This window comes from Molossus molossus, unplaced genomic scaffold, assembly GCF_014108415.1.
Source record: "Molossus molossus isolate mMolMol1 unplaced genomic scaffold, mMolMol1.p scaffold_m16_p_8, whole genome shotgun sequence".
In the NCBI taxonomy this organism is placed as follows: Eukaryota; Metazoa; Chordata; class Mammalia; order Chiroptera; family Molossidae; genus Molossus; species Molossus molossus.
In genome coordinates this window covers 91343067-91415155 of record NW_023425402.1, presented here as the reverse complement: position 1 = coordinate 91415155, position 72089 = coordinate 91343067, and the positions used below count along the sequence as shown (strand labels likewise).

Sequence of the window (72089 nt, the reverse complement as noted above, 5' to 3'; positions counted from 1 at the left end):
ATCGCTGCTGAGAAAGGAGTCGGGGGATCCTTCCTACAACTCAGGTTCCTCCCTCAAGGAGACTCTGCACATTAGTGTTTTTCCTCTTCAAAACAGGAGCTCCAAAGCTCAGTAAAAAACGTAACTAGTTATGCCCAGGAAAAAGTTATGTTCAACCATGCTAACATTAGATAAATAAAGGGAAAATCACAAGCAACTTAGAGGTGACAGTTTCATCATAGTGGTCCCCACGCTTGCAGTGTGTTTTACCACCTGTGGAGATCCTCGCCCCCTCCCCGCCCTGGCCCTAGTGGGGCTCCCTGTGCCCTGCCTGTAACCCTTGCCACAGGGGGCAAGGCTGATGAGGAGGGCGAACAAAGCCAAGTCCACCTGTTGAAGAACTAAAAATCAGGCCAACCTGCCCAGGCCGGGTGGCTCAGGTGGTTGAGTATCATCTTGTGCGCCAAAAGGTGGAGGTGGCAGGGTCCATTCCCAGTCAGTGCACATACCTAAGCTGTGGGTTCAATCCCTGGGCGAGGCATGTAGGGGAGGTAACCAATCAATGTTTCTTTCTCACATCAATCTCTCTCTCTCTCTCTCTCTCTCCCTCCCCACCTCTTCCTCTCTCAAAGTAATAAATGCATATCCTCTGGTGAGGATTGATATATATCATGAAATTGTAACACGTTTTATGAGCTACACAGTGAAAATAACTGATTCTACAGATTTTTTTCATTTACTAATATAATTTAAAATAAATATTCTAATGTTAACTTTATCTTTCCTTCTTAAGTCAATGCTTATCATTCCTTTTATATATTACAGCTTCCCACAACACCACCCCCACCTTTCAATAACATGGTCTGAATCATTAGTTTTGTTTAATTAAATAAAACCTCATTTCCTCTCTATCTACATTTCACTCTCTATCATTTCACAAAATAATGGAAAAGCCTTTACAACATAATGAGAGAGTTTGAAGTGTCATATGAAAGTAGCAAATAAAAAAGTGTAGGACATTTAAAATGAAGAGTAATAGTGTCCATGATCGAATCTGGCATAACAACAAACCACACGGACAGACCACACACAGACTTACACAGCCCGAGGGCAGCCACACAGCTCCCGCAGCATTAGAAAGCCGTCCCACGAGGGTGAGGAAGAAGGAAACATCACTTATTCAACAGGTAGCAAATAGATGACTTGTTGTCTAAGTGGTGTTTGGGGCTAAAACTGAAAAAAATAAATACATGCTTAGATAAATTTGTAAGTAATAAAACAAAAGTGAATTGTTGAAAGTTTGGGTAAAGATGGCAGATGGCAAAGTGCAGCTAGATCACAGCATTTCCATGTTCCATTCTGCCTTCTCAAATGAACCAACTTTAAAAAATGACTTTAATAAAATAAAACATTATCAGCAGCAGTCAAAAGGAAAAGCTATACAGTTGAAAGGAAAAAACACTGACAAGAAACTGGAATGAAGCAACAAAAGTTTCTAGAATAGAGAAGAACAGAGTGAGTAATTTACTTGGCTTCTAAACCTTCATTAATATTCTAATAAAAATAATACTCAGTCAATAACATACTGATGACATTCAATAACACTGCCAAATTTTGCATAAGCAAATACATATTGTAGCCTTGGATTTTTCTTCTTCTGACTGAAAAGTAGCTGGCATAGTCCCTGGAGGGAGGGCAGGAGGAGGACATGTATCCAATTAGGACAGGTCAGGTTGCAGTTCGCGGTGAACAGAGGGTGATCCGAACGGAGTGAGATGGAGAGCCTGGTTTAAGGCGTCCACCACAACCTCAGCTTAACTCATCCCATCTCCCACACTCGCAAAGTGATGCTCCAAGGAAAAGGAGCCAAAGTAGATGTCAACCACGGGGGAAAAGAAGAAAAAGAAATCATCAGCAAAATTAGCAAATTAGATAATCTGCACCAAATATTTCACATTAAGTATAAGCAAAAGTAAAAGAACATGCATACAATGATTCAAAAACATTAAGGGGGGAAATCAATCAATAAATAGTAAGTAAAAAACAGGGTGCACAAGTCAAGGAAAAACTATGTGTGAAGGAAACACAGCAGAATGAAACAAAAAAAAATTCTCCATAAATGCATCAGTATCATAGAGCAACATGACAAGATGATTGTGATTTTAAAAATAAAATCAGAAAAGCACATCCAGCATAAAGAAACATTGATGTCCAATGTGATATTATGTAACACAGTAATAAATTTTAAACAAAAAGAAATAGAATACATGAGACTAAAAATAAAATTGCTATCCTAAGTTAAGAGGGTTTTAAAAATGATGACAATAAATATAGAGAATGAAGAAAAATACATCAAAAGATGGAGACAGGGAGAAATAAGGAGTGAAAAAGAAAGAGAAAATGATGAAGGAAGGAAGGAAGGAAGGAAGGAAGGAAGGAAGGAAGGAAGGAAGGAAGGAAGGAAGGAAGGAAGGAAGGAAAGGAGGGAGGAGGAGGGAGGGAGGGAGGGAGGGAGGGAGGAAGGAAGGAAGGAAGGAAGGAAGGAAGGAAGGAAGGAAGGAAGGGAGGGAGGAAGAGGAAGGGAGGAAGGGGAGGAGGGAGGGAGGGAGGGAGGAAGGAAGGAAGGAAGGAAGGAAGGAAGGAAGGAAGGAAGGAAGGAAGGAAGGAAGGAAGGGAAGGAGGGAGGGAAAGGAGGGAGGGAGAGGAAGGGAGGGAGAGGAAAGGAGGAAGGGGAGGAGGATGGAGGGAAAGAGGAACAGAGGGAGGGAGGAGAGAAGGAGGAAGGAGGGAGGGGGGAAGACAGTGTTCAAGGCAGATAAAGATGACCCCACATGAGACAACTGACTTCCTTGAAGAATAAAGTCTAACCATAAGATCAAAAACATATTAAGGGATATAAAACAAAAATGTTTCTACAAGATGATGGGAGAAATAACTAAAGATATGGAGAGCACTCTGGTCCAAGCAAAATTAGTTCATGAATTGTGTATTCAGCCAAGTTTCAGATACAAAGGTAATAAAAAGGGTGTTCAGAGCCATACGAGAATTCAGGAAATACAATATCTGAATAACTAACATGTAGAAGCTACAATAAGCCATTGGGGTCCATTGTACTTTTGTTATATTTATTTATTTATTTATTTTTAATTCTCACCGGAGGACATTTTTCCATTGATTTTCAGATAGACTATAAGGGAGGAAGGAAGGAAGGGAGGGAGGGAGGGAGGGAGGGAGGGAGAGAGAGAGAGAGAGAGAGAGAGAGAGACATCAATGTGAGATGATTGGTTTCCTCCTGCATAACCCCGACCAGGGCTGGGGATCGAACCTACAACCGAGGTACATGCCCTTAAAAGGGAATCAAACCCACGACTCTCTGATCCTTAGACCAACACTCTAACCACTGAACCAAACCAGCGAGGACACTTTTGTTATTTATTTTATTTTTTTATTTTTTTGGTACATGCCCCTAGCGGGAACCGAACCTGAGACTCTCTGGTCCACAGGCCAATGCTCTAACCGCTGAGCCAAACTGGCCGGGGCCACTTTTGTTGTTTTTAAATAGGATGTTATTTTAAGAGATCAAGATTAAATTGAGTTTAAGTCCAGAGAGAAGCTGGTTGTCATTATTAAAAATGGATAAAATGAAAGCACTCTAGGTGGAAGGGAAGAGACACAGGTACACTATAACTACACAGTTTGCAAACAATAGTAGCTAAACTTGTATGTTCATGCATGCACACATCTCCCAGCTTCACAGAAGATTTAGCTATCCCGGCATATTAAATAACACTTTATATTTGTATATATTCTATTCTTATTTTTGTCACTTTCTAAGGCTTGTTTTGTTTGCTAAAAATATTTGCAAGTCAAATTATAACACTTTTTCCTTCCAGAAATTTAAAAATTTATGCAACTTCTAGAATTGGTAATGTAATTTATACAAAATAATTGGAATATCCATTATAAATTGTGAACATTGATTTTTTAAAAAGTTTGAGTATTATTCCATATCTGTTTATGCTTCAAGGTTTAAAACTGCATATTTTAGAATGGAAATTCTGGTAACTTTATTGCCTTATTATTGTATTTCTGACGTAATGCCATATTAACCAGGCCCCTTAGGAATTAGCCTAGTTTTGTATAGGGTAAATAGGTGCATTAACAGTCTCTGAAGAAAATTTTATTTTCCTAAGAGTCTATGAAGTCTGTGTTTACACATCAATAGCGTACTGGCTGATGCATTCGGGATGCTTAACACAACCTAATTTCAACCACAGCCGCCTTTATGCGAAAAGGCTACTTCAACCCTTGGCCCGGGATGCAGAATTCAGCGCTGTCACTAAGTTCTATGAGAACGATTCTCATACAATAGTATTTCTGGACGCTGCAGGCTTCGTGAAATCCCCATGATCACAGGACGGTATGTCACATCTCACAGCACTGAGAGTTTCTTTCTCTTGCTCACCTTTCTGACATTCTCTTCTTTCTTACTTGTTCCCACAGGTTCCCCATCTCTACACTCTGCTTTATATAGAGTGACTCACTTTGAACACTGGAGCCCACCTGTGAGCCAAATCCAGCCTTGAGAAATGTTAATCAAAACATATTCCTACAAAGGTGGATTCTCGCTAAGATTTCTCAGGGACCAGCGAGGAAAATACAATTTTCCCTGTAATGTGGCAAAGAGTTACACATGAAAAACTTCTCCTATGGTTACTATCCAATGCATTCTTTAGTAATTCATTCAATAAATATCAAACGAACCTCTACTGTACACCAAGTCAATTGCTATAACTTCAGTAAAGGCCTCTGTTTGGGGATCTTCATTTCCCCATTCTTCTGTTTCTCAATTCTGGCTACACATGTGGGGCTCATGTATGTGATGTGTGTGTGTGTGTGTGTGTGTGTGTGTGATGTGCATTTAGTTCCCCAAGTGATCCTACTGGGCAGGCAGAGATGAGAAACATCCCTCGTGGGCAGTATATTATATGGTCTCTCCCACGCTTACTCACCCCTCACCATATTGTAATTGATTTGTCATAGTGTGATTTGAGATGAGGAAGATCAGAAGTTTAAGAACACATGGGATACAATCTCTTTCTCGCTCTGATTTTCAGTTTCCTCCCATAAAGACATACCTCCTGGAGCTCCTGCTTCCACAGAGCAGGCACACCTGGTTCAAGGCCGGGCCTGTCTTCTAAGGCTTGATCTAGAGACTGGTGTCTCTCTCTGTCCCTCAGTTGGCGAAGATATAAGGCAGCAAATTTGGGTAAGTATGTCTCTTCCAAAGACTTGAATTGTCCCTCAGTTGAGTTTTATCAAAATTGGGATTGGGGCCCTGGCCAGTTTGGCTCAGCAGTTAAAGCATCGGCCTGTGGTCCAGAAAGACCTGAGTTCGGTTCCCGCTAAGGGCACGTAACTCAGTTGCAGTTTGTCCCTGGCCCTGGTTGGTCGTGCGGGTGGCAGCCACTCGTGTCCCTTTCACGTCCATGTTTCTCTCTCTCTCTCTCTTCCTCTCTCTCCCTTCCACTCTATCTAAACAAAAAAATTTTGTTAAATGTCCTCAGGTGAAGATAAAAAAAAAATTGGGATTAGGGCCCTGGCTGGTTTGGCTCAGCAGTCAGAGTGTCAGCCTGTGGTCCAGAGAGTCCCTGGTTCGGTTTCTGCTAGGGGCATGTACCTTGGTTGCAGTTTGTCCCCTCCCCGGTTGGGGTGGTGTGGGTGGCAGCCAGTCGATGTGTCTCTCTCACATCAATGTTTCTCTCACTCTCTTCCCCCGTCTCTCCCTCTGGCTCTATCTGAAGATAGATGCAAAAATGTCCTCAGGTGAGGATAAAAATAAATAAATTTTTAAAAAAGATTGGGATTGGGGAAAACAATTGAAAGTCATTCTTCAATTCAACTTTGACAGTAATAAAACTAAAATGTATCTCTATCTTTCTGACTCCTTTGTCTACTTGCAGAAATTGCTTCCTAAAACATAGGAAACATATATGTGGTCAGTACTCCATAAAACATCAACAATCTCTAACTCTGCTATGCCATTTAAGTTAAAAAAAAAAAAAAAAAAAGACACAGCATTTTACCTAAATGACTTCCACATCGACATGAGAAGTCCATAGAGTTAGCCAAAGTTTCTTTTCCTCTCTTCTTTCTTCCTTCCCTCTCTCTCTCCCTTCCTTCCTTCCTTCCTTCCTTCCTTCCTTCCTTCCTTCCTTCCTTCCTTCCTTCCTTCCTCCCTCCCTCCCTCCCTCCCTCCCTCCCTCCCTTCTTTTTCTAATCTTTCTTTTTCCCTTAATTTAAAATTCTCAGATGACATAGGGATGCATAGGTTAAATAGAGCCTAGTACTGCCATCTGACCACACCAGTCACACAGAGGCTCCTGGGACACCTCCGTGGTAGCTGTCCTGGGACAGCCATGCGTCAGCCTGGAATCAGAAGGAAAGACTTCCCTTGAAAACCAGCCTCTTGCTTCTCATTTGCACCTGCTCAGACAAATATCGGGCCATACACATATTAAGAGCTATAGTTTCCCACATTCATATCCCCAATTAGGATTCTATTACCACTCATTAGCTTGTGTGTTCTGCGGTAAGAGACTTCTCAAATGTATGATTTGCCGTATCTGTCTGATCGGTGACCTTGTTGAGGACAGAGACAAGTGATTGCTTCTCTTTTCTTTGATGCCTTGCCCTACTTACCCACTCTCCACAAAATATTCTGACTACAACTGATCCTCAATAACACTTGCCATCTGATTGATAGCCATGCTAAACCAAACCCCCTCTTGAGCTTATATTCTAAAATAGAAGACACTAATGCAGACATTGACATTTACAAAAAAAGGCAAAATGATACGTGTTTAAAATAATTTTCAGGAAGCTGAAAGCTAAATGCGATGCTCAGTTTCAGGAGCTATCTTTAGCTTATAAATTCTGGTATAGCTTATCTTGACCTGGCACAGCCCATAATCACATTCATCTGCCCTTGCCTGGATAGTTTCAGCAGAGCTGTGTCTTTTATTCTAAGCGGCCTCAAATATTTTTGGAGGAAAAGGGGGTTATAAATAACAAGGGTAGTTTATCCTAGCAGAATAGATTAACAGTTAAAAATATAATATCTGCATTATTCCCATGAAATGAATAGGGCACAGCACACGTGTAGAAAATAAAAGTAATGAATGAAGATGAAAGGCAGTTTTGTCGCTCACATCTATTTTGGGGAAACCGCGATGAGCAGCTTGATCACCTGAACTTAGAAAGGGCAGGACATCAAGGTTATCATCTCGGCTGCTTGTGGAAATGATTGCACAATCTCCAGCAAGTGGCCTGGAGCAGTATCGGTGTTCAATGACTCATTCAAGAAGTGGCCCTTCCATTAGCTCCCCAACTCTAAAACGGAGACGTTCATTTCATTCTGACTCACATTGTTAAATGCCACACACTGAATCACCAATCCTACTACATAAAGCACCTGGATCAAATGCCTCTATGAAATACTTATCCAGGCTGAAAATCTCCACTTAGGCCTGAGAGACTGCGGAAACTGTGGTTACAGCTAGTTGCCTAGGAAGTCGCATGCGAGCTTAAGTTCACTGACTCTCTGGATGCAAGATAAAACCCGAATAGTCAATGGATATGATTTTTCTATGGTGCTTTATGATACCACTTATACCTTTACTGTGTGCAATAAAAATTCTCATTGATAATCCTGTTTCTAATAATTTTGGCTTTAAAAAAATATTTCTCTTTTAGTGAATATTGTTTTCCTACTTATATGATTTTCCAAAGGGACATTTCAAATATGAAAAAAAAATGCTACAAGGGCCTCCTAAATGAAATTCATTCTCTGACTGTCCAGATGTTCATTTCAATGCATGCATCATATAAATCTACACTGATGAAAATGGTAATGGTCCAGCTCAGTCTGTCTTAGTTAGTGAACTCTGAAACAAGAAAAATAAGAAATGTGCTATTTTGGAAGTGAAGAGTTTTAACAACTCAAGAAAAGAAAACACTTCTTACATTTTATTGTTTTGATTTTATGGATAATAACGTTGACTTCCCATAATGGTCTTCTGACTATGTAACAGACAAATACCATCTCTGTTTCAGAAATGATGTCAAAAAGTATTCTCTGTAATGAAATTATGTTTGTAAAAAGACAACTAAAAACCCAAAGTAATTCCAAAACAAATCCTAAAATCTTACCATACTTTCCACTGCTTTTCTTTCTGGACACTTTAATAGATGATACTGGTTTTGCCCTGGCCAGTTTGGCTCAGCAGTTAGAGTGTCAGCCTGCGGCCCAGAGAGACCAGGGTTCAGTTCCCACTAAGGGTACGTACCTTGGTTGCGGTTTGTTTCTGAAACAAGAAAAATAAGAAATGTGCTATGTTGGAAGTGCCCATTGCTCCAGTAAGGCCCTGGTTGGGTCGTGCGGGTGGCAGCCACTCAATGTGTCCCTTTCACGTCGATGTTTCTCTCTCTCTCTCTCTCTCCCACCCTCCATTTTTTGTAGCTGAACAAAAAATGGAAAAATGTCCTTGGTTGAGGATAAAAAATAAATAAATAAATGATACTGGTTTTACTTTTTGTTTTTCATTGTTGCTCACACATCTAAAGTATGGCATGTGGTAATCCATTATTCCACCTTGGAGAATCTACATGGAATTATACAAATGTCATGTAACAACTTCATTGACTACTTGGTATCCTTGGAGAGACTGGAAGAGGCCTTCAAACAAGGCCCAATGTCAGGACCCCACAGCATCCTACTGCTGCTGTGTTATCCACAGAGCCATTTCCTGGATGAACAAATGTGGCTAGGAATCCTCAGAGCTGGGCTCTGGAAGTGGCAAGTGCCCTTGATGCCCCAAGTTGCAGCTGGTCCAACTCCAGTTTCCTCTTAGGGAGAGAGATGCAGAGCAGCATGCACCTGCCCACGGCTGCAGTAAGGCCCCTGCACAGCTCCAGTCGTCCAGCGAGCAACATGCCTCCCTGGGCCATCTGAACTGTGTGTGGTGCTGGGCTGCTGATGTCTCACGCACTTTTCCCAAACATATAGTATTCCCAATAGATGTGCTTGAGTGAGGAGGCTTTTAACCTTGCACATGCATCTGCTTAAATGATCTCCAAAGTATCAGCCAGAGCTAACACCTACTCTGTCCCACAAAGGCCCACAGCTAGCATGCTAACATCGTGCCCTAACAGAAGGATATTTTCAGGGATCCTACCTGTATTAGTCCATCCAGATTCTACAACAAAATACCATAGACTGGGTGACTTACAAATAGCAGAAACGTTCTTCTCACAGGTCTGAAGGCTGGAGGTCTGAGATCAAAGTGCCGGCATGGTCAGATGAGGACTCTCTTCTGGGTCTGAGACCTCTTGGTATCCTCACGTGGCAGAAAGGGCTAGCGAGCTCCGTGGGGCTTCTTTTACAAGGGCACTAGTCCTATTCAGGAGGACTCAGTCTTGGTGACCTAATCACCTCCCAAAGGCTCCATGTCCTAATATTCTCATCTTGGAATAGGATTCGAATTTCAACAAATTTTGGGAGAATACCGACATCTATACCGTAGCACTACCTTGCATATATAATCAGTAGCAAATACTCATTAGCCCCAACATTATGCCAGACACCAAACTCAGCCACCATGTTCAGTGCTGGAGGAACATAAACAAACCTGTGGGATTAAACTCAGTTTCCCTAGATACGTCCTTGAGGGTTCCTTCTCGCTTACACTCCCCCTCCCGCTGCTGGACCACAAACTCCCCCAAATGCAAGTACTGGCCAGAATCTATTTCTTTTATAACCTGCCTATGGCTTTGGATATAGTGCCACTGGACACCTTGCAATGCTGATGACAAACAGCTAAGTCAATAGAAATAAAAACAAATGAAGATTCTTTTTAGCAAGAACAGCTAGTACTTTCTTGGCTCAGGGAGAAGCAATAAATTCAGTATTTAAAATAGTGAAGATTATTTACCGTAAAGTGCATTTATTGTTATAATGTAACTTTATTTAATTCAAGAGTTCGTAAGAGAAAGGACATTTATGGTTGCCTATACTGCCAAATTAGCTCTATCATTTAAAAATTTAAATACGATCGTGTGAAATGCCCTAAAACCAGTGAGTCACAGGGGCGGGGATCGTCCGGCCCGCGGGCCATAGAAGGCCCTTGAAATCAATACCAGCTAATTTCATACGCCTCACCAAGTTAGCCTGACCAAATATAGCAGGCTAGTTTTTAAGTTGATAACTGTGTATGGCCCACGAATGATGTTATAAATATCCAAAAGGCCCTTGGCAGAAAAAAGGTTCCCCACCCCTGAGGGATAGAGTTAGCAATTTATCTTGTGGCATTAATAACTTGAAATACACGGTTACAATCTGGCACAATGATACTTCCCTGGATTAGTCTCTACCTCTTTGGGCAATTTCAAAGGGGACTGCCCAAAGACAAGATGGACTGGCAGCTCATAGTTTTCTCTCTGCTGATGATTACGCAACTTCCAAATGCAGCCTGAAGATTGTGGTCTTGACATTTTTTCTAGAAATACTCCAGCAAAGCTTGGAATTCAGGTCTTCCCTCACACAGATCTACGGCGCGATGACCGTTACCTTGCTCTTCACGCATGCACCGTTTGGTCTGCAGAGACTGACCACCCCTGAGCGCATCTCAGCACCTGTGCCCAGGCCCCCTCCTTGATCAGTGGAACACCAGAATGATTTTAGCATTTTCATTTTAACACCTTCCTCTACATGTCCAATGCATGATATTTTATTTTAAGGGATTTAAAATCTCCAAGTCTACTTGTATTTCACAAAGTCATCTCATTAACACTTTCTTCTGACAACTCTCCATATATACATGTACTACTTAAGCAAAAGGCGCCATTATTCATTTTCACATTTTTTCATGGAGCGATAAAACCTATCCCCAAATACTCAGACTTACTCACAAACTTGCTGAACATCTTTATCTTCCAAATTAATAGTAGCTTTTTATTTTCAAGATAGCATCCTGTTCACTATCTAGAATACTGCGGGGATTCACCTGATCTCACCGCGATGAGTAAAGCAACTACTTGGTGTGCTTCTGGAAACTCATGAAGAAAACATTTTGTCTCTCCTCCCTGAACTGACCAAGTTGTCATCCTCTGTGGTCCAGAGGTCTGTGCACACACCTCCAGGGGCCAAGCTGGGTCTATTTGCAATCTGTCTCCATAAATATTTAATAAAGAGTTTGAGAGGAGGCTGACTAGAGATCCATCTGTTAAACTACTGGAGACATACCAGACACTGTGAATTAACTACAGAAAAGGTCCAATATATTGTCAGGGTTCGACAGAGGCCAAAGATATGCAGCTGTTCCACGTTCTGAGGAGATCAACACTGTGATAGGAATGATACAGTCCAGAGTGGATGGACAGAAATTCTGCCACCAGATGAAGCTAATTCCTTGCAAAAATCCGTAAACAATGCTCTGGCCAGTTTAAAACAACAGAACAAACTCTGACATATAGACACAAAATCTCCATCTCTGAGTGAGGCCAAAGTTCTCAAGGTCTGATTTCACTTGCCAGTAGCTCCCTGACATTGCCAGTCTTCAATAAATGAACATCAAGCCAGGTGAAATGCAACAAATAGAAGCTACATGTATTTGTTCTTTGACATTTATTCAGCTTTATAAAGTTAATAAATAGAACGTTAAAAACTAAACATCCTGTACCACCACAAATCAGACTGCCACAGTGTTTTGTCACTCTCTGAAAGATGCTGTTTATATTTTGAAGAATGAAGAATGTCAGGGTCTTTAGTAGATGACTGCTCGTGCAGAAAAGGTTTCATGTCAACCTCCTTTAGAGCCAACAGGCCTGTGTCACCCTGGTAGGTGAAGGGCAGAACACACTGATGGCGAGTCTATCTCTTTCCATCTTTCTCTCCTGTTTTCTTTCTAAGGACAGTTTAAAGTTGAAATAAATGAGTTCAAATAAAGCAAATGAAAGTTTTACGTGCACAGATTTTTTTCCCTCTTCACACCGTCACTTCTCTGTGTGCCCCTCTCTCAAACATTGGAAAAGAGAAGTACTTCAGAGACAGGGGCCACCACAGGCCGCTAGTTCTGGCCAGGCCTTTGCTGACTCTGTACACACAGCGCAGCCTTGCCCTTTGGGCGTCTATAGAAAACCCCCCGAGGCGACTGAGCTGGAGGGGAGGAGAGGAGGCAGAAAGGCGCTTCACACTGAGAAAATAAGGAAATGATTTCAAGCTCTTGATTGCATTCAGATTCGCATGCCAAGAAAAAGAAATCTGCTTCTTTCTTTCCACCCCCACCCTAAACCTAGCACATGTGCACATACTCACATATACACACACATAGTCCATGCACACACACACACAACACACACACACACAAAACTCACATAGGCATGAACACACAACACCTCCTGCAGTGTTTCAGGTAAAATATCAGAAACCTATGTATGTTAGACATATGGTGTATAGAGAGAGAGAAATGGAAAACCTTATTTCAAATGAGGAAATCTGTGTCCCCAGAGCCTCATTGCTTTGCTGCTCTGCTGGGCTAGCCTAACCTAAGCATCACCAGTAAACAACCTATTAGCATTTTGTACAATGCAGTGAACACACTCTTTCATGACATTTTAAGATTTGATACAAAGACAATAGGAGACTGTAGAAATTAAAATCACAGCCCTGGCCGGTTTGGCTCAGCGGTTAGAGCGTCGGCCTGCGGTCCAGAGAGACCCGAGTTCGGTTCCCGCTAAGGGCACGTACCTTGGTTGCAGTTTGTCCCCGGCCCTGGTTGGTTGTGCGGGTGGCAACCACTCGATGTGTCCCTTCACGTCGATGTTTCTCTCTCTCTCTCTCCCTCTCACTCTATCTGAACAAAATATCGAAAAATGTCCTCGGGTGAGGATAAAAAAAAATTAAAAAAAAGAAATTAAAATCACAAAATAAAAAGTGTCTATATCGTCCTGGCCAGGTGGCTCAGTTGGTTGGGGTGTCATCCACACACCAAAAGTTTTAGAGTTTGATTCTCAGTCAGGGCACATAGCAAGATTGTGGGTTCAATCCCCAGTCGGGGTGCATATGGGAGGTAGCCAATCAATGTTTCTCCCTCATATCTGTGTTTCTCTCCCTAAAATCAATAAAAACATATCCTTAGGTGAGGATTAAAAAACTTATCTATATAGCTCTTGGACTATATTAGACATTTAAATGTTCTATTTTAAGAAGTAATGTTCTATATTATAGATGAAACAGATTCCACCATTAATGAATAATTATGGCTTCATTTTGGCTGTGGTTCCAAAGGATAATAACAAACCCCTTCTCCGTCTAGGATTTTAAAAAGCAAAGCTTACAAGGCACAGATCACATCATCAGAGAGAAAATCAGATTCTAAAACACAGGCTTGTTTACAGGGCACAGGATCTACAGGTAAGGTTGGTGGGCTGGAAACTCATTAAAATAAAAGTATAACATTAACAGATTATAATTTTAAAGTTTTTTGCTATTGATCTCAAAAAATAAATGAAACAACATTGCTATTATTAAATTTTCCAAATCCAAGGTTGGAAATGCCCAGGTTTGGGAAATAAGTCAGTTTCTTAATGCATTGCTTCCGTACGTACGATCACTCGACAAATTCATTGTAACACACGTGATAGGTGTAATACGCACAGTAATCACACAGAGTAGACCTGCCATGTCCCTAGACCTGCCTCCGCCCTTTGCAGTGGAAGTGGGTTTCCAGGGAAGAAAGGAAGCCCTTAAATGTCTCTTCCTAATCAAAAGGAGAAAAATTAGCTTTCCTTAGGCACCAAGATTCTGGAAAGAAGACATCAGCTGAACAGCCACCCTCACCACTCGTAAATGTCCACGCTGGGGGAACACACGAGAAGCCAGGGCCGCCTCTCCGAGGAGCCACCACCTCTGCGCACTTCTGGGACTGTCCCCGCCTCCAGCTCTAACCACATGTGGCCTTCTCGCCAGGGCCTCTGGCCAGGGGAGATAAGATCACAGAGTTATAGTGTACACAGATCCTCAGATGTTGTTTCCTTCCATGTTGTTTACTTATAATGTCCATGAGGAAAAAATATTGAATTCCTGGCCACAGTGACTGTCTGTGTGATGTTTGCATCTTCTCTCCTGTCCTTCCCATGTTTGCACGGTTTCCTCCGGGCACTCTGGCTGCCTCCCAAAGCTGTGCACATGAGGTGAACTGGCGTGTCTATCTTACCCAGGCTGAGGAAGTGTACACGTGGGTGTGCGGGGCCCTGGGATGGAAGGGCGTCCTGCCCAGTGGGTCTCACCCTGGGCCCTGAGCTGCCAGGGACGTTCTGCTCACCCATGACTCTGCACTTGAATCAGTGGGTTGGAAAATAATTATCTTGTTTTTATTCATCTGTCTTACATGTATGTATAGATCACTTTTATTTCAATGTTTAATATTAGAAATGTGTTGGGTCTTTATTTAGAAGTTTGCTATTATTTTTGTGACCAGAAATATGCCAATAGAAATGTCACTATTGTTTATATCAATTAGCCTATGGTAAAATTGGTTTTCTTATACATCCTTTTCTTATACAACCATAGTTTTCAAGAACCTATAGATGGTATTAAGCAAGGACTTCCTATATGAGAGCTGAAAGGGGACACAGAGGTCATTTAGGCCAATATGCTCACCTTCGAGATGAGGAAATGATCTATGCATTGAGTGACACACCCAACATAATACATTCTTGTCAAAGTCTAGACAGAAACACGTTTCCTGATTATTAGTTTTCTAACATCTTGCTATGCAAAGCCCAGTATGTAGACCAGCAGCATTGGGAACTCATTAGAAATGTGGGATCTCAAGACTTATTCCAGACCTACTCTCTTAGTCAGGGTTCCTCAAAGAAACAGAACTAACGAGGTGTGTGTGTGTGTGTGTGTGTGTGTGTGTGTGTGTGTGCTTAAAAAAATATTTTAAGGAATTGCCTCATGCTATTGTCAGGACTAGCAAACTTGAAATCTATAGGTAAGGTTGGTGGGCTGGAAACTCAGGCAGGATTTCCATGTTACAGTCTTGAGGCAGAAATCCTTCTTCTCTGAAAAATCTATCTCATTTTTTGCCCTTACAGCCTTCATCTGATTGGAAAGGCCCACCCACACTAACAATGTGAAATCCCTTTATTTAAAGTAAACTTATGGTAGATGTTTACCACATCTAAAAAATACCTTCACAACAACATGTAGAATAGTATTGGACTTAATAACTGGGAACCATAGCTCAAAATTTATCTAGCACAGTTCCTGAATCAGAATCTACATTTTAACATGAACCCTGGTTGATTCTTAGGTACATTAAGGTTTGAGAAGCTCTGATTTACTAGCTATTTGTAAATTCAGGGGATATCACAGTCCCAATTGTGTAACAAGGAGATCCAATATAACAGTGCATTAAGTAAAACTTAGATGTTCATTTCTCTCCCAATGCTAGCTTGAGCATTGCAGTCTGGGACACGGAAAGAGGCTTGACAAACAAGAACCCAGGCCCCTTCGAACTTGTTGCTCTGCCATCCTTAACACATGGCTCCCATCCCATGGCCCAAGATACCTGTTTCAGCTCTAGCCATCATGTCTTTGTTCTCATCCACAGAAAGAGAGAAAACAGCAGTGAAGGGAACATCCTCTTTCCTGTGAGAACACGATTTGAAAATTACACTCAATTTTGGTCAAATACTATGGTCCAGAACTTGGTCAAATGGCCACATAGAGCCACAAGGGACATTGGAGAGGGTAGAGCTTTTACAGGACCATCAATTATTCAATAAAACTCATTAAGATTCAAAACTCTATAACTAAAGAAATAAGGAGAGACTATTTGCCATAAGACAGCTAACATTTCTGCCACTTGTTTTCTGCACCAGGTTACCCGCCGGCAGTTCTGGGACTGCAGATGGGAAAGTGACCGATGAAAAAGAGCATCTTGCCCTCTTTCTTCTGTGGTAGAAAAATAGAACTCAGCATGTCACTGGGAGGCTGAGGAAACCAAGTGATGGCAGCCCAGATGCCATTGCACTGATTGGCTACTTCTTCAACATCAAGCTGCCCTTGGCTAACACGGCTGGCGGTGAGTTTCCCTTGTCCCGGGGAAGTGGAGGGCTCTGCACTCTGGCTCTTACGTTTCATCAGTTCCACCCCTTCACTGTCGCACAGGAATGGTTCACTTCTCCCAGTTCTCATGGACAAGAAGGTGCATAAAAGGGGAAACTACTCTACTCGACGCTTCTTCTCTTCTTCAATCCTGGTAATTCTCATATCCCACAGCTGGCAACAGAAGCATGCGGAGCCCCCTGCAGTGTTCCTGCTGACCACAAAACTCCTTGCAAGGTCCTTTCCCCAGGTAAAGGGCTGTGTGTTTGGGAGTAACTGAGAAATACACAGATGAATGCGTAGGGATGCTTTTTTTTTTATGGAGGAGTGGTATTTGCATAAGTATATTTTCATTTAATTGATAAAAGCAGCTTTACAAACAAAAATACTTAATAGCAGAACAAAGAAATCTGTAAAAATATATCAACTCCTCTGTACTACTACCTTCCAAAATACACCACATCCATACACAGTCCCCTCAGAGACCAACAAGGCATATTGTACAGAATTTTCTGTAACCAAGGTAACAAAACATCGTTGCTTTGTATCAACTTTTAAGACCAAAAAAAAAAGTATCTGTTATATTGAATGTTTCTGTGTAATAGTGTTTATTTCTATGATGTTTACAACCATTTTCAAGATCTAGGTTTATATCAGGCTGCTTGGTTTCTTCTCGGTACTAACTATAACTTTCACTGGTAATTAGAAGTACCTGTATTATAGGCAAAAACTATTTTTAGGCTATAAATAAATAAGGTTATAGCTGTGGCAGGATTCAACTTACATTCAGTGTCAAGTTTCTATAAAAACTTTTCATCTAACAGAATATCAGTTAAACAATACTTATACATTGATTACATGGTTCATAAGGATGCATGCATACCATAAAGAATGGTATACATCATATGAGATGCTATAAATAATTTGCATGCATATTATATTATATTATATAAAACAATTTGATACCTTTCTTGCCAAAGTCATTAATAATGATGTGCCATCTAGTTGTGTGATAGAATAGAATAACACAATCATCCTAAACCTTATATACTCTTGTAAGAATGTCATGCCTCTCAAGTGCTTATACACACACCTTTCTTCCTATAAGCACTGTTTTCAAACTTTTGTCTTATATAGGGGTTTTACTTAGATGCTCAGTGTTGCTCTACAATCCAAACTTTTATGGTGTACACAACGGTAGAGCAGAGTAGTATTCTAGAATTCTGTGACATCACATTCTCCCACTGAAGTGGTGATCTCAGTTTGATATGGATCGCTGGTGTTAAAACTCTAGAATTCATAAATGTTATACTTAATAGAAATTATCATTGTCATTAATGGTAAATGATGGCTGATAGCGTGGCTGTTACCAAGTTCCTATAAACGTTTTTTACCTCCTGTGTGGTGTGTGTGTGTGTGTATGTGTGTGTGTGTGTGTATAATCACTAGGGTTTGCAATTTATCACACCATGTAATTACAAATGTATATTATCAATATCACTACTGTAATGATTGAGTTTACACTTCCATTAATTTAAACAATGACCATGTTTTCCTTTAGAACTTAGTGAGTGGTTATAAAAGATTTTGCCACCAGCTACAATTTGACGTGTAGAAAAGCAGACAGAAATAGCAAGGAGATGGGGGTCAAAGAATCTCACTCCGGCCAGGAAAAGTAACTTTTCTTTGGTATTTCAAAACAAACAAAAAAAATGTTCTGACGGTGTAATTAAGTAAAAAAAAAAAAAAATTAAGTTGTTATCACAGTGCTCACAATTTCCTCTGGGAGCATGTTTCAGTCGATCTGATTCTCATTCTTTTCTTATTTATGGAGAAATTGCCGCACTGAGGATCTGGATTTCTATTCCCTGGGACTGTGCTCCCCAGATGACTTAGTCTGATGAGAATAATTTCCATTCCCAGTCAGGAAATGAAAGCATAGGCAGCATAATGAGCATGTGATTGAACTTTTCCAATAGTATAGACTTATTAGCTCTAAAAACTTGCAATTTATACTAATATTCTCCTACCTCATGATATTTGCCCTGTAGCTCTTGAATTGGATTTCTTTAATCCAAATTCACAGATGTCACTCTGGCTTCAGACTGAGACGTTTCTAGAGACTCAGCAGAGGGCTACATTGATATGCTTAACGCAGCATCACCATCCATGCTTGTCTTCTGAGCTCATTGTAGGGAAAGGTTCAGGCACAGTATGCTTTCATCCGCATTCTCATCTATTTAGAAGAAAACGTTGACCAACAATTTTAAAGAAATAGTTCTAAAAATAGGACACCATTTCTAAAAATGGACCACTGCTCAAGTGATCTTTCAAAAGCAATAACTTCTGTCAATTATATTCTAGTCCTGGCCTTTACTATAAGCAATTGTTACTAATTTTCTCATCTATATTAAGGGGAAAAAATCACATTTTTATTTATAAAATCAAATAGCATCTATTTCTGAGCCCCACTAGCCTGGATGGAAAAATCTGTCCTTTTGGGAGGCATGTGTCCATGAAGAGTCTCCACTTCAGCCATCATGGCCGAGAGCTCTACGGGCAGCTCCAGCATTCACAGCCTTTGCTCTTTACATAGCTGTCTTGACCCGGGGACCGCTGCCCAGTGTCACTGGGAGATTGTCCCAGGCCACTCCTCCATCCACCTTAAGGTCCCACCATCGAAATGGCCTTACTAGGGAGACATGAACAGACCTTAGTCTACATACTCTCCACCCTCGTCACTCCTCAGAACCAGAGCCACAGTCTCACGCTCACAGGTGAGCCGTGTTCTGTTTACTCCACTCTTTCTAACAGAGCCCACCATCTTTCAGAGCTGAAAACTCTAGGCTGCAAACTCGATAAGAGCAGGGGTTCCAAAATAATATAAGAATAATAGGAAAGCTTAATAATGGCACTTATCGTATGTAGGCACTTCAAACATATGGGCTTATTTAATAATCACGCCATGAAGATGTACTACTGTTGTATCCATTTAATGAATGAGACTGTTGAAGCATAGACAAGTTTGGTGACAGACCCAGAATTCAAATCCATGCACTCTGGTCCCAGAGTCTATATCTTAGCCACTATATTCCCTGCCTGTCCTTATGGCAATCTGTTCATGTCTGCTAAGATAAATCATCTGTCTCTTCAGTCTGCCCAGGCTAGAGAGTACAGACTAGTGACTGAGGGCGGGAAAAATAGATGTGTAAACAAAAATACCTGCCATATTTTTTCCTTCATAAAATGCCTCAAGAAAATGTAAACCATTGTTAAATTCTCAGTAATGTTACTTTGCCATCCATATATAGCAAATATATACTCAAATATACTCACATTATAACTGAAATGTAAAGTAAAAAGATAATTCTTTTTTATATTTTAATATCTGATTTCCCACACGAGTCCTACCCACTAGATAATGTGCTAGGAAAATATATAGATATCAATTTAGTTTGATTTCATAGTTTAAACCCTGTAGAAGTTCCCAATCTATTTGGATTAATTAGCCAAATTCTCTTAATTTTGAACTATCCTTTGTTGGGTCCTTTCTAAAATGGGGTCCAGGGCATGGCCAGTGTGGCTCTGTGACTGAGCATCGTCGACCCATGCACCAGGAGGTCACTGGTTCAATTCCCATTCAGGGCGCATGCTCAGGTTGTGGGCCAAATCCCCAGTGGAGGGCATGCAGGAGGCGGCCAATCGATGTTCTCTCTCATCAATGTTTCTACCTCTCTCTCCTTTTCCCTTCCTCTCTCTCTAAAATCAATAAAGAAAAGAATATATATTAAAAATATAAATAAAATGGGGTCCAGGTATAATGGGAAAGAAACTGTCATGCTGTAGAGGGCTTAGAATTCCCTATCTTTGCCTTGTGTTTGCTATTCAGTAGCCAATGACCTTTGAGATGTTACTGATTCCATACCTGAATTATTCTGTGGCATTTGCTGGTGACCGCTGCAGCAAGAACCACTCATAGTGTCATTCTCATTCTCTCTCTCTCGCTCGCTCTCTTGCTCTTGTCTTGGTTTCAGGACAGGGTGGCTTCCTGGAAACCATGGTCTCAAGCGGCTCTTCAAGCTCCTCTGAAACTTTACCACGCTTTCTATTATAACCTTGGCCTAGGTGGACCACCCTGAACCCCACAATGTTATTGTCTTGCTGTGACCATTGTGAACTCCAGAGAAGTCCTGCTGCTTCTAGCTTCGGTGGTCAGGCCGTACAGAAAAAAGAAAAAAAAGTGAAATAAAAGTATAAATTAGACCCTCTCTTTCTCCTGTACTCTTCTAGTATATTCTCTTAACCCCAGTGGTAAAGTGAAATCTGCCCAGGGTCTTCTTCACAAGGCATCAAACTAATAGTAGAATAAGAACTGCCACCCACGTACTCAGATTTATGTCCCCTTATCACTAAGCCAAACCATACAAGGGTAATTAGAACAAACATCTGATCACTTTTCTCTCCTTCCTCTCTCATCACATCCTCCCCCTCTGCTCTACTCTACCCAGGATGAATGTTTCCATCCCTCGATATCGTAGCCATTTCTACTCAAGATTGCAAGTTTAACTTATGCAGCCTTTTTTTTTTTTAGGTTATATTTTTGCAATTCAATTTTGTGTCTCTGAGAATCTCACTTGCTAGGTAGATGATAAATGGATATTATAATAACTGTTCTTAGCTGTAATCCCCAACTCCCATTCCTCAAGAAGGCAGAAAATTAATGTTTCAGTTATTTATAGCTATGTAACAAACCATTCAAATACACAGTGATTTAAAACAACAACCATCATTTATGTTGCTCACAAATTTACACATTGGGGAGAGTTTGGCAGTAAGGGTTCATCTCTGCTACAGACTCAGTTAACTAGGGTAGCTCAACTGGACCTAGATGATGCACTTCCAAAATGGCTTAATCACTTGGCTGGCAAGTTGCTCTGCTGAAGCTATTGGCCAGATGTCTCAGTGTCTTTCCACTAGGTCTCTCCATAATGTTACTTCTCCCTCACAGAATAGTAGCTATGTTTCAAGCAAGAAAGCAAGATCTGTTAATATCTGAAGTCCCAGGAGTGAAATTGGCTGAGAGTCAATATGGTTGTATTCTGTAAGTCAACGATTTCAGAGAGCCTTCTAAATTCAAGGGACTTTGGCAGTAGGGAGAGGGTAAGAAAGTGACAAAGACTCCACCTCTTGATAAGTGAAGTACAAAAAATCTGTGGCAACTGTTAACCAGCCATACTTAACTTAGTAATTTTCAGTTAAATTATCATTCCTAGGCTTTTGCAGTTAGTTACTGTTTAAAAGCAAGTCAGGTGTCAGGTCTTCTAGTGATAATAGCATAAAGACATCAGCAAGTTCTCTCTGTTAAATAAAATAAAATAAAATAAAATAAAATAAAATAAAATAAAATAAAATAAAACTGACAAAATTGTCAAGAACAATCAGACTAAGGGTAATGCATATCAACCAATGACACATAAAAAACTAAGAACTGTTTATTTGAAACTAAATCTTCCAGTGAGAAGATTGGAAATCTGTAGCATTCTTGTCCAAAGCTGCTCTCATCTCATTCCCACAGCTCTGATAGTACAAAACCAGGGTAAAGCTGGCCATAAAAACCAAGAACTTCACTGCTGGAAGGGATTGACTTGTTCTTAAGCAAAGGGCAATAACTCCATTCCCAGTTGCACTGTTTATAAAAATAGCAAACTTAGTAGAAAATAAATAGATAGGGAAAGCACACAACCCTGTTTGCCTGAGTCATGATTCCACTTGTGGAAGGCAATAAGTAGTTCAAGGGACTAAAAATTTAACATGGAGATCCTAGAAATGAAAGAAGCGTAGATGGACTACGTAATTTCTCCATACATCCCAGGCTAAAGTGGTAGATACATGCAGGAGAGACCAAAGAGGGCCCCAACCTACCAGAAAGTCCTTGATGATTTAGAATCTGTGTGAATACACAGAAATGACCAGAGAGAGCCTACATTCTCAGACACTTATGGCTGCATTTATGCAAGAAATACCTCAGAGAGTCTGGTGAAAGAAAAAGCTGAAACAACTTAGAAAACAATGCCTGAATTTTGAATCCCCTCACCTACCCACACAAAAATCCATCAATAATTGGAGGAAGGCTTTACAAGCACAGCCAAAACAAAACCAAATTAATAACAATAAGCTTCAGGGGGAATATTGAAATCCAGTACTTCTTGTATATTACCTAAAATGTATAGTTTTAAACCATAACAATTGAGACTTGCAAAGAAACAACAAAAAAATGTAACCCATATGCAGGAATTAAAAAGAAACTAACTCTGAGTGAGCCCAAATGTTGGATTTGGCAAACAGAATGATCAAAGAAACTATTATAACTATATGAAAAAAATTAGAAGATATCTTGTTCAAAGAATTCAAGAAAAATATAATGACAATGACTCAGCAAACAATAAAAGTCAATGAAGTAATAGATAATACTAAAAAATAAACAAAATCTAAATTTGAGGGTTGACATAAAGAAGAAATAACCAATGAACTTGATGATTGCTAAATAGATAATTTCCATCATGAATGATAAAGAGAAAAAGATTAAATAACATTTAATATAGCCTCAGAAACATGTAGTACAACATCAAAAATATCAAAGTATTTCTAGTGGGAGTACCATAAGGAAGGAAGATATAAAGTAAGAAACATATTTAAAGAAATAATGGGCAGAAATTTCCCAAATTTGATTTTAAAGTATCAATCTACAAATCCAAGAAGCTCAAAAATTTCCAATAAGGATTAGTACTAAGAAAGCTTCAATTAAACACATCATATTCAAACTGTAGAAAACCAAAGAAGAAAATACAATTTTGAAAGCAAAAGAGAAAATTCATCACAAACACAGAACAATAGATGCTATAAGGCAGTGGAATAAAATATTTTAAGTGCTGACAGAAAATTATAGTCAACAAAGAACACTATTTCCATCAAAACTATCCTTCAAAAATGAAGGCAAAATAAAGTCATTTAAATTTAAACAAAGACTGAGAGAAAAATGCTACCATACTAGCTCTACAAGAAGTTATAAAAGAAGTCCCTCAGGTTGAAAGAAAATGACACCAGATAATAATTAGAATCCATAAGGAGATATGAAAAGCTGTGGAAATGGAGACAATGTAGATAAATATTTTTTAAATGTATAAAGTATTTTTTTCTTCTTACAATTTATTTAAAAGAAATAATATTATATCAAGCAATACTTTTAACATTGTATTTTGGGTTTATATCATATATAATACATCTAAAAACAGTAGCAATAAAGTGGTGAAGAAATAAAACTATTTTAAAGAAAATTTGCTAATTTCATTAAAATTAACTTGTTATATTTTACTGAAAATAAGATACCTGAGTAGACCTTGATAATTTAAAGTGCACATTGTAATCCCTACAGTATAACTTTAAAGTATATTTTGAAAGTCAATAACAAGCAAAATAGAGACAGAATCATAGATAGGGAGCAGGTTGATAGCCGTGGGGGAGGGGGGGCAGAAGGAGGCGGGTACTGAGAGAAAACACCAAAAAAGTCAAAAAGGTAACTAAGATAGGACACTAAGAGTATCTGTTTATACAAAAAGTAGCACAAAGGAACAAAAATAGGAAACAGACAAAAGACATACATAAATCTAGCCATTAAATATAAATGGACTAACACTCCAATCAAAAGACAGAGATTGACCTAGTCGTATTTGCTCAGTGGTTAGAGAGTCAGCCTGTGAACCAACACGTCTTGGGTTTGATTCCCAGACTAGGGCACATACTTGGGTTGCAGGTTTGAGCCCCGCCCTGGTTGGGGCTTATGTGGGAGGCAATGAAAGGATATGTCATTTCACATCAATGTTTCTTTCTCTTTATCTCTCTCTCTCTCACCCCTCCCTTCCACTCTCTCTAAAAATCAATGGAAAAAATATCCTCCAGTGAGGATTGAAAAAAAAAAAATACAAAGATTGTCACATTGGATAAAAAGAATAGAGCCTACCTATATGCTATTTATAAGATAAATGTTCAGATTCAAAGAAACAGGTTGCAGTAAAAGCATTGCAAAACATATACAATGCAGACTTTATAGCTTGAATATTTACATATCAAAGAGCTATAATGACAAAGAAGAAATCTAAGAAAAGAAATACTAGAAATAAAAAGGAACACTTCATAATAACAAAAAAAATCAATACACCAGAAAAATATAATAATTACAAATGTATATCCACTCTTAATAAGCCCTATAATACATATAGTAAATCCAACAATATAAAAATGAGAAATAGATACTTCAACTATTACAGTTGGACCTTTCAATATTCTATTCTCAACTGATACAACAACATGGAAAATCATCATGGACAAAGAAGATTTGAATAACATTATCTACCAACTTGACTTACCCGACAGCTATAAAATACTTCATTCCAAAATAGCAGAATATTCTTTCAAGAACACATGGAACACTCTCTAGGATAAATCAAATGCTAGAATATAAAATATGTCTCAATAAATTTGAAAGGATTAAAAGTAATTCAAATTATGTTTTACAGTAACAATGCAATGAAACTAGAAGCTGACAACAGAAAAATACTAGGAAAATCTCTAAATATTTGGAAATTAAATAACATCTGATTCAATGAAAAAATCATAAGAAAATCAGGCAATATTTTGACTGAATAAAAAGAGATGCAGGTAAATCAATGCGTAGACTAAAATTTAAAGTTTTAAGTACCTATTTTAGAAAAGAAGAAAAATCTCAAGTTAATAATCTAAAGTCTGGAGGGGTTGGGAAGACATAAACCAAAAAATTTATATGCATATATGCACAACCAATGGACACAGACAATAGTTTGGGGAGAGCAGGAATGGGGTGAGAGCAAGAAAGAGGGGGTCAATGAGGGGAAAAGGGGGGACATCTGTAATACTTCAACAATATGAAAAAAAAAGAGAAACTAGAAAAAGAGGAGCAAGTTAAATACAAAATAAATGGAAAGGAAGAAATAATATAAACCACAGCAGAAACAATAAAATGGAAAGAAAATAACAATAGAGAAAATCAATGAAATAAAAAAATGTTTATTTAAAAAGATCATAGCATTAAGACATCTTTAGCAAAACTGGCCAAAAGAAAGAGACAGCAAGAAAACGAAAGAAAACACAAATCACAAAATTAGGAATGAAAAAGGGAACATTTCTAATGACTGTATAAAAATGAAAATATAAAGGAATATTATTAACAACTCCATATCAATAGAGTAAACAGTTTAGGTGAAACAGTCAATGTTCTAGAAAGACACAAATTTCCAAAACTGACTAGAGAGGAAGGAGATAACCAAAATAGATCTATAATAAGTAAAGATATAGAATCAATAATTTAAAATGTTCTCACAAAGAAAAACCCTGATGCTCTCAACCATGAATTCTATGAAATATTTAAAGAGGAAACAATATCAATACTATGCAAACACTTTCCAAAAATATAGAGGGAGGAAACACTTGTCAACTCATTCTATGAGCCAGAAATATCCCAATACAAAAGCCAAAAAAAGACATCACAAGAAAACAGCAGACCAATACCTCTCATGAACACAGATGCAGAACAACTCATAAGAAAATGAAAATACACTGAATACAGCAACATATCAAATGTATGACTACTGAGCACATATAGATAGTCAATGCCAGAAATCATTTTGAAAATGCCAATTAAAACCAGAAGGAGATACCACTGTATTCCTATTAGGAAGACAACATTTTTAAAATTTGTCTTTATTATTGAAAGTATTACAGATGTCCCTCCTTTTTTCCTCGATTGACACCCTCCTCCTGGCTCCTGTCCCTCCCCACCCCCACTGCCTTCACTGCACTGTTGTCTGTGTCTATTGATTATGCATATATGTATATAAGCTCTTGGATTTATCTCTTCCTGCCCCCCACCCCCCTTCCCTCTGAGGTTTGTCAATATCAAGTGTGGGCAAGGCTATGGAAAAATTAGAAGCCTCATGCATTACTGCCAAAAAAACAGATTACTAATTTCTGAAAAAGTTAAACATATTGTTAGAATCAACATTTCCTAAGTATCTACCCAAGAGAAGTAAAATGTACACTCATGTAAATACTTGTACATAAATGTTCATAGCAGCACCATCTATAACAGCTAAAAACTGGAAGCAATCCAAATGTTCATTGTCTGGTGAATGGACAAAGAAAATGTGCCGTATCTATTAGACGAATACTCTTAAGTAATAAGAATGAATTACTGAAACAACTACAACAAGAATCATGACTGAAAAGTATGCTAATTGAAAGATTCAGGCACAAAAGTCTATACATCATATCATTCAATTTATAAAAAATTTCCCCCCAAATCCTAGTTGAATCTCTAGATACAGAGAGTATCTTAGGGGTTACCTGGCAATTAACTGAAAACAAATAGGAAAGAACTGTTTGAGATGAAGAAAATTTTCTAAAACTGTATTGTGAAGGGTTCACAGCGATATAAACTTACTAAACTTCATTAACTTATACACTTATAATTGGTGCCTTTTGTGGCATGTAAATTATACTTCAATAAAATCTTAAATAAAGCAAATCAATTTAGTGTTTCCCTTCCCCAAAACTCTTACTTTCTTCTTGCATCCTTCTTCCTCAATGTACCTAACAACTTGGAGGGGATGTAGAGAGCATCCAGTCCACCTCAATCTTACATTGGAATCCCCTGAAATGTATCCATGTTCCATCAAGATCACTCTCAGCCACCTTTTGTGTTCTCATATGCTGAATGCCTGCTGACCCTCTGACCTTCTGTCACATGATTGACATTGCCATCTTTGGGGAGCAATCTTTTACTCTGTAATTCTCTACAGACTTTTTTCCTGATAAATATTTCTTCATAAATCATATGCATGCAAATTCCTATTTTAGATTCTGTTTCTGCAGAACCTGACCTCTTAGTCTTGACACCCCATACATCATTCCCTATTTACTGAGCTAATTCCACTTTTGGGTGAGGTACATTTGTAACCTTCCTCCACACAGAGATCCAGGTTGGACCTGCCTCTCTGCTAAGTCTACTTTGCTGTTATTGTGCCATGTTGGTGTGGAATAATTTTCTATGATGTGTACTGTCTCCCCAAGCTTCACTCAAGGAATCTTTTGAAACAAAGAGTCACTCTGTTCTCAATGCCCAGAATCCTTTGAGTGAAAAATTTGAGGAGTGGTGCTTTCTAATCTACAGTTGACCCTTGACCCTTGAGTAAGATGGGTTGGAACTTTGCAGGTTCACTTACATGCATATATTTTTTTTTTTTCGATAAAGACTTGTACTGTTTTCAATTCATGGTTGAGAGTCCACAAATGTAGAGGGATGACTACGCATTGATCTATACCTTTTTATAGGGGCCTTGAGCATCCATGTTTTTAAGTATTTGCAGGGAGATCCTGGAACTAATCCCTCATGAATGACAAGGGAAAACTAAATTTAGAGGGAGTCAAAGTCAAACATGATTTTCTTTCTTTTCTTCTTCTTTTTTATCCTCACCTGAGGACATTTTTGCATTTATCTTCAGATAGAGTGAGATAGAGCGGGAGAGAGAGAGGGGGGAAGAGAGAGAGAGAAACATCCACATGGGAGAAATACATCCAGTGGTTGCCACCCACACTACCCTAACCAAGGCGGGGACAAACTACCACCAAGGTAGGTGTCCCTGGCGGGAACCAAACCCAGCACGCCCCGGTCCACAGGAACACTCTAACTGCTGAGCCAAAATGGCCAGGGCACAAACATGATTTTCAACTGCATAGGGTCTCATACCACTAACCCTCATGTTGTTTTAGTGTCAACTGTGTAGACAGTCCTATCTCTAACCCTTAGTTTTCCTCTGAAATCTTACCCTGGTCTGGGAAACCAAGTTTTCTCCCCAAATCTTTATTTTTCAAAGTCAAGTGTATAACATCTTTGTTCTTTAGAATAGCTGGATCGTCTTTACTGGGACAATACTAAGCCTGAAAAAATGGAAACAGAGATCATCTGTGAAAACGTGGTATTTAAAAACATCTTAATTAATATCAAAATATCACCCTACTCTACATTTGTGTGTATAACATGCATATATGTTGTATATAATTTATAGATATGTGAATGTATTACAATTAGTCCATTTGTCTTATCCCAGCCTCTAGAAAGTCTAATAATTAAGATTTAGTGTTATATTAAGGTAATTTCCATGATGCTTAGCAATTGTTTAACTGCATACATTTACTGATTGCCCTTTTACCGAGTTTATAATATTCTGAATGGTATTATATTTTTACTTCCTAACAGAATAAAGTCCAACATATTGTCATTATTATTCTCTGTTTTTTAGTACTCCTAAAGTAACTTTGAGACTGCCATCTAGAATAATTTATTGAGATAAGATAATATGAAGAAAACTATAGCTTTGAAGGCAGATATAAACTTAAGTCTTAATCCTGGCTCTTTGGCCTTTGCCAATAGCAAAAAAAAGGTGGGGGGCTTCTACCATGACTCCTGAAAATGTCAGTTATTAATGGGGAGGAGTTGTTTTGAAAATTACATGTGATAAATGCATAATGAAGCCCAATATAAAACATCAAACACTTTCAACATGTTAACATAGTGGGGTGACTTTATAAAGATTCATTGAGTCCATCAATGGAAGGAACAAAGGCCACATTTTGAGGCTGAGTATATAAACCATAACAATGTCTGTTATAAATGACAACTGAAGACTTTATACAAAATAAATAGATGTGAGAGAAACAGCAATACAATAGGTCTCATGTCGAAAAATATATAAACTGTCACTAATCAACGCTCCGGGATTAATGACAATCCAGAGAACAATGAGAGAAGGCACTGGCCAGAGTGTACTAGAGGTCACCCAGTCAGAAAAACCATCAAGATGCTATGCTTCCCACATAGGGAAATAGGAAATCTTGTAACAATTATGAAATCTTCCATTTATAGACAACTTTAAAGGTCTTGTTAGCAAAAGTAGAAAAGGGAAGAAATTATCTCCCACCTTACAATCAGTTTCAGGAGTTTGGAGGGAACCTGGACCAGATGCAGGGGGCACCCTGCGCGTATACACCAGCCCTCCCTCTTCAGTGCACACTGGCTGGATTTGCAGCGCCCAGGACCTGTATTTCTTTGCCTGAGGGGCTTTTGTAAGTTGACAAAGCCTCCAGAGCATTCTGGGTATGTTTGGGTATGAACTTCTCCTGGGAGTAGCCTTTTTAACCAATTAATGAAAGGAATTGGTGCATAAATAGTCCAGCAGCCTTATTATCCCTTGAGTAGAATAACTCTGAGGCATATGTTCTGCACTAACTTTCTGGGTGTCCCCAATAGGATTAAGCTCAAATGGACCACGGTGGTAGGTGCCTAGATAATATGCACTTCATTTGCTGCTTTTCTTCATCTTACTTCCCAATTCTCCTAGCACTGTTTTCTTTCCTTCCTAAATAAGCTACTTGTGCATGAATCTGTGTCTGAAGGTCTGTTTCTGAGGCAAACTAAATCAACATGCTAACCATCCCTTCCACCAAAAATAAAAAAAGAACTAATAGAAAAATCAGAAATGGTAAAATTTTCAGTAAAAATTAACCTTTTAATTCAAGTCAGCCATTGAGCAACCATTGTTTCAAGAACTATGTAAATATGAATAAACCCTGACCTGAAGGCTCATTTAAAAAGCAGGAAATTACTGCTTTTTAAAGTACAGCAATCTGCATATCCAGAAATAGCTATTAAGCCCAGAAAGGGAGCATCTAAACCCTATCAGTGTGGAGGTGTGAAGTAACGGAAGACTTGCCAAAAGAAGAAATACTTGATCAAGTTTTTCCTGGCATAGAAGAAAGGGGAATATCAGCTAAAGGCAACATCATGTTCAGAAAAGCAAGGTAGAGTCTCCACCATTATAAAGATTTTGGAAAGACCTCAGAGAGGCTGGATGATATAGTGGTTAACAGTATGATCATGGACAAATACTGTCTGGGTTCAAATCTATGTGATGTTTGCAAATGATCTCTTTATACCTAAGTTCACTCATTTATAAAATGTAAGTGCCTATGTCCCATCTTTTTTTAATCATAAATTTATAAGATTTAATACAGGTAAAAGTTTAGAATAGTAACTTGCTACTAGAATGTGGTGAATAAATGATCATTGTGATCTATTATCACAGCTGGTTAACTCATAGAGAAAGGAATAGGAGCTAAACTGGGAAAGCATACAGAAGACAAATCATGCAGGGTCTTATATTCTATATTAGGGAACTCCTTCATTTTTTAGATCAAGTGTCAGCAAACTATCTATGACCCATGGGCACCATCCAGCCTATCACCTGTTTTTGTAAATAAAGTTTTATTAGAATACTACTATCCTATCCTAAATTTGTGTGTGTGTGTGTGTGTGTGTGTGTTTAAGTCCTGTCCAGGTTCCTCCATGTCGTCTGAAAGGATAAGAGATCTTTCTTTCTTACAGATGCATAGTACTCCATTGCATATATGTATCACAGCTTTTTATCCACTCATCTATTGATGGACACTTGGGCCGTTTCCAGATCTTAGCAATTGGAAATAGTGCTGCTATGAACATAGGGGTACACATAGTCTTTCTGATTGATGTTTCAGGCTTCCTAGGCTATATTCCTAGAAGTGGGATCACTGGGTCAAATGGCAGTTCAATTTATAAATTTTCGAGGTAACACCATATTGTTTTCCATAGTGGCTGCACCATTCTGCATTCCCACCAGCAGTGCACTAGAGTCCCCTTTTCTCCACACCCTCGCCAGCACTTGTTGTGTGGTGATTCGTTGATGTCAGCCATTCTGAAAGGTGTGAGGTAATACCTCATAGCCATTTTAATTTTCATCTTACTGATGATTAGTGACATTGAGCATTTTTTCATATATCTCTTGGCCATTTGTATGTCCTGTTTAGAGAGGTGTCTATTTAGATCCTCTTCCCAATTTTAATTGGATTATTTGGCCATCTCTGTTCTTTTCCATTGATCTATATGCCTGACCTTGTGTCAATATCAGGCTGTTTTGATTACAATGGCTTTGAAGTATAACGTGATATCTGGTATTGTGATGCCTCCTAACTTGTTCTTCTTTTTTAAGATTGCTGTGGCTATTTGGGGTTTTTTGGTTCCTTATAAACTTTTGGAATACTTGTTCTAGTTTCATGAAATATGTTGTTGGTATTTTAATGCATATTGTATTGAATCTATATATTACTTTGGGTATTATGGATATTTTAATGTTGTTAAATCCTTCAATCCATGAACAAGGTATATGCTTCCACTTTTTTATATCTTCCTCTATTTCTTTTTTCAATGTCCTGTAGTTTTCTGAGAATAGGTCCTTTGGTTAAGTTTATTTCTAGGTATCAGTTTTTTTCTGCAATGGTAAATGGGATTGTTTTTTAGTTTCTCTTTCTGTGAGTTCAATATTGGTGTATAAGAATGCCATCAATTTCTTGATATTTATTTTGTATCCTGCTACTTTGCCAAATTTATTTATTAGCTTTAGTAGATTTCTGATGGAGTCCTTAGGGTTTTCCATGACAATCAGTTTTATGACCTTCTTTCTAATTTGGATCCCTTTTATTTTTTCTTCATGTCTAATTGCTGTGGCTAAGACTTCCACTACTATGTTAAATAAGAGTGGCAAAAGTGGGCATCCCTGTCTTGTTCCTGTTTTTAAAGAGAATGCTTTTAGTTTTTGCCCACTGAGTATGATGTTGGCTATAGGTTTTTCATATACAGCCTTTATTATGTCAAGATATGGTTCTTCTGTTCCCACATTGCTGAGCATTTTTATCAGAAATGGGTGTTGAATTTTGGCGAATGCTTTTTCAGTAACTATTGATATGATTAAATCATTATTTTTGAGTTTGTTTATGTGGGGTATAACACTTATTGATTTGTGAATATTGTACCAGCTTTGCATCCCTGGGATGATTTCCACTTGGTCATGGTGAATAATTTTTTAATGTATACCTGGATCAAATTTTCAGGATTTGGGCATCTATGTTCAACAGGGATATTGGCCTGTAGTTTTCTTATTTGTAGTATCTTTATCTGGTTTTGGAATTAGAATTATGCTGGTCTCATAAAATTAGTTTGAAAGTGTTCCTTTTTGTTGGATTTTTTGGAATAGTTTGAGGAGAATGTGTGTTAGATCTTCTTTGAATGTTCAGTAAAACTCCCCCGTGAAGCCTTCTGGGACTGGGCTTTTGTTTGCTGGGAGTTTCTTTTTTTTTCTTTTTATTTTTTTGTACACATTTAGTTTTATTGTAACAAAGCAACTTGTACACTTTTAACGTTTAAAACTGAGCATCATCTTTTCTTTCTAGTGAAATAAAAAAGAAAATTTAAAAATAGAGAAATGTCAATTCTGAATAAGATCCTACAGGTTCTGCTGATTCTCCCATCGAGTGGCAGGGCTCAAGTCATCTTTAGGAGAGAATTTTAAAAGTGTCATCTTAAACTGCAAGGAAGTCTGTTTCATAATTAAACATGCCAAAGGAGAAGCCATGTTGTCAAAATGCCCACTTAGCCCACCCAAACATCTCAAACCTACCCTCTGCTGACCTTCCATAACCTCCCCTTTAAGTTTTTTTTTTTTCTTTTCTTTTTTTAAACAAGAGAAAGTAGACAGATACATGTTGGTAAATGCTAACTGTCCATATTCACATAGAGACACAGTGTAATCTCTGAGCCCAATATACAGAGAAATGAGGAAAAGGGCTATAATTCTATGCACTGCTACACAGGGCCCAGCACCCTCCAGCTTCCAGCAGAGCTAAGGGAGCAGAAGGTTTTTCCCCATAGAGCACAGTGGTGTTGATTCTATAAAGTTTCTTGAGACAAGAATGGATAAAAATGATTTTGAAACAGAAAGGGACAGAAATTCTTTTCCCACTGTATTCTGCTCAAAGTACATCCCCCCAAATACGGTAAGAACCATGGTGTAAAGGAGAGAAAAAAGACCTCAAAAACAGGGTGACTGAGCAATGGGGGGGAAAGACTGCAACTTGCTCCCAGGGACTGGAGAACATTTAAAAAGTTTAGAATCCATTAGTGTTTCATTAGTCATCTCTCCTTCATCTTCCTCCCCTTCCTCCCCCTCATCATCATCTTCATCATCTTCACCTTCATCCTCATCACCTTCTTCATCAATATCTTCCAACCCTTCCTCCTCTTCATCATCACCATCTTCCTCTCCTTCTCCTTCTTCATCATCCATGTCAGGAACCAAGTAGTACTGCAATGGATTTGGCCAAATGTTATCTTTGATGACTTCTCCTAATTCATCTGCACCTGCATCAGAATGGTCAGTAAACCAGGCAAAGAAGCTCTCTGGTTCCTCATGCTGTCTCTACCTGCTGGCTTTATTCTGTGTTTGATTTGAACGTTTTGTCAAATCCTTTCCAGATTTCCAATTGACTTTAGTGGACTTTGAAGATGGATCACCACCCTCATTCAGATGAAATTCTTTGGAGAGAACTTTATTTTCAAAGTAAGGATTTTCATCAAAATAAAAATGTATTCTGTAACCTGATGTAATATCTTCAAATTCTGTCACTTCAACTCTTGTCAAATAATGCAGTGCCTCTTCATCTTCTTCCCCAAGCAGTGCAGACACTTGTGGATGGTTGACAAATGTTGTTACCCCAAAAGTTGGAATTTTGGCCATCAATTCTGACCTCTTCTGAAAAAATGGTTGGCAGAGTTTGTTATATTTCTGTTCTACTTTCAAAATGTCCTCACTGGTTTGTTCATTAAGTCTGTCTATTTCATTCCGTACTTCATCAATATGTTCAATTGCTTCTTGCTGTTCTTTTTCTCCCTTTGGCAATTCCTGAGGGGTTGACTTTTTCTCTGGCTTGGGGGCAGGAGGCAGCCACAGTTTCTGTGAGCTGGCAGGGAAGACTGGAGTTTGGGGGCCATGCTGTGAGGAGAGTCGGAGAATGAGAGGGAAGGGAAGTCTCACGATTGGAAGAAGCTCTGAGAACTCTGTTGGGAGTTTCTTGATTACATCTTCAATTTCCTTAGTTGTTATTGGTCTGTTCAAGTTTTCTATGTCTTCCCGGTTCAGTTTTGGGAGACTGCAGGTTTCGATAAATTTGTCCATTTCACCTAGATTGTCCAATTTGTTGGTGTATAATTGTTCATAGTATTTTTTAATGATCTTTTGTATTTCTGTGATGTCAGTTGTTACTTCTCTTTTGTTTCTGATTTTGTTTATTTGGGTCCTCCATTTCTGTTTCTTGGTGATTCTGGCTACGGGTCCAACAATCTTGTTTATATTTTCAAGAACCAGCTCTTTGTTTAATTGATCTTTTGAATTTTTTTTTTTTTTTTTTTTTTTTTTTAGTTTCTATGTCATTTATTTCTGCTCTGACCATCACTATTTCTTTCCTTCTACTTGCTCTGGGTTTTTCTTTTTGTTTACTTTCTAGTTATTTAAGTTGTAGGGTTAGAAATTTTTCCTGTTTCTTGAGGTAGGCCTTTAGTGCTACCCTCTCAGGACAGCTTTCACTGAGTCCCATAGATTTTGTGTTGTTGTGTGTTCATTTTCATTGGTTTACAGGAAGTTTATATTTTATTCCTTGATCTCCTTGGTAACCCATTTGTTGTGTAATAACATGTTCTGTAGCCTCCATTTGTTTGAATGTTTATGCTATAATTGATTTCTAGTTTCATGTCATTGCAATCTGAGAAGATGCTTGATATGATTTCAATCTTCTTGAATTTGTAGAGACTTAGTTTATGTCCTAACATGTGGTCTATTTTTGAGAATGTCCCCTGTGTACAAGAGAAGAATGTGAATTCTACAGTTTTGGAGTATAATTTTCTGCAGATATCTATTAAATCCATTTGATCTAATGCATCATTTAGAGTCTCTGTTTCCTTGTTAATTTTTTGTCTAGAGGATCTATCTAATGATGTCAGTGGGGTGTTGAAGTCCACTGATGTGATTGTATTGCTATTGATTTCTCCTTTGAGGTCCTCCAGAAGTTTATAAATGTATTTTGGTGATCCTATGTTGGGTACATATATGTTTACCAAGGTTGTATCCTCCTGTTGGATAGATCCTTTCAATATTATGTAGTGGCCTCCTTTGTCACTGGTTATGGCCTTCATTTTGAAGTCTGTTTTATCAGATATGATATTGCTACCTCAGCTTTTTTTTTTCCTTTCTGTTTGCTTGAAAAATTTTTTCCATCCCTTCACTTTCAACCTATGTGAGTTTTTTTGTTGTGAGGTGGGTCTCTTGTAAACATATATATGAGTCATACTTTCTTATCCATTTTGCTACTCTGTATCTTTTGATTGGATCATTTAATCCATTTACATTTAAGATTATTATTGATATGTTCTTATTTATTGCCATTTTTGTTTATTATGGTTATGTTTCTCTTCCTATTTCTGCTTATTACAGCAGTTCTTTTAACATTTCTTAGAGTGCTGGTTTGGTGCTAATATATTCCCTTAGCATTTTTTTTGTCTGGGAAGCCCTTTTTTGACCTTTTCTTTTGAATGATAGCCTTGCTGGATAGAGTAGTCTTTGATTCAGATCCGTGTTTTCCATTATCTTGATTACTTCATGCCATTTCCTTCTGGCCTGTAATGTTCCCACTGAGAAGTCAGCTGACAGCTTTATGGGTGTTCCTTTGTAGGTAACCTATTGCTTATCTCTTGCTGCCTTTAGGATTCTCTTTTTGTCTTTAATTTTGGGCATTTTAATTATGATTTGTCTTGGAGTGGGCCTGTTTGGGTTCTTCTTACTTTGCACTTCTTGAACTTGTATGTCTTTTTTCTTCATCAAACTAGGAAGTTTTCTGTCACTATTTCTTCAGTTATATTCTCTAACCCTTGCTCATTTTTTTCTTCTTCTGGATCTCCTATGATGTGAATGTTGTTACATTCATATTGTCCCACAGTTCTCTTGGGCCACCTTCTTTTTTAATTGTTTTCCTTTTTGGTTCCTTGATTGGGTGATTTTTTTCTACCCTGTCTTCTAATTCACTGATCCAGACCTTGGCTTCCTCTACTCTGCTGGTTATTTTTTTCAATGTGTTCTTTATTTCTGCTATGTCATTCTTCATTTCCAATTGGTTTATTTTCAATGTTTCTATATCTTTACTCATGCTTTTGAGCTTCTTCATGGTTATTACTCTGAACTCTCCCTCCTTTATCTTGCTTAAATCCATTTGATTTTATTTCTTCTTCTATAGAATTCTCTTGTTCTTTCATTTGGGATTTGTTTCTTTGTTTCAGCATTTTGGCTGTCTCAGTGGTTTTTGGAGCCTGCCAAATTTTCCCTGTGGGTGTTGGTGTTTTGCTGGTTGTGGATTCCTCTACTGGGTTTGGATGAGTGTGGAAGGACCACGTTAAACAGCACTGTCAGTTCTTACTTTTCTGGGTAGATTTGTAAGCCAAGAAATACTCTAGCTTTTTGCCAGGAGGCCATTAGTCTCAGTTACTTGATAAGCCTTGATTTGTAGCTTTCAGCTGAATGAAAAATCCCTCGGGTGTAAAAGGATTTCCAGCGGGTGGGGCACTTGATTGCTATCAAACTCTAGATATTAATGAGCCTCAATTTGCATTTCTCTGGCCTGGCCTGGTAGTGCTGAATTCCTGAAGGAGTGGCTGTTGCTTCTCCCCGGGGCTCTGGGAAGTGGCTCTTTGAGTAATATGGCTACTGTCCTATGAAGGAATGATTCAGCACAACACTTCCGATGTCCTCCCTCCACTTTCTCCTGAGTCAGGAGCCCAGACCCTCTCCACACAGTTCCTGTGCAGTCCACCCTCCCTCTGCCAGAGCCCAAGATGAGTGGCTATAGAAGATGGGTGCTTTTTAATCCCCCACTTTCTCAGTGGGAAGTGCACAGCACTATTACAGTGCTCCACTGCTGTCCGTGGGCTCCCAGCCTAACCTCATGCACCTCCGCAGATCCTATCAGGCTCGATTTGGCGTCCTCTCTCTGTCCCTGGTTATACGGGTTCTCTCCAGTTGACTATCAATTGTTTTTTTCTGATTATTTGTCTTTATTTTAGTTGTAATTCCAGTTTTGTCCTGGGAGTTGGTCTGTGTAGCTTCCATTTACTCTGCTGACATTTTTTTCTGAAAAATCTCTATTTGTATATCATCCAAGTCTATTTTGATGCTACAATTGCACAATTGGGTTGTTGTGACATACCACTGGGTCCAAAAATCTAAAATATTTACTCTAGGCCTTTTACAGAAAAAAAAATTCAATTTCAGCTATACATGCAAGGAAATGGCATACAGAATAAAGCTAAATTCTACGATGAGAGAATCTGCAGGTAGAGTTTAGATGGTCATTGCACAGGTCAAGATTGAAGTTGTTGAGATTAAGAAAACCACATTTCATACATCAATAGAGGAGGGGTTTTGTGTCTAGTTAAAATAGGAATATATTAGGAGTTGATAGAGAAGTAGTAGAATAAAGCTTTCAATTTTGCAGTCCACAGGACATGAAGTTTTATTATTCCATAGTGTTTATACACTTTAAATGTGTTGTCAATATTTAAAATAGAGAAATGTCACCAATAAAAACCTGAATTCCTGGCTTCTTTTTAAAAACTAGAAGATCTGGCAACAAGTTTGCTTATAGGCCTGAATGGCAGAACATTCTTTAGCACCAAGACAGGTGCCATATTTACATGAGACATGTTCTTTCCTATACGTAACACCCTCTACTACTTCTTATTGTATTACTACTGGGTCATCTTCACTGATGTCATGAATATGTTGAGTCTAGAGGACCCAGACTCAACATATTCTGCCACTTACAGAAACAAAGGCATGAAGTATGGGAGAAGGAGTAGTTTTCCCTTAAAGCAGCTGTGATAGAACCATGTCCTTGAGGGAGGGCAAGGTTTTAATAAGAACAAGTAAGAAGAGAGTACCAGTGAAGAACTGATTGTTTTATTGAGAAAGAAAATGGGGGGTTACGATGGTAGAGGAGAAAAATGTTTAGAATCAATTACATGGAGAGTCAAAAGGAAGCAGGCCCACAGCAGGATAAAGAAAACTGAGTAAACCACGACCAGTAGCCAGAATATTTTATTTTTGTTAATGCATGAGGTTGACTAGGATGAGCATCAGAGATGAAACTGGCTGGCCTCAAAGTCCCCACCTTTCTTGTAAAGTTGCTGTCGTGTTAGAATAAGTTGTGTGTAGGTTAGGGTTAGTGTCATTTTAAATTTGGTCTCCTCAGATGCTGCCTACAAATCTGTCAAGTTCATTAGAACTACCCTGAGGCTAACTCAGGGTCCTGGGGAGGTCTCCGTCAGGGAAGCCCCGGGGAGAAGCGCTGAACTGGTTCACCAGAACAGTGTCTGTGGTTGCTTGGAAATCTAAGATCATATGTTTCTAATATCTTTAGAAATAGAGGAGGAAAAAGTCATCTGAAACTACAACTGCCTTAAAAGAAAGCTGTAGTCTCAGGACCCCACCCTTCTTTTCTGCTTCTTAAGGAATACATGCCCCCTTTTATTCACTGAGCACCTTGATGGGCTTTGTGTATGGAAAACCATTGTCCCTATGAACCTAAAGATGTAGGTCTTTTCACTCTGCATTGTGGATCTTTATGCCTTTCCTTATTTTTCTATTTCCTTACTTTTCTGTCCTTTTTCTCTCAGGAGTCACTTATCTATTAAAAAAGATAATAGGAAGTATAAAGAATACAAAAATGTCATCAAAACCCTCAGTCTTCTCGATATCTATTATTACCTTTTTCATTGTAACATTCAGAAACATTTTCTTGGTCTTACATAATGGAATATTCATTCTTATTCTTTAGTATTTGTCCCAGAAAATCCGATAGTTATATTTTTTATTTCATTATCTGCTGGAACAGCCGTGAGGAAATGCCGCTCCTCGACCACATCTGCCCGGACGCTGCACCAAAGGAATCAGCCTTGAGGAGGAAGAAAGGCCAAGGATCTGAACTGCTTAATGGGCAGAAGCCTTACACTTCATGCTTGGGATGAAAAGCCATTTTAATGTCTGCATTCTTGGCTGAAGATGATTCTTTACTCAAAATGAAAGATTTTAAATTGGACAGATGCATGCAAAAAAATGAAAGTAGAATACCTCCTTACAATATACACAACAATAAATTCAAAATGGATGAAAGACTTAAATGTAAGTCACAAAACCATAAAAAACCTAGAAGAAAACATAAGCAGTAAAATAGAGGACATTTCTCATAGCAATATTTTTTCTGATATATCTCCTCAGGCAAGGGAAACAAAAGAAAAATTAAACAAATAGGACTATATCAAACTAAAAAGCTTTTACACAATGAAGGAAACCATCAACTAAATGAAAAGACAACACACTGAATGAGAGAACATACTTGATAATGATATATCAGATAAGGGGTTAATTTACAAAATTTTTAAAGAACTCAAACAATTCAACACCAAAAAGACAAACGATCCAATTAAAAATGGACAAAGGGTGCTGGCCAGTTAGGCTTAGCAGTTAGAGCATCGGCCCTTGGACCAAGGGGTCTCAGGTTCAATTCCAAGTCAACGTCATCTGCCTGGGTTGCAGGTTCAATCCATCAGGGTCATGAGGGACGCAACCAATCAATGTGTCTCCTTCACATCGATGCTTCTCTCTCTCTCTCCCACCCACCCTCCCTTCTACTCTATCTGGAAGTCAGTGGAAGAACATCCTCTGGTGAGGATTAACAACAACAACAAACAAACAAACAAAAAAATGGGAAAAGGACCTGAATAGACACTTCTCCAAAGTGGACATACAGATGGCCATACAGACATATGAAAAGATGTTCAATGTCACTAATCATCAGAGAAATGCAAATTAAAACTACAATGAGATATTACCTCTCACCTGTTAGAATGGGTATCATCAACAAATCTACAAATGAAAAGTGTTGGTGAAGATGTGGAGAAAAGGGAATCTTCATGTACTATTGGTGGGAATGTAGACTGGTGCGACCATTGTGGAAAACAGTATGGACTTTCCTCAAAAAATTAAAAATAAAACTGGTTTGTGATCCAGTGATTCTGCTTTTGGGACTATATCCAAAGACACCCAAGACATTAATTTGAAAGACTATAAGCACCCCATGTCCACTGCAGTGTTATTTACAATAGCCAAGATCTGGAAGCAGCCCAGGTGCCCACTCGTAGATGAGTGGATCAAAAAAATCAGTGATACATTTACACTATGGAATACTACTCAGCCGTAAAAAAAAAAAAAAAAAAGAAAAGAAAATCTTACCTTTTGAGACAGCATGGATGGCCCTGGAGACTATTATCCTGAGTGAAATAAGCCAGTCAGAGAAAGACAAGTACCATATGATTTCATCTATATGTGGAATCTAATGAACAACAACAAAATAACCTAACAAACAAAATAGAAACAGACTCATAGATACAAAAAACAGGCTAACAGCTGTCAGAGGTGATGGGGGGTTAGGGGCTGGGAGAAAAAGGGAAAGGGATTTAGCAGAAATAAAAAACAGACACAGACAGCAGCAGGGGGTGGCCAGAGGGGAAGGGCAAAGGGAACAGTGGTGGCGAAAGGGCGGCGCCGTTGGGTGCTGGGCGCATGACGCGGAGTGCAATGATACGGTATAGACTGTACACCAGAGACCTGCATGGCTTCATTAGCCGATGTCATGTCAAGCAGTTGAATAAAAAACAAAACAAAAATGGAAGATTTTACATTTCAGAAAGAAAAATGAAACTGCAGAGGCTGCAGGTGCAAATACCTAGAGTGACTATGTTTGGTAAATAAACTTACTTAAATTTCTTCCCCAAGGAATTATCAATGGGGTGGGGAAAGCAGAGAGCAACAGGCAGTTTTCAAAGAAATAGTTATAAATAGATAAGAAAATTAAAATAATATAGCCTGTATTCAAAGTAGGGAGATTATAAAATATTGCATAGAGTGTGGATTCTCTTCCATACTAAGATTCATTCTGGTCTTTGCCCTGGGACAGAAGTCTAGTTGGAAATAGATAAGTAAGAATTGCGGAGGACTTTTCAGAAGTTAGTACACTTGGCTTTCTTCGGTGTTATATAAAGTTGATTTCCCACAAAGTTTGAAGACAGGAGGAAGGAAAAGATGAGACAGGAAATACAAGTCCCTAATGACTTCTCTTTTGACCCACAAATACAAGAAGAGGATGAGAAAATACAAGTGCTGCTCAGAGTTAAATCAGCATAGCTCAGACCTCTGCTGGAATTAGAAGTTCCTTACTTAATGGAAAAAAGGAGAGGTGTGGGATTATATTTAGTCTCCTGTAAGCCTGAAGTGCCTAGGAATATAGAGTTTGTTTATCTTCTTCTTCTTTCTTTTTTCCTACCTTTTCTTCCTTATTGTTTTAAAATATAACTTAGACTCATGATCTTTTAAAATAATCATTTATTTTTCTCTCCGCTTCTTTTTTTAGACATAGGAAAAAATCCTCCACCGGTAACGTTGATGCAGTTTTCCCTTTCTTTAAAAGTTCAAGGAAAGAAGTCTTCCTTATGATACAGAATTTGATTTCTATGTCAGATAAGTCCAATTAAAACCATGTATGCACAATGTGTGTTGCTATCTTCTTAAATATTAGAAATTCAAGGGATCAAAACAACCACTTATTTTCTCCACCAGACACAGAGGTCAAGATCCAGTGGTGTGTCACAATCTGTTGCAGCTCTGTTGCAAGTAACGTGTTACTATTAATAGTTCAAAGTTTGCAAATGATTTACTTTTGTTTGTAAGTTAGAGAAGAGTCAAGGTTATCCTGAAATGTCAGTCTCAGCTACATTCTGATAATCTTCTCTGAGTGGGAGAGTAGGGGAAGCTATAACCAAGACACCAGTGAGTGAATGTCACCCACTGTTTGTTTTTTAGAGGTGAAAATGTTGAAACCACTTCATCAGATTGAGGGCAGATAACAAAATAAACCCACAGATATTGGAAGCAAAGCGCCATTGAATGTTAAACTAGAAAATCAATGCAAAATGGCTATGATCAGAGACATGAAGAATCTTTCTTTTTTTTTAATCCTCATCTGAGGACATTTTTTCATTTTTTGTTCAGATAGAGTGGGAGGGAGAAAGAGGAAGAGAGAGAGAGAGAGAGACATCAACGTGAAAGGGACACATCGAGTGGCTGCCACCCGCAGGACCCAACCAGGGCCAGGGACAAACTGAAACTGAGGTAGATGCCCTTAGCAGGAACCAAACCCGGGTCTCTCTAACCCCTGAGCCAAACAGGCCAGGGCTGAAGAATCATTCTTATGAATAAGAAGGTGTGTGGGGTCATGCACTAACAGGAATTCCAGGCACCTCTCTTATGGGGATGAGTGTGTCAGGCCAGAAACCAATAAATACCTGAATGGCTCATTGTTCCTGCTCTGAAAGGCATGTTTAGAGTGTCATTATGAATTTTATTTCGTCTCACATGTTTGTTTGTTTGTTTGTTTTCTGTCTTCAGAGAGTGTGATATACAAGACTTTTATATTTCTATAATAAATTAGCAAATTACCATATGGTCTTAAGAGCAAATAAAACACACTGACACTTTGTTTTCTTCCAGGTCCTATGCTAGGCACTAGGTTTACCAAGATATATAAGGAAGAGCCTTCCTCTCAAGAAATTTTTCTTGTGAAATTAATTAATGTGAGTTTATTTCTGAAAGGATGATGTACTCTGTGTGCCCTGAAAATCATGTTTTATGAGCCTTCACACTTGAGGAGCAGACTGGATTGGAGTGAATCCATCAAATGAAATAGCATCTAATGAAGCCTCATGAGGACCAAATAACTGAGCTCAACTGCAAAACATCTCACATCACAATTCTCTTTCTGTGCGTCCAGTTCTAGTCATCATGGAAAGTCATTGTCACTGAGCCAAAAGTCTGATGATCTGAGTCCACTACTTGTTAGGTTTAATCATTGTAAATGCATTCACATCTTTGAGACTCAGTTTTCCTACCTACAAAATGAGGCTAACTATTCTTCCTGTTACTCCTCGCAGATGTTGTGAGGATGGCATGGGTGGGCAGAAGCAGGGCATCGACTTCTCTATTCAGCAACGACTGTGTGCCAGGTACGATGTTGAGTGAGTTCCCCAAGCTGTCTCCTTTAACCCTCACTTTAGGCATTAATGCCTTAAAAGTCGCCTTGCTAGGTCACATCATGTGGTGGCGAAGCTAGGATTTGAAAACCTATCTGTCTACCTCCAGAGTCTACACTCCACATCCCTTCAGCCTGCCTCTGTCTATCAATTATATATCTACTTCTGTCTGTCAATATCTGCAAAACCTCTTGAAAGTTGGAAACTATTCTACTGTTATCATCCAAGTCTGTGATCTCGGAGTGAAAGTGTACCCTAACTTTCTTACTCTGTTCCTTTGCTCTCAGCAGTCTTCCTACTTGAAAGGTTCTCTTCATTTCCTGTAACAAATTTGTACTCCCTCTTCAAGGTGACTAGACTTCTCTAAGAAACAGTTGTTTTTCCCTCCTCTGAAATCGGGTATGTCTACACGATTTCATGGTCTCATACAGCTAATATCTAGTATTTTTAGTGGTTATTTCACATGTCTTGTTTCCTTGGCCAGATTAAAATTCCCTTTAAATAAAAGAATTCCTTGGCATTCTAGCACCATTCCATAAAAAAAAAAAAAAAAAAAAAAAAAAAAAACATAGGCTTGCCCTGGCTGGTTTTACTCAGAGGTTAGAGCATTGGCCCGTGGACCAGAGAGTCCTAGGTTCAGTTCCCACTAAGGGCACATGCTTCAGTTGCGCTTTGTCCCCGGCCCCGGTTAGGGTTGTGTGGGTGGCGACCACTCTATGTGTCTCTCTTACATCGATGTTTCTCTCTCTCTCTCTTCCTCCCTCTCTTCCTCCCGCTCTATCTGAAGATAAATGCAAAAATGTCTCAAGTGAAAATAAAAAACAAACAAACAACAACAACAAAAACAAACATGGGCTTTTAAATATGTTTTGTATTGATATATTTAAAAATAAAAGAAAAAAACTGAAAGATGGTTACTAAAATAGGTAGTCTAATCTATTTTTAAAAGATACTTAAACATTCATCATACCCATGTTATAGGAAAAGATGCATCCATTTTTACAATCGTTTTCTAATCTTTAAAACACTATAACATGAAGAAAATTAAAAGTATGTTGCCCTAGGCAGTTTGGCTCAGCAGTTTGAGCGGTTGGCCTGAGGACCCGAAAGTCCCAGGTTCAGTTCCCGCTAAGGGCACAAACCTCAGTTGCAGTTTGTCCCCGGCCCTGGTTGGGGTCATGTGGGTGGCAGCCACTCGATGTGTCTCTCTCACATCGATGTTTCTCTCTCTCTCTCTTCCCCTGCTCTTCTTCCTGCTCTATCTGAAGATAAATGCAAAAAAATAAAAAAAGTCCTTGGGTAAGAATAAAAATAAAGGATGATATTGCCTGAATATAACTACTGCTATTATTTTAGTGGGTATAATAACTTCTTATTTTTCTATACATGGCTATATTTACAAACGTTGAATTAATAAAAAACTTGAATGACAAAGAATTCTATTTTGTGATGTGCTTTTTACTTATAATTTATAGAGCATATTCCATATTATTATATAGTTTTCATTATATCCTTTTAATATGAAATTGTACCATGTGTTTATTAATTTGCTGCTTGTTTATTAATTTGTTCATGTTTATTTCTGCCACTCATTGATCGAGCTCATTATTGTAGGTGACTTTCATGTCTGCGTCAAGTGCCAAGTGATGACTTTCTGCTCAGTTATTCTTCTTTCTGGGGTCATGTGGGTGGCAGCTAGTCGATGTGTCTCTCTCACATCGATGTTTCTCTCGCTCTTCCCCCACTCTCCTTCCTGCTCTATCTAAAGATAAATGCAAAAAAAAAAAAAAAAAAGTCCTCTTTTCCTAAAGAGGACTTTTCATTTCTTTTCCTAAAGAATTAAGGCACTTAGTTAATTAAAGGCATGTCCTCTTTAAACTTTACACCTAATAGAGGCATCCACACTTCTTTTCCATCCCATCCTTACACAGCACTTCCTCCAGGAGCACAATCACTGCATATGTGTGTATAAGTACTGCAAATACTGTTTTTCATTTTCTAAGGTCTCTATCTAAAGTCACTGTAGGGATAAACCATGTGTTTCAACAACAACAAAATGTTCACAAGTTATAACTAGTTTGGTTTCTCCATGACTCGACCAGGTTGAAAGTCTGTATATGTGCATTTCTGATGATATTTAAAAATTTATTCACAGAACAAATATTTGCAGATTCCCCCGGTGAGCCGCATGTTCCTCTAGGTGTTTTGGTTGCAGAACAAAATAGTCATAAATCTCTGTTCTCTTGGAATTTATACTTTAGCCGGGAGAATATAAGGAATAAACAAGAATATACATACACAAATTGTATAATAAGTTAGGATATGATCAATTCTATGAACGAAAGAAAAATTAGAGCAGAATAAGTAGAACTGAGAGCCAGACAGAACGAGCATTATTATTATTACCTTATTTTGAAGGGATAATACATATACTTGGTGAAAACTTCAAGTTGTTTAGAATAGGTAGTACTGGTATACAATAAAAATTCCAAATGGTGAAATAAGGTCTACAGGTAAAAGGAGGAAGTCTCCCTCTCACTTCTCACCATTGCAAGATGAATACAAACCCTTTGTTAGTCTGTGTAATATAGGACCTAATTACAGAAGTCTGTTTACCCATCTTTTAAAAAACAGTGATGGAATCATACCATATATACTGTGTCTTACCTTGCTTTTTTATTCAAAAATATCTTTTGGAAAGTATATAGATTTGTCTCATTCATTTTAATGACTACATCATAGTCCATTTTATGGCTTTAGCATAATTCATATAGTAAATCCCCTAACTAATAAATGGTATATTTCTTTCACTTACATGATTTGCTACACATATGTACTTTATTTCAAATAATCCATCATATCATCTTTTCTTTATTTTTAATTTTTTTTTCTTTATTATTGATTTGAGAGAGAGAGGTAGGGAGAGGGAGAGAGAAATAGAAACATTGATGAGAACATGGATTGGCTGCCTCCTGCATGTCCCCCACTGGGAATTTGGCCCACAACCTGGGCATTTTCCTTGACTGGAAATCGAACCAGCGACCTACACGAAGCCACACCAGCTGGGCCATCATATCATCTTTTCTAACAAACCCCTTTCTCCCTAGAAGTTTGGCTTCTGGTGCCCTTCATTCTTGGGATTCTGTCTGGACTGACTGCTCTTTTTGCCACTTGCAGAGCTGCTATCCCGATGGTGCTTCTCATCTCTTCCCAGATATTACCATTTGTTCTTTCTCAGTTGACTCCTTCATTTTGCTGTAGCACATTCTCCAGGAGCTATCTGAGGAAAGGTACATCTGAATCATTAGATGTCTTAGCTATTTATTATATGTGTGTGTGTGTGTGTGTGTGTGTGTGTGTATTTTATATAAATATTATAGGACTCCATATGAATGGCATCTATGATTCAACTTTTGAAGATACACCTCCCTTGACTTTCAGCATCCAGAGCAGTTACTGAGTAGGCCAGGTCCCTTCAAAACCTAGCTAGTACATTGAGTCTTTTTGCCCTTCTTGGTTAAGTCTGTTAACATACTTTTATATTCTTCTATTTTCCAAAATTGGGTTGCAATTATTTTTCAATAATACCCATTTTATGTTTTCTTTGATAGAATTTATTCTTAGTAGTATCTGAGGAAGAAGAGGTAATAAGTAAATGCATAAATTCACCATCTCTATCTCTAAAGCCCTGTATTTAACTCCTGTATTTCTATTGCATATTTAAGACGTTTCTAGTTTTTCACTTTTATAAACACATGAACATCTTCACAGCTAAGTAGAAATCATAATTCGTTGTTTAGGAAATAATAAAAGTCAAATTTGTGGATAGAAATGTTTATAAAATTTCTAATATATTTGATGGATATTTCCTAGAGTATTCATTTCCACAATTACTGCACAATAAGCTTATCACAAACTTGGTGACTTATCTCCCAATTCCCAGCCATCGGGAGTCGGAGCTTAAGTGGGTCCGCCCAGGATCTCCCAGGCTGCATGGAAGTGTTGATCGGGACGGCATTCCCATCAGAGGCTCGGGGGCCTCTTCTGAGCGCACGTGATTGCTGGCAGAATTCACTTCCTTGAAGATCAGAACTCACGATGGCTTGTTTCTTCAAGGACAAGAGGAAATGGAATATCTGATTTTAGGAAAGTTTTAAGCCCACTTTCAAACTGACTAGGAAGCCTTCACATTGGCCATATAATGTAACATCATCATGAAAATGACAGCTATGACATTTACAGGTCTCTCCCACTCTGAAGAGAGGGGCTGAGACAGTACATGGACACCTGGCAGGAGGCAGGGCAGAAGGGGATGGGCCTAGGCGGTCACCTCAGAATTGTGGCTTCCCAAGTTACCCTAAGAAAAATTATTTCAATTAATTACATTAAAATTCAGAGAAGTATGAGCATTATTTACAGTTGGCCCTTCATATCTGTGGGTTCCACATCCATGGATGCAATCAGCAATGAGTCAAAAATATTCCAAAAAATAAGTTATGTTTTTGCTGACATGTACTAAATAGTCAGGCCTATGATGGCTGTGTCTGCACGAAACATGAACAGACCTTTATGTCTTGGCATTATTCCCTAAACAATACAGCATAACAACTACTTACATAGCATTTATGTTCTTTAGGTATTTTAAGTAATTTAGACATTATTTAAAGTACACAGGAGAATGTGTGTATGTTATATGCAAATACTATGCCGTTTTATATGTTATTTGATTGCCTAAGGATACCCTGCAACAAAATTCTGACACACCTCTATCTGTTAATTTCCCTGTCAACATGGCTTTTCAATGGCCCTATTTTATTCTTTTCTTTTTTTATCCTCAGCCGAGGACAGTTTTCCATTTTTTGTTCAGATAGAGTAGCAGGGAGAGAGAGAGAGAGAAGGAGAGAGAGAGAGAAACATTGATGTGAAAGGGACACATTGAGTGGCTGCCACCCACACGACCCAACCAGAGCCGGGGACAAACTGCAACCAAGGTACATGCCCTTAGCGGGAACCGAACCCGGGTCTCTCTGGACCGCAGGCCGACGCTCTAACTGCTGAGCCAAACCAGCCAGGGCAATATTCTTAAATGAAGTCCTATCCATTTTTAAAAACTAAAGGGAAATACAATGGCATTGTTTCTGGATTTTTACCAGAAACAATAGTCGTTAGGCATGAGTATTTTCCCAAACAATCGGCTTCGCAGTGCATATTGGGCATGCACAAGTACGCAAATCCAAGTCCTGTGATCAACTGTGACGATAAGAAAAAGTGTTCCAGTGAAGGAAAGAACTCCTGTAAAAGGACTTTTTAACCATGAAACCAACCAGTCAAAGCACTCACAAAAGGAAAAGATGATGAACTTCACTAAATATAAAGTAAGCCCCTCAGTTTGTCAAAATAAAAAGGACCAATAAAAATAGTGTAGATAGTCCTGGCTGGTGTTGCTCAGTGGTTAGAGTGTTGATCCACAGACCAAAGAATTGCAGGTTCGATTCCAGTCAAGGGCACGTACCTCGGTTGCAATTTGATCCCAAGCCCTGGTTGGGGTCGTGTGGGAGGCAACCAATTGATGTGTCTCTCTCACATCAATCTCTCTCTCTCTCTCTCTCTCTCTCTCTCTCCCTCTCTCCCTCTCTCCCTCTCTCCTTCCCACTCTATCTGAAAATCAATGGAATAAAGAGAGAAACATCAACGTGAGAGACACATTGATTGGTTGCCTCTTGCACAACCCCAACTAGGGCTGGGGATCAAACCTGCAACCCAGGTACATGCCCTTCACAAGGAATCATACCCCAGACCTTGTGGTCCACAGGCTGACACTCTAACCACTGAGCCAAACTGGTCAGGACTAAAACCATGTTTCCTAAAATATTTCATGAATACAAGAAAATAAGTATGCTGATATATTAAAGAAGTCTACAACAAAATTGATCATGTCTAGAGAAGTGATGTATTTGAAAAAAATACACTGACATTTTAACTATAATTACCTATTATTTTCATATGTAGTTTTTGCTTTCTTATTGCAAATTTTCTGTTAACAAAAATTCCTAAAACAATACCAGTAGCTCCATAAAGTTTCCAAGTTGATCAACAGAATAGAAAATGTCAATGTCTTTCATGTCTCCAGGAAAAAGGCCTGATCAGAACCGAAGCCCTGAGAATCAGGAACATTACTGGAAAGAGCAAGTGGGCATGGAATCCACTTTGCGTTTGAAGACATGGTAATGAGGACACGGGAGTGGGAACGGCTCACAGAGGTATGTTGGTCAGAGAGCTACTAACAATGTAGCCCCGGTAGATGTAAATCAAAAGCCAGAAACCAGCCCAGCTGGAGAGGCACTTATTGACACAATCTGATTAATCCCAACCAAAGGAAGATTGCCATGAGATTTGGGGAAAAGGCAGGGTGAAGATCAAGAGGAATAGAAAGAATGACTATCAAAGAAACTGGACTGATGGAAGAGCTCCCAATGGCCAAAACTAGAATAATTCAAGCTACAAAATTATTAAGTCAGGTTTGGTCTATAACCCAACTGTAAAATAAATAAACACAAGTCCATACTGATATAAGTAAAAGATGGAATAAATAAATCAGTGGACAAATCTGTGCAGATGAATTTCAAATAACATATGTAGATATTCTACCTCAAGAACCTGGCAAATACCACCTTAACCAGGTGGTAAAAGTATTAACCTTACCAGTGGAATTATATGGGAAAAAACAAAAGGAAGAGCTCATTGTCTTAACCATAATATATATTTTATTTCTTTTTTAACTTTACTTTTATTGTTGACACTATTACAGATGTTCCCATTTTCCTCCCCTTTGCCCACCTTCACCCAGCCCTCATCCCCGGCACCCACCCACCCATTCTTTCTGGCCAACACCACACTGTTTCTGGGTCTATAGGTCATGCATCTATTCTTTGGCTAATCCTTTCACTTTCTTTCATCCAGTCTTCCCCTTTCTCCTCCCCTCTGACAGCTGTCAGTCTGTTCCTTGTATCCATGCCTCTGTTTTTATTTTGTTTGTCTGTTTATTTTGTTCATTAAATTGCATATATAGGTGAAAAATCATATGGTACTTGATTTTCTCCGACTGGCTTATTCACTTAACATAATACTGTCCAGGTCTACCCATGTTGTCACAAAAAGTAAGATTTCCTTCTTTTTCATAGCCGCGTAGTATTCCATTGTGTAAATGTACCACTACTTTTTATTCATTCATCTACTGATGGGCACTTGGGCTGGTTCCAGATCTTGGCTGGAGGGCAAACATTCTTTCAAATCTGTGTTTTGGGATTCTCAGGATATATTCCTAGAAGTGGGATTGCTGGGTCAAAAGGAAATTGTATTTTTAATTTTTTGAGGAAACTCCATACTGTTTTCCATAGTGGTGGCTATGCATTTTAAATATCAGTCAAACTCTTAATAACTATTCTAGTTTGGAGGCTAGCATGTAACACACATTATACACATTATTACTGAATTTTTAAAGAAATAACAAAATGTAAAAGCTGAAATGAACTGGAATAGTTTATCTACAGGAAAGAGTCTAAGTTTAGTTATATAAAACTATAGTTTCTCAAAATTTTGTATAAGAATTACATAAGAAACATTTAAATGTGTTAGATTGTGATGGTCAACATTTATATTCAGAGATATAAAGAGTTATAATAAAGTTATTAACAAATTATTCTTCATCTTCATAAAGAATTAAATAAAGAGGAAATAAGCTTAAATCACAGTAAGAGAGATTTTTGTTGTTGTTGCTTGACTTTCTTTTGAGGGGAGGGAGAAGTGTGAATAAAGAATTTGAGATTATGCCCAGCCGGTGTGGCTCAGTGGTTAAACGTCAACCCATGCACCAAGAAGTCGCCGGTTCGATTCCCGGTCAGGGTATATGCCCACGTTGTGCCCAATCCCCAGTGCAGGGCATGCAGGAGGTGGCCAATCAATGTTCTTTCTCATCAATGTTTCTGTCTCTCTCTCCCTCTCCCTTTCTCTCTTTCTAAAATCAATTTAAAAACATTGTTTTTTTGCCCTGGCTGGTTTTGTTCAGTGGTTAGAGCCTCAGCCCACGGAACAGAGTCCCAGGTTCGATTCCCGCTAGGCGCATGTACCTTGGTTGCAGTTTGTCCCCAGCCCTGGTTGGGGTCGTGTGGGTGGCAGCCACTCAGTGTGTCCCTCTCACATAGATGTTTCTCTCTCTCTCTTCCTCCCTTTCTCCCTCCTGCCTCTATCTAAAGATAAATGCAAAAAAAAAAAAAAGTGCTCAGGTGAGGATAAAAAAAATTAAAATAAAAAATTTCAGATTAAATTATTGCAACCAATTGCTTAGGAATTTATTGTCTTGCCACCACTGAAGCTCTTCAGAACAGCACATTTAATAGTCTGACTTGCTTTAGATTTTCACCTTAAGCCTAATGCTTCTGCCTAGAAACAGAGGAATAGACAGACTGACCCGTCCTCTCCCTTAAAATTTGTATGTTAATAGAAATAACACATTGTGCAAGAGAGGGTTTAAATAAATTACCCACAATATTTCCATTTTGAAAAACAGTTAATAAATAGAGCATTTGAAAGATGTCAAGAACATATTACAGTTTTTCTTTCATTTCACATCACTTCTCTGAACAGAGGGGCGCCGTGGATGGGCCATACCTGGAGGAGATTGGAGAGAAGAGTTTGAGACCTGTGGGTGGGCCTTGTCATTGTTAAAGCATTAGTGAATGGATCTTTTTCCTAGAGGAGAAATGCAATTTCGCGGGGAAAAAGAGGGAACTGTTTTCTTTTTTTATGAAGCAGAATTCCTTTCTAATTCTCTGAGCCTTTTACTCTAACTGCTGTGGCATGTGTTTTAAATTATATTGTATGCATGTGTTCCCCATAAAATTAGCCATCATGACCCATTGTTCCACAGTCCTTCCTTTCATCACATTTTAGAGGCCTGTGTTCCATATTAGCAAATAACCCTTAGGGAAAATTATGCATTTTCCATACACCAGCTTTGTTACATAGTTGATAACACTTATTGTATATTTAAGGATATGGGTCAATGTATAAAAATTTTAAAATAATAATACAAGTGGCCAATTGTTTCCTCCTGGCAAACAAACTAGAAAGTCAAAATGAATATATCTAATATCAATATCAAAACAGAATTAACAGCTCCATTTTTAACCCATATGTTTGTGAATATATAACTCCATCAATATGTTAACTAGGGTGAAGGCACGTTGCCAAGTTTAGAACCCACTCAAGTTCCTTGGGTTCTGAGTTTAAAATGAAATTTGAAACTTTCCAGGTTCAAGGTCCTTTTTGGTGCTGTAAAAATGTGACTTCCTGGTTGGAAAAAAAGAAGTTTTTGGATACCAACTTGCTCACAAAAACAATATGATAAGTGTGAATGAATCAGTAACATATGGATTACATTTTCTTTTTTTAAATCTAAGTTTTTAAAACATTTTAATGGAAAATGCATGGTTAAAACATGCATTGGATTTAGCCAACTCTAAATCATTTGAAAAATATTTGCAAGGCATTTTTTTCTCAATGGCTATGCAGCCGAATTCCCAGCGCATAAGGTTAATGTAACTGCATTCTTCTTCTCAGCCCTCCCCCAAGACCCTCACATTAATACACCAGAGAAAACAAACCGCTACGTTCTCCTCTCTCTTGCTCTTTTTCCCTCCTATTTTCTTGAGTGTGTCCTGAAAACTTTATGTATCATTTCTACTGCAATCGCCCAGATGTTTTTTAATTAAATCGTGCTCCAAACTATTCAAAATGTAAAGCTCTGGGAACTAGCAGCAAAGAATATACACTAATTATGAAAGAAATACATTGGTTTGTAATTCAGAATGGACATCTCAAAGATGAGATGTGTTCTTGTCCTCAATCAACAATCTATTAATTCATTAATCAAAATTAACTACAACAAAGGTATTTTCCCAGAACGGCTTCTGAATACCCAAGAGTGGTAAATAAAAATGCAAGGAAATAATAGGATATCATAATGTCTCAAACCTCAATATATTGTTGTAGTGTGTGTCTAAAATGTTATTTTCTGTATTTGTACCTCCTTGTTTGAAATGTTTTCTATCTTAAAATATGTAGACAACTTTAACACTAGAAAAAAATTTAGGTTGCATTCAATCCCACATATAAATTCACTTAATTGTCTGCCTGAATTGTTTCTGAAAACAAGATTATATTATCCATGTGAACTTATGATTGTAATTGCATTCGGTTTTCTAGAATTCTGCATGTTCATTTCCCTGAGTTGTACATGTTTTCTGAATTTGGTCAGGGCACTTTGCCAAGTGCACATTTGGAGAGTTATACTACCTTACCGTCTCAGCTCAAACACTGCAGAGGTCTGAGTAAGAACTGGACTACCAATTAGAATTTATTACTTAATGTATTTTTAATTTCAGAGTACAAAAAACAATATTTTATTTCTTCTAAAGAATAATCATCTTAGCATAAAGGTGGTAGACCACCAATTTATTTTAGATTCCATTCAAATAATACATATATGTAAATACATAGGCATTGGGTGAGAAATACTTACTAACATAGTGTCTAAATCCATTTAAGTTATTTGTATAGAACAAAAACCAAGGAGGCTATGAAAAAAGCAAGTAATCTATAAGTTCTCATATTTTATGTGACAGTACAAATTTCACAGTATTACTTTACATTTATCTAACATCACATTTACCTAACTCAAAAGCTATGACTAGTTGCAATTCTCTCAACTGTGGCAGATTAATCCATGAAGATTGTCTCCTAACTCTCTAATTACATTTAATGAATCTAATTACTGAGATACTTTGAATTTTATACTTTTATCTTAGAAGCTACTGTCTGTTTTTTCTGTTTCCCATGTAAAAGAACGTCATCCTATAATTTTCAAGAATGGTGAGATCCCCCGCAACCCTGCCTGTTTCCCCATGAAAGTGCATGATTCTAAGAGTACGGCAGGCACTGTGATGCTGGGAGCAAACCTGCAGAGCCAGGTGCACTGGTGCTAGCCATGGCATTTGGTGCTACTTGGACCCCCCCCCCCCCCGCCCTTACACATATGTACAAAAATCCAACAGGAAAACTTTACTATGAATTCTATGCCAACATTCCCTTTCTCAACCAGCCTTCTAAAAGATTTAAGATATTCTCACCAGTAGAGAAAGAAAGGTGTACAACACTAAGACTTTCTTCCCCTCACCACAGGGTATGGCAGCCTACAAGTTAGCCAAGAGATGGGAGGAGTCAATGAGCTTCACAAAATCCCTGTATTTCTTTACTGAATGTTGACAAAAGTCAGAAGTCAGGTTTATGTGGTTTTGTTTGTTTGTGTGTGTGTTTCACTTTAGAAGCCACAGGTCCAGGAGGTGGGGCAAGGGGAATAGGTAGCTTCAGCCAACGAGTAGGCCTTCCTCAGCCAAACTCAAGACTCTAGATGGCAGCATGTCACTGAGTAGGGTTAAAAGCTAGTTGGTAGGTGGTGACTCACGTTGAGCACTGAAATAGGTAGAGGTGGTGGTTGTGATCACAATTGTATATGTAGAGCTTAGCACTGTTTACCTAGGACAGTCAGTGACCACGGCAGCAACAAACCTTCGAGCTGCACTCCCTGGGGCTACAATGCTGAGCACGTGAGGGTCCCCGAAGGGCTGCAGAATCCCAGGGAACTGAATGAGTAGGGAAATGTCAAAGCTGAGAGTTGACTGGAACATTTGAAGAATCCCATTTGGGAACAAAAAAAAAACGATTCCATGCTCGGGACCTAGACATCACCTCCACTTTAATGGATTTGCACTCATACAACAGTGCACATAACAACCACAACACATCCTCTCTGCATCTCATAGCCCAAATTTCAGTGCTTTCATTGGGTAGCTGGGGAGAAGTATTAACTAAAGCACAGCTAGTGGAGAGATAATGGATTTTGGCCCAGGAACAGAAGACAGAGAACACATCAATCAGCGTAAAGAGTTTGGGAACATTGATAAATATTAAAATGAAACACTTGACACTTGACTTGGTATAGGGACTCAACTGAATGATATTAAATGAATACTGGTAGAAAAAACATAATGCAAAACCATTTACAATCCCCTACTGCTTCCAATTCCTCTTTTAGCCCTTCTCTCTTGCTCTAATTATTTTCCACAGTCCCTTCACATTATAAGCTCATTTAGTTTTGGTCAACTAAAATTCTAAGATAGATTTCATATTCATATGAATACTGTTCTAGCTATGTATCTTCTCTCCTACATATGAAATTAATAGCATGAACCTAAATGCAGGTCTCAGCTTTGATTCCTTTTAATTTTTATCTTGTTCATTTGGATCCATTATTTAAGCCTATTGAAATAATTTTTCATCTTGATTCTCTCATCCATTCTATTATCTCTCATTCTCATTATTGTATAAATTAGTTAATAAGTAGTATCCTTTATCCTTGAAGACCAAATGGGCCAATAACAAATAGAAAATGTTCCTTAAGAGGTGATTTTATTCAGTCTATTGGCTTTTGAGTGCAATCCATTAGCCTATTTCAGATTTAATAAATGTATAGGTTATGAACTGAGGCTATGCCTAAAGAGTAATATACATAGCTTTGGGACAAAGCATCATTAACCATGATTTTTAGAGTGATCATTAATCAAAGTCTTCTTCTTATTTACTTGCATTTTTATTGATGGACTTATTTGTTATAATTTTTTCCTTCATGTACTTCCATTCTTCTATGAGATACTCTTCGAAATGTTTAATAGTTCAGTTCATTTAAAGGGGAAGACAGCTACATTTGTGATTCCTTCATATGACCCAGGCACTACGCCTGACATAGTATATTTGACATCCTTCCTCCCCACGATCTCATGCATAATATCTTACACTCTCATACTTTTTATAGATGGGAAAACTGAGATTCTAAAAAAATTATGTTCATTGGCTAAAATCACAGAGTTGGTAAATGGTAATTTTGTCACGCAACTAGGTTGATCTACTTCCAAAGCTTGCCTGGCTTGTTTTACACAGAGGATACATTCAGCCCACATAATGCTTTGTTGTAAGACACTTTGTGCAAAGAGCACCTGGACCAAATACAAAAACACACAGCAGAACTAAGGATAATAAGGATAAGACACGTAGAGGAATAGCTAAGTACAAGATGCATGAGATTGGCAACCAGAAAGGCAGATACCGTGCTTGGAGGAAGCAGGAGGAAACGCTACCTTTTACTGCAAAAACTGCTTGTCTCATGCCGACCCTTTCCTTGGGACTTGCATCCCAATTGCTTGGATTATTCTAGCTTCCTCCCCATTTTTTCACACTCCAATGGACAACGGCCTGGTTCAGGAAAATAGAACATGCTTTGGAACCAAGCACGCCAGGATCTGCAAGCTGTCCCCGCCTCTTTCCAGCGACCTTGGGTATGTTGCTTTACCTTTCTAAGCCTCAGTTTCCTTGTCAGGAAAATTGTTATATTAACAACTAAACACAAGATTGTAATATTTAAATTACATTATATATGTCACATTGGCCATTAGTAGGTGTTCAGAAGATAATTTTTCCATTCTCTTGCTGTCTCTCAAACTAATTTTCCTTGCACAGTATTTTGTATCATGTGTAATTCCTGATTCTGTTATGTGTCATTTCTCTGCTTAGAAGCATTACTCACTCTCTTCAGCTTCCTTGTCTAATCCACTTTCCTGTACCAGACTGATAACATCATCCTTAACCGAGTCTTTCCTACCTATGGACCCTTCCACCCCAACTCTGTGATAATCAACCAAGAGCCCCACAGACTTATGAATACACACCATTCTCATTCCAGACTTGGGACCTTTGACCATGTTTTCTTTCCCTTTTTCCTCTGCATATTCATCACATACATTTTGTTCACTATCTAAGATTCAGCTCTGGTCCCACCATAGTTACAGTTAACTACTCCAGTCTTTGCTTATTTATTCTTCTTCTCATGAGGGCTTACAGTGATTAGTGTTTTTAAAAAATATACATTTTTAAAATTTATTTTTAATGATTTTAGAGAGAGAGGGAGAAATAGAAACATCGATGAGAGAGAACATTGATTGGCCGCCTCCTGCATGCCCCCCACTGGGGATTTGGCCCACAACCTGGGCATGTGCCCTGACCAGGAATCAAACCAGCGACCTCTTGGTGCATGGGTCGATGATGCTCAACACTGAGCCACACCGGTCGGGCTGTAAAAAATATTTTTAGCACTTCATTTTCAGTTCTTCTGCCAGATTCTCTAGCCTTTTCCCTCAGACCCCTGTAGCTCGGCTTCCCAACTTCATGCTGTCCCAATTCTCAAGCCAATCTGGAGGTGAGACCTACAGGTCTGTAGGTGTCCTGTGTGCTCAAATTGTACTGTCCTTCTTGATGTGGCCCAGCCCAAGACCCCTCAGGACTGGGCAGGCCCCCAGACCAACACAACCTCTTAAGTTTCTATGCTGCACCATGGGTTTGTCCTCTGGCATTCCCAAGGTTCACTCTGGATGCTCAGGCATTTCCATTTTATCTGTTCCCTTTGTTCCCTAATGTTGACTCGATGCAAAGCATTGAATGTCTGCCTTGACCCTCAGAAAATCCCAGCATTCAAAGCCTGCTTGAAGCCTACCTGCCTCAGGCATATACTTCTTCCTATTGGTGTCTCTGCTGCTCTTGCCAGTTATACTTTCCCAAATTAAAAATAACAACATAACAATGATAATAATCATAGGTCACCTCTGATGAGTGCTCAACTTGTTTTAGGGACTGTTCTGAGAACTTAAATGATTTATCTATTTTAATTTTCACAACAATCACATGAAACTTGTTCAGTGGAAACTGAAGCTGCAAAGGATGAGTAGTAACCTTGTCCAGGTCACATGGTTAATAAGCGAATAATCCAGGACAGAATGCAAAGCAAGGCAAACGGTCTCCACAGCGTGTCCTCTCAGTATTATTCCAGAATTGAAAATTGTGCTACTTCCACCCATCAAAGGAATCCCTGAAGTGCTCAACTTTGTCAAGTTGGACTGAATACATGATTAAGGCTGAGCTTACCCCATCTGGGCTTCATTTTGCCCAACTGGAAATCCCTGAAGCCAAATTTGGGCTTCATGCACCAGCTCCACCGCTGAAGCTGGTTGGCCCCTACTGTAGGGTCAGGCCCCAGGGCCTGGAAAGGCCAGCTAGATAGCTCTGTGGCAGAGTCCAGTCTGATCTTCCTCATGCCAAGAAAAGGTAAAATCTTAATTTAAATGTCAGTTTGTGCAATCTAATCAGAGTACTACCCTATATCTTCACCAAATAATACACAATATATACATATATTCTGAGTGCAACACTTTTTTAACCCATATGTATGTGTTGGTGCAGATAGTGAATATAATTACAATCAGATTGCACACTAATTGATGTCAGGAAACTTACATTCACTCAGTGCATTAGAAAACATTGAGTATGTCCCAGGTGACTCTGGTGATTATTTCTCAAAACTAATAAGGGAATAAAAACTACCATGGTAGCAGCCATAACCTCAATTCATCATCTCTATACCAAGAGCGAAAGCATCACTTCATGTTCTGTCCATTCTCCGAAATGCCCACAGTAAGAAAATGCACAAACAAATAGCTTCTGCCTCACATCCCCAACCATGGGCAGCCACAAGCACAGTTATACACACGAACATCCACAAACCTAACAGGAGCAAAACCTGAAGTCTTCAATTGATTTTTAGGAGAGTTGACAGAAAAAAATGTTTCTAAAATAAGGAGAACTTCAGAATCAGGAATAAAAGGAAACTGAAAGATATGATGAAGAGATTCAATGCATGACATCTCCAAGAATGGATTTAACAAGGGACACTGACCCAGCTCTTTCGGCTACATAATTCTGAGCAACTGAACCTCAGTATTCTCAGCTGTAAACGGGAAATAATAATTTATACCTACTACGATGACTTATGGAAAAGATAAAAAGACAAAGCATATGAAAACACCTACTACCTTTACATTGTTATATAAATGCCTCTGTTGAACCTTTGCTCTATTTTCTTTGTGCTGCAAACAGCCCTGTTGAAAGTATCACCTCATAGTTCACAAACTTAAATAATCTGAGCTATACAGCTCGAGATATACAAAGTTAAATAACCCAATATATAAAGGTTGTTTTTGTTTATTTCTCAATTACTTTGGTGAAGTATTCTCTTTGTTTGCATATATAGAGTTAACCACAGTCAACTCTCCCAGCTCTGACCCAGCATCTGGTTCTCAGAACTTCTTAGATATAGCGTTGCCCCAGGGTGGACAGTCACCTGAGAAAAGTAGCTTGGTCACATCTCCGCCTCTAGGCTGAATCTGACAGTGTCTCTCCTCAAGTCCCTTCATTTCACTGCACAGGAATTTAATGTATTAGACCACACTTTTACAAACTCAAGAAAAAACAGCATTTGCATGCCTTAAAAAAAATCCACATTAACTTTTTTCTCCTCAGTTTTCCTATTTGCTAATAGAATGGTCTTGAATACCTGGAAACAGCACAACTCTGATGACTAGAATAACCTACTTTTGTTGTTGTTCATCCGATACAGGGCTAGGATTCCATCTTAATTCTGGCATCACTCTGATACAGGTCACAGAAGCACAAAAACACATTGTCATCATTTGCTTCAAAACTTCATTTGAAAATGTTTTAAATCCTAGAAAATCAGGGAAGTGTCAGCAAAACCTAAATTTAGTATGGCATCTGAGAATCACGAGACTAGAGCCCTCTCTTGAAAAGACTGAAAACGTGGTTGTTGAGAGATATATGTGCTGTGAATGTGGTAAGAGGCTGCAGCACGGGGCTGGGTCTTGATGATGAAGCAGCAGAAACATGAAATGCCAAACAGGTCCGTGCGTTCACAGGACTGGTTGGAATTACAGGAGATCTCGGGCAAGGAATTGTAATCTTGATTGGCATTTGGGAGCATTAAGTCAAATGAACAGCTCTGGTTTTATTTTCTGGGCTATTCTATAGGAAAAAAGGAAGTGGCTGAATTACAAACAACAACAAATCATGTGCTTGATTCATACCACTTTTATTTGAGACTGCTGCATAAGAAAGATAGCTTAGCAAAATAGATAAAATTATCTGGGGACTGTTTTGCTTCCCCATCCTGGGAAAAGAGAGTGGAACCTGTTTCATAGAATCTCAGATCTACTGTCTTTATAGCTGAACTAAGAAGATAAGGCCTGATACATTTTCCTGACACAGTAATTTTATATATGGTTAAACCATGCTGCTGAAACGTTGTAAAACCATGCAAAATTTTGGTGGAGAATTTTTCGTTATTGGTGGCAACAGGAAGTACTATTTTCATGTTTACGCTTCCATTTCTGGTGGTCATTTTCCAGCCTCCAGAGCTTTTTTATCTCTGCTCACTACAAGAAGAGAGAAATGTCTCCAAAGTACTCCTGGGGGGCTGCTGAGCATCATGTGATACAGTAGAGAGTTGTGAAATCATTGTGTCTTAGCAAGGGGGTCTCCTCCAAGTATAATAATCGAGGAGCAATTTCATTAAGAAGTACCATTTTCAGACCTATCTGGTCCTGGTCTGGCCACACAGAGATAAATATTCATCAGAATCCATTTATTTAGATATTCCTATCAAGATAAGCAGAGACATAATTTAGCAATGCTGAGGTTTCGCAGAGATAGCAAGGAATGTTTCTAACCAGGGAGCAAACGCAGGTTCTGTTGCCAAAGCCTGTTCATTAGAACACACGTGCCCATTGCCAACCTCCCTGGCAGCTAGAGGGCAACACCCACAGTCACCAGGAAACGACGGAGGAGACGGAGGCTTGCATTACTAAAAACCTCCTAGTCAGGAATGGCTACGAATTATGAAAATGGTACAATTCTATCACGGTGTCCTGTAATCCAGATGACATCACAAAGCAGCCTTTACGACTGCAATCACGAACTTTGGATTTAATGCTTTTGCTGACCCACATGAGAAACCCCAACACGTTCGGTCCTACCCGGATGTGAGAGAAAATAAAATAATAGAAATGAAAGACATTTGACAATTGTATCTGTGGACTTTAATCTCTTTCATGTACAATAAAAATGAAATAGGCCCTCAACTCCCATTATAAAAATAAATCAGAATATAATTTGGAAAAAATCCAGTGAGTTGTAAAAATGAAAATGAAAGCATCGCCCTCCTAAACCTGTTCATGGAATTTCTGCTCCAATGATAGAAAATAGAGCGTGCCGAGCTTCTTGAAATAAAATTTAAAAATCAAAGACACACAACAATGTAGTCTATCGATCTTAATGAGCTGAAATCATTAGCTTTGGAATGATACTACCTGGATTCAAATCATAGGTGGTTTGCTATGTGACACTGGGCGTGTTACCTAACCAAGCTGTACCAGTTTCTTCACTTATAAAAGGGAGTGATAAGAGGAATTAATTCAAAGACTGGCTGTGGGAATTAAATGAAATGCTATATGCAAAAGTGATTAGAATGCTTTCCAACACATTACTATTGCTTCATTCATTTGTTTATTTAGCACACATTTATCAAACTCGATGCAGGTACCATCCGAGGTGCTTGGGTTACAGCAGTGAACAGAACAATGGTTCTGTCCTCATGAACTCTGTATTCGGGTAGAATGGATCAGTATACTATGCTATTAATCTGTTATTCAGTAATCTATGAAAAACATTTAATTTCAACATAGACTAATACTCTAATGCATTATACACAGAAAACAGAGTCCAGCACTCACTTTCAAGTTCCTGAGGCCTCGGGAGTGAGCAAAAACTCTAAAAGAAACAAAAACTTTTGCACAGGTGGCCTAAAATCATTTTTTTTAATTATAAGGACCCCTTTGTAAATTTATTTTAAAAGCTTCAGATCTTTTTCTAATAATGTTCAAATATATACCTAAAGACTCAGCAATTCCACTCCTAGATACTCTCACAATCAAATGTTATGTTCACAGAAATACATGTACAAGAATGTCCATAGCAACCCAAACAAGTCAAAGATCCCTTAATAGAAACAAAGAGAGTCAAACTGAACTAGTCACAGAATACTGCTCAGCAGTGAGGAGAAAATGACTGTTGATAGATGCAATAACATGATGCATCTCAAAACCATTAGAAATTAGACACAAACGACTATATACTGTATGATTCCATTAAGATGACTTTCGAGAATAGGCAAAACTAATTTATAGTGATAAAAATCAGTAAATAGTTGCAATGAGTGGTAGATGGGAAATTGACTGGAAGAGGCCCCAAGGGAAATCTGGGGATGAACATCTTTTATGTTTTGTTTTAAGTGGTAGCTACACAGGTGTGTACAATCAATACTCACAATATTCATAGAAATTAACTTTTAAAAACAGTAAAAAAGTAAGCCATTAAAATCTGTAGACGTTTTCTCTAGATATCCACACATTTTGCATAGTCAGATAGTAAATGGACCCCAGGGTAAAACTTCCGGATATAGGAACTAGTGACAGTTAATTTAAATGTTACTGTTGAAATAGATAAATAGATATTCAAGGGGAATCTTCTAGAGAAAAAGTTTGGTGTAATTCACTGACATTTCCTAAATATTCATTCTATTTTGACATGCCTTCCCCACAGATAGTCAAAATAGAAGGTTGTACTTATCAGGGCATATTTATCATGAATTATTTTACCATTAACTTTGAAAGGCATGGATTTTGGAGTCGTTTACTCTGTCCTTGGAAAGGCATGTACAGTTAAAAGAAAGGCTGTTTAGTGCACTATGAAGAAATCAATTTCTATCTGTTTAATATTTTATTGAGCTAAATATTAAGCATAGACTATTCTTCTTTGAGCAATATTTATTTGTTCTAAAATAATAGGTGCTTGGGCCCTTTAAAAAAGAAGCAATTTTCTGTCAGGGACCTGTGACCCACACCAAGCTATACATCTGCAAAGAAAAAAAAATTGCCTACAGAGGCTAATAAGGAACCTGATTGTATACTAATTTCAAATTAACTTTTATACTCGCTTCAGGCTTCAAAGGGTGCTAAGAGAACAGAAATAGTTATATGGAAGAAAATTACTCTTGATTAGAAAAAGACCATCATGAGAGAGCCCCGTTTCTCTCTTACTTCTGATTGGAGCAAGATGCCATGGGCAATAAGAAAATAGAGATTTTTTGAGAAAAAGGAGACAGAAGAAGAATGCTGAATATGAAAGTGGCAGGCAGTCTTGGAAGAGAAAAACTGATGCAGACTGAAAGCTTTTACTTAGATCTGTAAGACAGAGTTAGGATTAGACCTGGCTAGTTTGGCTCATGGTTAGAGTGTCTGCCTTTGGACTGAAGGGTCCCAGGTTCTAATCCAGTCAAGGGCATGTATCTGGGTTGCAGGTTCAATCTCAGTCTTGGTTGGGGTCATACGGAAGCAACCAATCCATGTGAGAGAGACGCATCAATGTTTCTCTCTCTCTCCCCCTCCCTTCCTCTCTATCTAAAAATCAATGTAAAAATATTCTCGGGTGAGAAGTAACAAGACAAAAAAAAGAGTTAGGATTAGACTGAAGAATAATTGAAGTTTAATGAATAGGCATTAACTAATTATACTGGTATATTTATTTAAGTATTTTCTAATTGAGTATTATTTGTACAGTTTATTAGTAGTGCTGTTCGTTGACTTAACAGAGTTGGATTTTTGTAGGATGAGCATGATGTCACAGGATAAGTGTTCTATCCTATGTATGCCTGTGGGCAGTTTAGACATTTAATTAGTTGCCTTAAGTCAACCAGCCTCTGTTCCTCTGAGGAAGCTAGCCTTTACTATAGACATAGAACCTAAGAGAAAATCATCTGTACCCATTCATCCTGTTCCTCTTACTTAAGCCCACAAACAATGACTAATTTGATACATCTTTCATAAACCATTAGTATAAACCAGTATTTTGGACCAAGACCCTCAGGCATACATTTTACATTATAACCCAGAACACACATCTATATCACTGAAACACAAGTCCATAATATAAATCTAATCCTTACCAAATGTGATTCACTTTGACATATTTTATTCTGTTCTATTCTAATTCGATTCCATTTTTAATGTTAATTGTTACCACTGAAATGATTTCACTATCACAGTTTTAAAAGTACATATTACAATTGTTATTCACTGAAATGTTTTCGCTATCACAGTTTAAAAAGTACCTATTACAAATGAAAGGCTTAATCTATTTCTCTTTGTCTAAAGTGTCTCTACGATTGGTGAAATGTCACTAAACTTCCTCGGGTGATGAGCTAGATCCCGGGGGCTTTAGAATAATTGAGGCATGGCAAGGGCAAGGGGACTTATCTTCCCGAGAGACCTCTGGAGGACCTGTCCAAAGCAGCCGGAACACTGGTAGTAACAATAGGTATTAACTAATTAGTCTGGTATATCTTCCTTTGCCCTTTCTTCCGCAAATCCTGACGTCCGCACTGTCCCCCTCTGAGACATGATCCGTCTCCATGCCTGGTGTCCTAGAGCAGGACTCCACACGCTTCTTTTCCTCACCTGGGAATTCAACCTTGCCCTACCCAGAAACTGAGATTTACTGATTTACTATATCTATGTATCTTAATCAAATTGTACAGCTTTTAGCCACTCAACAAAGGATGTACTGTTCTTTCCATGAACAGTATTTTGCCCTCTAGTCCCCATTACCATTTTACGCATAAATGGTGAAGATGGCAGACAGCGGAAAGGGAGGTTTTCCCTATGGAACCTGTAGGTGATGAAAGGAAGACAAGGCAGTCTCTGAACCAAGCCTACGCCTCTAGAAGAATGTCTGAGGGAAGAAAGCTCAATCTCCCAGGGTGTTCACTCACAGCAGCACAAGAAGGATTTATGACAGTGGGAAATACAGAGGGAGGGACAGGCAGACAGGCGATTTGCTGATTGTTGGTGAAGCAATAGGGGCCAGGATACACTTTATGTACACAAGGTCCAGTCCCGGGATTCCACTGAAATGTGCATTAGAACCACCTAAATGGTCTGCTTAAGCCACAATTAATTGCCTAGTGTACTGCACAATCCGACACCCTACCACCGAGCGAACGGCCAGATGAAGAAAAGGCAGCTGCGAGGAGCCCTAGAAAAGCAGGTGCAGCTGCAGGTGGACCACGAATGCGTGAGCCAGGGCCTAGCAACACTTTCCCAGCCGCACAGCGGTTGCCCCAGGATTGTATGGCTGAACAACCACAACGTAGACCTAACAAAAAATGTTGACTCTGAAGGACTCTTACTTAAGTATATATCTAAGAAAAGTGGAGAAAGTTACTGCAAACCACATGACCTGATACTTGAGCAAACCATGTCCATCATTAAAATCATGTGCTACCCTGCCCTGGTCGGTTTTGCTCAGTGGTTAGAGCATCAGCCTGCTGACCGGGAGAGTCCTGGGTTCAGTTCCCGCTAAGGGCATGAACCTCCGTTGCAGTTTGTCCCTGGCCCCAGTTGAGGTCGTATAGGTGGCAACCACTTGATGTGTCTCTCTCACATTAATGTTTCTCTCTATCTCTTTCTCCTCCTTTCCCTCCCATTCTATCTGAAGATGAATGCAAAAATGTCCTTGAGTGAGGATTAAGAAAAAAAAAAAATCATGTACTACCCACAGTTATATGTCCACGTCATAATCTTAACGCCTTACCTGATGAATAGTGAGAAGTCCACTGTGGCTGGCTGGGGTACGCTGTCAGGCTGGTGATGCTACACAGTATCCCTACACCCAGTGTCCTATTAGGTGATGTCACCATAATACTATCCTAAATTACCACCAAACAGTACAAACAATGCAGTTCATGGTCCAGTTACTTCCCAGGCCGCATGGCCTCAAAGCACTGACCTTAGAACTTCACAACTATTTATAATGTTTCTGTGAAAAATATGTTCCAGGCTCTAAACAGCATTCTTTCAGGCAAACATTCAGAACACAGTCTGCTAGGAACTGTCTCTGCTGGTCTGGGCTAGGTTTGTTTTGCACATGAAGTTTGTTTCAGAAGCTTTTCAGAAAGAAATTTCCTGCTCTTGGAAGGTGACTTCAAATAATAAATTGTCACCAAAAATGGCCATGAAACTTTGAAAAAACAACGTCGGGAGGTGGAAAGGATGAACAAGCTGAAAACAAGTCCATTTTGGGAAGGTTCTGAACGTGCTGGTTGAGGGAGCTTTTCACTTTAAAGGAAAGAGTACTCATCTGATGAGCATTTCTTTGTCCATGGCAGCTAATGTAGATTTCTGCCAGGTGAAAATAGGAAGTTGGATTTATGTGGATTTTGCTTTAATGATACTAAACTGCTGGAAATAGCAGTGCATGCTATAGCAAGTTTCACATATTAAAACAAAACCTCTATAACCCAACCCCTTTCTAAAGTTTTATATGAAGTCTCAAGCTTTGTGGGCATTCAAGAGCAAATCAGGGCAAATACAGGAAATTCATAGATGGTTTCGTGGCCTCGGGCTTCCCAATTACATTAAAGAGTTGAAAAGATGCTCTAGCAGATTCCTTCCTTCTCCTTTTACATGTCATAAATCCCGAAGTGTTGGTGTGAAACTGTGTCGATGGCACTCATTTATTAATATTTGGAGTTCTGTAAATGAGCTTACTGAACATTAAGAATCACCCATCTACTCCTTTGCCACCAGCGCGGACCACCATCCTCAGTCCCCGCAGAGAACCGGAGAAGCTTTGGCTCCGGAGACTTACATGAGCCTGCGTCTGGGGAGAGCGGGCAGGAGCAAACAGCAGTCGCAGATCTGCTGATCTGGATACAGGTCTCTGCAGGAGCTTCCAAATGTGTCTTTGTTTATGTTCTGGGCTCTGGGTTGTTGTGGGGCACCAGCCTGAGGAGGAAGGAATTTGTTGCCTCAATAAAAAAAAGGGTAATTAAGATGTGGAGAAAGGTTGAATAAAAGAGAGCAAAAACACCATCTCAGTATATTTTAAAACAAATATTTACACATTCATGAATTTAAACATCATCTTTTGCTTTTTTTAATAGCTGGTCTTCAGTCTTGGGTATAGAGGTTAATAAATCCTGATGCCTCCACACAAAGTAAAAAAATGTATGGCAACGAAGCATATAATTTGAATAGAAAGATCACTGGCTCTGGGTCAGAAATGCCTTCATTCTACTTCCTAGCCATGCAGGGCGTGTAAATTAGCCTCTTTGAGCTTTGGTTTTTTTTTTCCTTTAAATGTGAATTATAAGGAAATATTAAATGTGATGATTCAATAATAAAAAAAATAAAGTAACTAGCAGAAGACCTCTGCAATGCAGCTTCTTCCCTCCCTTCTCTTTCCTCTTTAAGGGTTATGTGTTTTTTTTAAAAAAAATAATAAATTACATAATTGATCAAAACAGTTATCCACTGAGCATTATATTCATTGCAGATCTCGATGAATAGTGCACTTATATTCAGTGCAAAAATTCAGTGCACTCTCCATACCACTGGGCATGAAAGAGTTAAAGGGCACGCCACTTGCACAGCTAAGTGGGGGGCCGTGGGAGGGAGGAGGGTAATAGTGGCTTTAATTGTGTCACACAGGCAGAGCGGGTGCTGTGGGAAGCTCCATCGTGTTTCTTCTCAGACTCCAACCAGTCAGGAAGTGATTCTCTCAATTCAAAGAAGTTTAAATTGCCCCCGTCTCCTTATACTGCTGCTCAGTAGGAAGCCAGGGATGCACAGGGTTCAGAAGAAAGAGACCAGCATGTCTCTGGATAATATGGAAAGCAAATGAGACACATGTCGCACAGCATCCTGGAAGGAAGCAAAGCCTCCTCAACACATTGCATTAAAAGGACTCAACTTATATTAAACCTTGAATACTTGCAGATGTAAAGACCAAAAAATGACGCAAATAGCTATAAAAACCTCCAATACCTGTCCTGTTCTAGTTCACATACTATGAAATACTTAAAGAATCACACAAAAGCATACATCCTCCAAGAATGACCTCAGTGCTTCTACGGGACAAGACAAGAAAAGAAACTTAGGCTATATCACAACACAGACTATATCACAACACAGACAGGGTTAAGTGCCTTTACCATAAGCTGAGTGGAGATAAATACATACAGTATACAGAACTTAATCACGTAACACTCAAAATCTGTTACGTGTATGTGTGTTTGTCAAGTTTGTAACATGCACATAATTCTCCTGTATTCTTTCAACCAGGATTTGACTCCTCTTAGCTATACAAGGGCATGGACTTGGTCTTTATTGCTCACTTTTGGACTTAATGACCTCCTGGAATGCAGTAGTTGTTCATAAACAGTTGCCGAATGAATTAATGAACTTTTCCAGGTCTAAAGAAAACTAGCATTTAGATATGCAATTACAATACGGTATGTTCATGGACACGAGAGTGAACTTGTAGCCAGTAGAAACGGGGTTCTTTCATGGAGTCACAAGGAAAACGTACCAGGAGACCCATGTAAGAGAGACTGGTTTAGTTGTAAGATTTATTTGGGTGGAAACAGAAGGCAGCCCCAGGTCCCCAGTGTCTCATCTTCATCCATTCCTCTGTGAAAGAAGTTCAGGCTTGTTTTCATCAGGCCCAGAAATAGAGCCAATGTCCAGATATTTTGCCCAGTTGGTTTAGTCCATGTCTCTGCACCTATTTGGCTAGCTTAGTCTGTTCCCGGCTCGCTTAGTCTGTTCCCCACTAGCTTAGTCTGTTCTCAGCTAGCTTAGTCTATTCCCCACTAGCTTAGTCTGTTCTCAGCTAGCTTAGTCTGTTCCCCACTAATGTAGTCTATTCCCAGCTAGCTTAGTCTGTTCCTGGCTGGCTTAGTCTTTATTTCCCACGTGCTTCAGCTGGTGCTATGCCCAGGCCCTTGAGGTCTGCCGCCAGCCTGAGGTGGCTGCTAGGGCAACATGGCTGCTATGGAGAGAGACCAAATAGCAAATGAGGTGAGCAGTGTTACCCATTGTGAGCGAGAGAGAGACAGACAGACAGAGAGAGAGAGCCCTTTATTATGCTTGGGTTATATTATCCCTGCTTTTTCAAACTAACTAATCAAATTCCCAATCTTTCCTGTGCTTGCGCTGGGCCTGCTCCCTAACCAATCCATTTCCTAAATATTCTGGGGTTCTGTGTCCCTTATCAAATTTGATCCTTTTCCCTGGCTAGACAGATAGGCCTTCATGGTAGCCACCTTGGTTCCTAATGGCATGCCTCATGGTAGAAGCACCGCCCCTTGCGTCGTCTTGACTTCTACTGGGCATGTGTCCAGCAGAGAAGTTTCCCCTTTGTTGTTTATTCTTTCCCCCCGTAGCCTGGGAGAGTGAATCTGTTGGACCCTGAGGAGACTGAAAACCCTTGGTGGAGCCATGCTGCGACCCCCCGGGGTACCTGGGAATGCTGCAGTGTCCCAGCGAAACAGGCTTATGCTCCCCACTTGATTATGCTTAATAATGTCCGATTCCCTCCGCCCCCTTCCTTTATTAATATCTAGCCACCTAGGCCAACAGACTCATGGCTTACTGTCGATCAAGAGTAAGGGAGCCTGGCCCAGTACGTGACATCATTCCGTATTGCATTTAATCTTTTTGTGGTTTTCTGTCATCATTAATTAAAGACTTCTTTTAAGTTTTTATTTAAAAGAATATATAATCAGTTTTTCTTACCTATTTCGATCAATATTTTGATATCCAGAGAACCCCAACCCCCTTGCCTTACCAGTTCCCTTTTAGTGCTCTGTCTTAATCGGGCCTATTTCTACTGTTGTGCTTGAGCTGACTGAGCCAAGGTGTGTTATGTAGGTTAGCGTGGCAGCCTGTTGAGCGGTATCCACTGGACAGACTAGATATTGATTATATTTGACCAGATATCCACACTATGGTATAAGTGAGCAAATCTCCATCTTCTATATATTAATATAGATCAGTAATTTATAAATTTTCCTAAATTGATCTTACACTAATTTATGTTTTCAACATATAATTTTTCAAGGAAATAAATTTTGTACCATATTCACCTTTCTCCAAAATAATGCTTTTTTTTTTTTATCCTCACCAGAGGACATTTTTTCCATTTTTTTGTTCAGATAGAGTGGGAGGGAGAGAGAGGAAGAGCGAGAGAGAAACATCAACATGAAAGGGACACATCGAGTGGCTGCCACCTGCACAACCCAACCAGGGCCGGGGACAAATTGCAACTGAGTTACGTGCCCTTAGCAGGAACCGAACCCGGGTCTCTCTGGGCCGCAGGCCGACGCTCCAACCCCTGAGCCAAACTGGCCAGAGCAAAATAATGCATTTTTTGTTAGAATTCAGCACAAGCAAATCAGTAAAATATCATTAGCCTTCTTATCTTCATTAACATAAAGACCTTTTTTAACTTTTTCTAAAGTTTAAATGTATCTACTTCATTTCCCTTTTTCATGACCTTACAAAGAACCATGATGGTCTAGTCATCCTGATTTCCTCTTACAAATACACATTTGTTTCCCATTAGATCATTAGTGTTCAACCACCAAATGACTCCCTCCCAGTGGGTGGTAGAGGGACTGGAGGGAGAAGTACCAGTGTTCTTACCAAAAGAAATTTCTTAAACAATCCCCTCAGCCTTCTATTTGAAATAAATATGTTGCAATTTAGTCTCTAACACCCAAACCACTTATTATTATTAAAATACAAACCATTATACATAGACCCAAACCCACAGAATGTACAACACCAAGAGTGAATCCTAATGTAAACTATGGACTTTGGGTGATTATGACATGTCAATGTTGGTTCATCAATTGTAACACATGTACCACTCTGGTGCAAGAAGCTGTGTATTGGGGTATTACTGGGGTGAAGGGTATATGGGAACTCTGTACTTTCCACTCAATTTTCCTGTGAACCTAAAAATGCTATAAAAAAAAAAGAAATTCTATTGAAAAAAATGCTTGCATAGAACAAACACAAGTCACTTGTCAGAGTATTTTGTATGTTTTGTGAAGGTTAATTTATATAATTATCATAACAACTTATGAGAGGGATATCAGTACTATTATCCCCTTTTGATGATGATAAGACTGCAGCAAAAAAAAAAAAAAAAAGAGAGAGAGAGAGAGATTAAGTTACCTGATCCTGAATAGTACAACTCAATCATGACAAATCAAATCTCTAAGTCATACATTCCTCCCTTTCTTTAAGGCATTAGCTGCAGATGATTTCACAGAAGTATTGTCTACTTTCCATAAATATGTTTTTTAAAATTTCTGCATGTGTTACTTTCAAGGATATGATTCATAAGGAAAAGTGGAAGTGAAATAGTCCCTAATGGTTTTCTTGGTAAAGATAAATATAAGGAGTCATTTGAATTTTTCATTTGCATCTGGATCATCAAATTGCCTCAGTGATTCCTTGGCTACTTGCCCAATTCTGAAGTTTTCTGCAAGTCTGTATTTATTGTTTGGCACTTGATGCCTTGGTTATCCCATCGTTATTTGAGGTGGATTTTGTTTTCTTCTTTTTATATTTCCTGTTTTACAAATAATCTCAATGACTTATATAACTTCTAAAAAGAGAAAAGAATGAACATTTTTTGAAAGTTTAGCCAAGAGAGGGACATTTAAATTGTTTAGATAGCCACAGTGACAGAGACAAGAGAAGAATTTCCAAAGGACATAGCTGTTCGTTCCTGAAGTTCAGATTCCTTTTTGATGAGTTA

At 38.8% G+C, this 72089-nt stretch overlaps 1 pseudogene; it reads right to left on the bottom strand.

Moving 5' to 3' along the window:
- Window positions 1–33198: 33198 nt before the first annotated feature.
- Window positions 33199–34157, bottom strand: LOC118620772 (annotated as a pseudogene).
- Window positions 34158–72089: the final 37932 nt, after the last annotated feature.